At 36.0% G+C, this 72,089-nt stretch overlaps 4 protein-coding genes across 5 annotated transcripts; 3 read left to right on the forward strand and 1 right to left on the reverse strand.

The window, feature by feature from the left end:
• The first annotated feature begins 3,937 nt into the window (after positions 1–3,937).
• LOC133314908 (protein STRICTOSIDINE SYNTHASE-LIKE 3-like) lies at positions 3,938–8,621 on the forward strand. Of its 2 annotated transcripts, XM_061516454.1 has the most exons (5): positions 3,938–4,424; positions 6,196–6,299; positions 6,432–6,477; positions 7,377–7,544; positions 8,090–8,621. In XM_061516454.1, exons 1-5 carry the CDS (start codon positions 4,096–4,098, stop codon positions 8,490–8,492), a joined length of 1,050 nt encoding a protein of 349 aa, XP_061372438.1. In that variant the 5' UTR covers positions 3,938–4,095; the 3' UTR covers positions 8,493–8,621. The 2 variants fall into 2 exon arrangements, with proteins under 2 accessions (XP_061372438.1, XP_061372429.1); XM_061516445.1 differs by having other exon boundaries at positions 6,196–6,477.
• Positions 8,622–11,992: 3,371 nt separating this feature from the next.
• On the forward strand, positions 11,993–23,118 carry LOC133314890 (replication factor C subunit 1). The gene is made up of 22 exons (XM_061516418.1): positions 11,993–12,055; positions 12,213–12,326; positions 12,954–13,418; positions 13,499–13,566; positions 13,793–13,868; positions 13,942–14,003; positions 14,099–14,250; positions 14,740–14,870; positions 14,979–15,167; positions 15,252–15,373; positions 15,457–15,664; positions 17,368–17,421; positions 18,036–18,205; positions 18,830–18,920; positions 19,533–19,714; positions 19,819–19,858; positions 20,655–20,779; positions 21,159–21,231; positions 21,333–21,425; positions 21,509–21,743; positions 22,296–22,352; positions 22,458–23,118. The coding sequence occupies exons 1-22, from the start codon at positions 12,053–12,055 to the stop codon at positions 22,601–22,603; spliced, it is 2,856 nt and encodes a 951-aa protein (XP_061372402.1). The 5' UTR covers positions 11,993–12,052; the 3' UTR covers positions 22,604–23,118.
• A 2,808-nt stretch (positions 23,119–25,926) lies between these two features.
• LOC133314899 (fasciclin-like arabinogalactan protein 15) lies at positions 25,927–30,151 on the reverse strand. The gene is made up of 3 exons (XM_061516431.1): positions 28,714–30,151; positions 26,723–26,840; positions 25,927–26,123 (listed from the first exon to the last, which is right to left on the reverse strand). Exons 1-2 carry the CDS (start codon positions 30,047–30,049, stop codon positions 26,767–26,769), a joined length of 1,410 nt encoding a protein of 469 aa, XP_061372415.1. The 5' UTR covers positions 30,050–30,151; the 3' UTR covers positions 25,927–26,123; positions 26,723–26,766.
• Positions 30,152–34,469: 4,318 nt separating this feature from the next.
• On the forward strand, positions 34,470–35,974 carry LOC133314921 (carboxylesterase 15-like). Its single transcript, XM_061516470.1, has 2 exons — positions 34,470–35,281; positions 35,424–35,974. The coding sequence occupies exons 1-2, from the start codon at positions 34,611–34,613 to the stop codon at positions 35,728–35,730; spliced, it is 978 nt and encodes a 325-aa protein (XP_061372454.1). The 5' UTR covers positions 34,470–34,610; the 3' UTR covers positions 35,731–35,974.
• Positions 35,975–72,089: the final 36,115 nt, after the last annotated feature.

Consider the following 72,089-nt stretch of genomic DNA (forward strand, 5'->3'; position numbering starts at 1 on the left):
ATGCAATGTCTTTCACCAAAGAAGGTATTTATTATATCTCAACTTCTCAATGTCAATCACCACATACTTATTTCATTTATGTCACTTTTTGCAATTTATAATTCATTTTTGAAATTGGTATTGTAATATTTAATTTGACTCTTAATGCATAGCATGTTGGAAGCTCATCACGCACACATACCCACACCCACTCCCACACGCGCACATGCACACCCACACACGGTTAATGCTTCCTAGTCAAATAATTGAAAGTTGTCATGCTTACGGCTTCATGTGAGAGTTAATTATTGTGATTTTATTCTTATAAAACATGATAAACTATGAGTTTGTCAATCTCCCCTATTGGCGAGTGATTGAGATTTAATCTCTGAATGCATCCCTATTAGAGATATTTTGTGTGTGTGTGTCTAATCCATACTTTGGTAATAGTCACTAACAGGTTGAATTAACCACCCTTCAAATATTTTTCATCATATAAATCATGTAATATTACTTTTTTTTAACACAAACATCCTATCTAGATAATTTAGCAAAAAGTTCATGTTTTTTTAATTTCATAAAAAATAACACTTAAATACAAAATACAGTCCCTGAATTCATCCTAATTAGGGACATATTTTTTCTCTCTCTATTTGGGACAGATTTTTTCTGTCCTTATTAGAGACGAATTTAGGAACGAATTTTACTATTTCTGTTCCAAGTTGGGACGGACAATATTCCGTCCCTATTAGGGACAGATTATAGAAATTGAAAATATTTCGTCCCTAAATTTGTCCCAAATAGGGACGAAATATTTTTCCATCTCAAAATCCATCCCTACTAGAGACAGAATTTATTTCATCGCTAATTTCATCCCAAATAGGAAGAGATTATTTTTTTCTGTCTCTAAATTCTTCCCAATTAGAGACTGAAAATATTCTATCTCTAAAATTCGTTCATAATTCATGCTTTTTTAGTAGTGTGACTCTATCGAGTTCAAATTTATTGAAGACTATAAAATAAATTGTTTTAAATCTACTAAGTTCTCAATAGCTTATTTGGACTAGATAGTTAAGAGAGACGACTGTTAAACGAAACCACAAGTCCAATAGCAACGGGGAAAAAAAAAAATCAAGAACAAACATCCTCCCCACGTATAGGGTTTAACAAGCAAGACAAAGAAAGTAATATGTGCAAATGCTAAAAGAAAAAATTTAAAAGTAGCTAAATGTTATGCATTGATGTCAAGGTCGCGTTTTTGTTTTAATTGTGGTTAATAGTATTCGGCTTAACTTGCATGCATTTTGATCAATCTATTTTTTTATTAGGTTAAAGGCAAGCTATTTACATAGGGTTTATATAAGTAATTCATATAGATATTTCTCATTATTTATTTTCAAATAATTGATATAAATAGTATTTAAGCTTAAGATCATGTATCTTTTATTAAACTAAACCCTTCGGATTTTTCCCAAGTGATTATTAGTGACTAGTAAATGACGAAGACGATGGGAAGAGCTTAAAGGGTCAACAATTAATGGAGGATGAGGAAAATTTTATAAAATGTCTATAAAGGTCTGTGTTGGACTCTTTATTTGGCATTGAAGATTAGATGAAAGGGGACCTGATGTCCTGATTACAATTTGCGGCGGAAAGAGGCCATATGCATTGATGAGGAGTGGGTAAGTGCACCAAAAGAAAATACCCATTTCTTTTCTTTTTTAGTTAATACCCATTTCTTTTTAAGGATTAAGTAGTTGAGCAACAATAAATAAATAACAAAAAAAATCACAATATTATTTGAAAATTCCATTTTGTACAAATTTTGGAGAGACTTCAAAAAAAAATCATTACCAAATATATAGACAACAATTTTTTTTAAAAAGAATTATTTTCTTCTTCTTTTTTATGTCTTTTTTATAAAAGTATAAATGTCGAGTTACAACAGTGACTCGTTTGGTTCCAGAGCGTGAAGCCCATTTGGAAAACTCTTTTACAAGTCAAACCAATGAATAACACTCAAAAATTGAAACACACCCAATAAAAGCCCAAATAATGCTCTTGAACCTTTACATGCAAAGACCCAAAAGGCCCATAAATAAATGCCATAGCGGATGATTTTTTCCCCCTAATACAAAATCGAAAAATAATGGAAGTTTTTATAGAAAAAAAAAACCAAATATGAGAATACCAAAATATAATCATATGATATCAAATAGACAGAAATTATTATTTTTATTTAAAATGACTAGATTATTTGAAATGATTACCACCACCGATTAATCTTTACTCACTCTTTATATTAATGTGATATCGTCATCCTGAAAATATATTAATTAAAATTATTATTATTATTATTTTACGAACTTCATTATTAAAATCATGATGATTGATAGGTTGAAATTTTTCAATTAATTTATCTACTATGGTGTCACACGTAAAACCAGTCAATGAGAGGATATAATGAAAAGGACAAATATATAGACCAGGCACAACAATCTCTATTTTTTAAAAAACTTTAAATTGAGATGGAACTTAGGTTCCATTTCTCACTCCCTCCCATGGTTATTGGTTAGTAAGCAACTAAGCACAGCTCCAAATGTAAAGTCCAAAAGACCAAAACCCTCTCACCTCATTGAACTGAGTCATTTTAACGTATCCTTTTGTGCTCAATTGCATATATGAATTATATCTATTTTATCAAAAAAATAAATAAAAGTATGTCTATTGAGTTTTTTTTTTTTTTTATATAACAACCCTAATTATCTCTTTCAGGTAAATTGAGTCTCTGCGTGTTTTCATACATTTCAATTCTTTTTATCACATATAAAATTAGGGTTCACTTTTTCTATCGACAATGTAGATAACTTATCTACATTGAGCCTAAAATGACGTCGTTTTGGAGCAGAAATCAAGTTTTTTTATAATTATAATTTATTTTAGGATTATAATAATCAGGGGTGTTTGCGATCTGGATTGGATCGATTTTGGAAGCAAAAATCATCTGATCCAATACCTTCGGTTTGATCTTTTAATCATCCATTCAGTTTGGATTTTTTTTTCAAATCCGATCCAATCCAATTTTTTTCGGTTTGGATTGGATCAGTTTTCAGTTTTTTGAAAATCCTAAATTTGTTTCATGATTATTGTGAAAATACCATTTTTTGTATAAATTGGCTTTGTAAATTTTTTTTTTTGAAATACAAAAGCATCAATAAATAATAATATAGTTTTTTTTGGGCAATGAGATATAAAGTTCTACACAGATGGAATTTTGTTGATGAGATGTGATTAGGTTTTTTCTTGGATTTAGTTGATGGATTAATAGGTCTTGGGTTTAGAAATTCTCGGGCTATGATTGGAGAAATGTCCAAGTAAGTAGAGAAAAATTAATATATTGGATAAGTTTAGAGTGGATCGATTTTCATCATCCCATTCAAAAACCAATCCAATCCAATTAAAATTTGCAGGTTTTTTTTCAGTTTTCGGTTTATTCGGTTATCAATTTTTCGGTTCGATCATTGCGGTTTGAATCGATTTGGATCGGTTGATGAACACAACTACAAATAATTTTTTTTATTATAATTTTTTTATTTTTAACCTAAAACGACATCGTTTTGGGAATGAACGAAACTAATTCCGAATCAAGAATTTAATCACAATTAAACTCTTCACCTCTCTCAAAAAACAAAAATTTAATAGAAATAGAACCCAAAATTTTTCCATATGTGTTTTCACCAATTGGTTTGTATTCAGCCATTTTAGACGAGGACGTTTGGTAGAAGATAAATTTTTTTTTATTCAAAAATTTCAATTTTTAAAATTATAATTTTTACGTTCAGTTTATAATAATATTTAAAAATTTTAAAATTTAGAAAAATTGAAGAATCTAAATAATACCAAACCCAGGAACTACCCATTACCAAGCGAATGCCTCACCTACCCACCTTCACTAGTGTAAGTCCAAACCAAACCAAAAATATAGGACACTGTCTTCTACATTAAATTCATCTCCTACTCCTCCTGATTTTTTCAACGCAGAAGCTTATCTTTTATAAACATTCACGCCCCCTAGACCCTAGTCTTGAAGCTTTCATTTCACTCTCTCACTTTTCAATGACTCTGGCTCGGGGCTTCGCCGTTGTGATCCTCTTGTTTGCTCTTTATTGTGGGTTTGACCCTTTTGGGCACAGCCCCATAGCAAGCTTCCCTGATTTTGAGGCCAAAAAGGTTGACATGCCCGCTTGGTCTGAGGTTCCTACAGACCAAGACAAACATAACTTGTTGCAAAAATCCGAGGTTAAGTTTCTGAACCAAGTTCAAGGACCAGAAAGCATTGTCTTTGACCCTCTTGGTCGTGGCCCTTATACAGGTCTCGCTGATGGAAGAATTTTGTTCTGGAATGGTCACTCTTGGGTTGACTTTGCTTATACCTCCCCCAATAGGTCACAATTCAATTTCTTTTCTTTCTTTATTCTTTATTTTCTGCGTTCTTAGATTTTGCTGTGCTTTTAGGTTGTTTTAAGGGAAAACTTCAAAAACAGTTTTCTCACTTGTCAGTTGACTCCTCACAATTTTTTTGAATCTTTTATATCTTTATTTAATTTTTTTTTATCCTTTACCCTTCTTATTTAAAGTTTTTTTATCACTTGCCCCTCTTTTTTAGGAGGTAAATGATAAAAAATCTTTAAATCAAGCTAAATAATTCAAAATTTTGAGAGGGGTAAATGATTATGAGTATTAAAGAATAATATAAATTATTAAAAAGACTCTCACCTAATACAAGATTTTGGATTAAAGTGATTCTTTACATGGTATCAGAGTTTCAGTGACCACAAGGTCACTAGTTCGATCCTCATCACCCCCACTTGTGTAATTAAATAAGATAAGCATAAGGTAAACCAAAAATTGGGTTTATGCAATAATCCACGCTTCAAGGTCAAAGAGCTCTTGCGTGAGGGGATGCGTTAGAGAATAATATAAACTATTAAAAAATCTTCACCTAACATCTTAAGATTTTGGATTGAAGTGGTTCTTTACAATTAGGAAAGTTACAGGATTTTTTTGTTGTTGAAGTTTTCCCTTGTTTTAATGAGATGCACATATATCATAATAGAGGAAAGTGTGTGTAATTTTAAGTACATAAACTTAGGTTCTTCTAAAAGAGATAAACATAAAAAAGTGTGAGTCCCACTAAAATAAAAAAAAATAAAAATGTGGATTCCACCTCTTTGTATTTATCTCTCTCTTAAAAGGACTTAAGTTTGTGTCATTTAAAATGACATACCGTAATAAATACTACTCCCTTTGTATTGTATGTTACTATGTTTTAGTAAAAACTTGACTCTTATTGTATACTTTTTCATAGGTGTTGGCTTTGGCTATTATTTAGAGGGAAAAATAAAAGAGGTGGATGATGATAGCACACTTGGATTGAGAAATATTTGAATGTCAATAAAAGTTGAAATCAACAAATTTGTTTACTTGTTACAGATATGATGATATGTGTTGCTTCCAACTGTTCCAAGATTAAGATGTTACTATTTCTACCATCTATATAGTTTATAATTGTAGATCCTTACCACAATCAGGGAATAAAGTTGAGTTGGAAGTGCAATCTAGACACTTAGGTTAGAGGGAATTGATTCCAATGTACAGAAACTTCATTGGATCTTAGCCAAATTTAAATTTTGAGACATTCATTTAGTTTCAAATTGCAATTATCTGCTGATTTTGTAGAATGAACAATTCTTTGGTCAAATGGTAAAATCAGATTATTAAGGATGAAAAGTAAATAATTAAACGGCCTAATTCTAATATATCATAACTGCATTCATAAATTAATATGATGCCTGGATTGTGTTCTTTATTTGAACTTTGAAGATGCTAATAGAACTATAAATACCAGCAATTCTTCAAGCCTTTTTGTTTCTTACTCTGATTTTCCACTCTAGACTTCATATTCTATCATACTGTTAAGAGATCCTGTGTCCTTCTGACATAATTGACGGACTTTACATATTATAGTCTCATCTTTTTAAAAGTTTGAGCACAATTCGTTAAAGCTTGTTTTGTGACTACTGAATTTAAAATTTTGGATCAATGGAGTCCTGGCTAAATGTTACTTTTTTCCTCATATACTATGGCTATATATGTTTGCAATACCGTATGATGAAATGTTAATGATTTTTTTTTCTCTCTCTCCATTTTAAACAGGTCAGAACTATGTAATCCTATAGCATCTGCGACACCATTTAGTTATGTGAAGACTGAGCATATCTGTGGAAGACCTTTGGGACTCAGATTTGACAAGAAAACAGGTGATTTGTACATTGCAGATGCATATTTTGGTCTGATGACGGTGGGGCCCGAGGGTGGTTTAGCTACTTCTCTTGTAACTGAGGCTGAAGGTGTGCCACTAAGATTTACTAATGATGTTGACATTGATACAGAAGGGAATGTTTATTTTACTGAGAGCAGCGCTAAATATCCGAGGAGGTAGGATTTTGTTGTTAATTAGTAGATACTGAGATTGCAACTTCTAGTAATTGTCACCATTTTTGATATAAGAGAAGTATTCAAAGAAAGTTAAAGTCTCTGCTTTGTTTGTTATAATGTACCACTACTGAAAACTGGTGCCATAAGTAGGAATGTTGAACTCTTATTTTCCTATGCATCATACTACAGCAGTGAAGGGCATCACATTACTATTTGTTGTGGTGACAGCATGATTTGGTTGGGGAAAGCTATGCTCATGCTAGTCAATAATTGAAGTAAATCCAAATGACTACAATTAATTTATTTGGTTATTTTTCTTTCCAAAACATAGACTGTTAAGAGATGGCTTGTTGCTGTTTGACCTAGTGTATGTAGTGGGTATTATTGTGTTAATTTAATTTATTGCTGCTATCACAATTATCCATCTTCAGAAGATGCTTCAAAGCTCAAGACTGGATAGGCAAGTAATAATACTGATTGAGATTTGATGTCATTTTCTTATTGATTGTCTAAGCAGGAGTATGAAAAAAATAGAGAAGCACATTGGGGAATTTGTGGGAGGTGTATGTAGGGCATCATCATAACCTACCTAACCTGCATTTGTAGGTTCAGTGGAAGTGCATGATATGTTATTAAGTACCATGGTTTAGCTGGGATGAGTATATGAGTATTGACTTCTATATAAGGTCTCTATGCTTAAACATGCTTTTTGTTTGCATGGGATCCTTTGATTTAGGGGAAGTTAAGCCCATTGAGCATCCCAATCTGATGTAGTAACTCAGGTGTTAGGTCTATGAAAAGTCATTGCCTTAAAGATTTGGAGCTTAGAATTCTGAAATACTGATATTGTATTGCTTCATCTGTCTTGGTTTGTTGGTTCTGACATAATTTTTGTACAGGAATTTCATCCAGCTGGTGTTTTCTGCGGACGATACTGGCAGGGTTTTGAAATACAACACTGTCACTAAGGAAACCACTGTTCTTATGAGGAACATTCAATTCCCAAATGGAATTTCCTTAAGCAAGGATGGTTCCTTCTTTGTCTTCTGTGAAGGGATTATTGGCAGGTGAATCTAATAATCACGTAACAGCTTTCAACTTTTTCTATTTGCAGTACCCTTTGTGGAGAAATTCTTAATTGCTATCAGAGTAAGAAAAATATGTTGTTTTATAATATTGAAATGTGTACCACTTCAACTATGTGAGTCATCACTGTTTCCCACTTACTATATTTTTTATGCTATGGTTGAAATGGTGCACATTTAATGTTCAATAAGGGGTGCCTAAGAATTTCTCCCTTTTGCGCAGTGTCTTTCCTATGTACCTGTATATGAGCATGCGTTATGCTAGAGTCTGCATAAGGTTACCATTTCCCTAGTTCTTGTTTACTCATAGTCCGACACTAACTGATCTTTCTAAGTTGGAAACAATGCAAATTCAGTTTATTGGCTGTTGTTATTGTTGTCTGATAGCAATTAAACTACACTAGTCAGTAATAAATCTTTCTCTTTTTTTACTCACTTTTGTCTGAACTTAAACATGTTATAAGTCCTATGTTAGAACTCATGTTAATGCAGGACTTACTTTTTTTAATATCATTATTATTTTGTAGGTTACGTAAGTACTGGCTGAAAGGAGAGAAAGCTGGGACTTCAGAGATCATGGCCATACTACCTGGATATCCTGACAATGTGAGAGTCAATGAAAATGGTGATTTTTGGGTGGCTCTTCATTGTAGAAGGAATATGTACACATACATTAATGGTCTCTACCCAAACATTAGGATAGTCATACTCAAGCTTCCTATACCAACAAAGATTCAGTACCTGTTTCAAATTGGAGGTAGGTTGAATGCAGTAATTGTGAAGTATAGCCCTGAAGGTAAACTCCTTCAGATATTGGAGGACAGTGAAGGAAAAGTTGTTAAAGCAGTGAGTGAAGTGGAGGAGAAGGATGGTAAACTTTGGATGGGAAGTGTTCTCATGCCATTTATTGCAGTTTACAACTTGACATGAAGCAGATCAAATTCTCATCCCCCACCCACACACCAAGGTCTTTATTTTTTTTACCTTGAATTCTCAGTTTAACAAGTTGGTTTTTGCCTCAACTTTGTCAATAATGGACCTCAAATTCCCTATTGAAATCCCGAGTTGAGTTTTGCTTCCACATTGCCATTAATGCTTACTAGCTGCCCAGCAATGAAAAAATGAAGCGAAAATGTATAATGTGATCTCTTAAAGATATTACGTGTTTGGTAAAAGTACAAACACTGGGGAAATTTTTTTACCAGAAAAATACAATAACCGGGAAAATGGTGGGCAAGGTGAAAAAGTGATTTTTTTGGAAAAATTAAAAAAAAAATTGTTTGGTAGGCCGAAATATTATCGAGAAAATTTTGGTGTAAAATTGGTATAAATTTGAGTTTGATGGGGAAATCAAAATATCACCATCAAGGTGGTATTCTGAGGTGGGCATTTTCCTTCATTTTTATATTACAAAAATATTTTCATCAAATATTTTTTCCTAGGCAAATTTTTCCTACTCCATACCAAATATGGTCATTTGTGAATTTCATCTACCACTTTCTTAGTATTCTAAAAAAAAAATCCACTTATCAAACACCCTCTATAGTGTTTGATTTGGTTCAAAAAAAATTCATTGATAAAAATTGCTGTCTAAAGTGGTGAAATGGTTAACAAGTTAACTTATTTTATAGTTTAATAAAGTGTTCTAAGGAACACTATAGTTTAAATTTAAGATCTATAAATTTATTTTATTAGAGAGTACAAAATGGCATGCTATTTAAAGAGTGAGTCCTGTTGCATCTCATATGGATAAAAGGTTATATTTATCTTATGTTGCATAACATAAATAAGTTTTCTATACACACAAAGTGAAGGTGGGTCTCACATTCATTTTTTTCTTTCCTCTTACATGTGGATCCCATTTATAATTTTATTTCTATAATATGAGATAATTATTTTCCTATTACATAAAATAAATACAACCCACGGTTAAAATGCTTCAACATACGCTTAAATTTTTTCTAATTTTATCGGGCCACCCAATGTTAAACAATCGGGGACCTTTGGCCTCCATCTATTTTTTTTTTTTAAATTCACTTTTTAAGGAAAAAAAAAAATTAAAAGCTGCTAGTGCCTTCCTCAATTTGGCCAGAGACAAGGGTGTCAAAGACTCAAAATAGTTTTGGTTTTTAACTTTGAAAATAATATATTGCTGTTTTTGTCGTGAAAAAAAAAAGAATTTTGGAAAATATCTTTATAATTTAAAAGTAAAATTTATCAATATATTTAAATAAAATTCTTTTACAAAGCCAGAAAATCAGTATTAAAAATTAATTTAAATTAAAATATTTTACAAAATCTAATCTATGGACCCTGGTTTATGCGAGCAGCAATTTCTTTTTTTTTTCTAAAAGAAGAAGCTGACAACACTTAGGGGTGTAAATGGGTTAGGCTGACTTACAGGGACTTACGGCCTTGTCTATATTAGGCCAGGTTTGGCCTATTGCAAATAGTAAAATAGAATAGGCCTAGACTTTTAAAAAAATCTATTTAGAAAATAAGTCATATATTTTTTGTACATATCGGGCCTATAAGCCTAAAGACCGGCCTATATTATATTATTTATTTTAAATAATATAAATAAAATTATTATTTTAATAATTTTGAATAATAAAGTAATATTATTTTAATTATTCTTTTAATTGTTGAATGTTTAATAGACTTAAACAGGCTAACAGGTCTAGGTCAAGACTTTTATTTTTAAATATAGATTATGCCAAATTTATAATTTAGGGCCTACACAGGCTAATAGGTCAGGCCATACCCAATATTTTTTAAACAGATCTGACATATTTAAGTCAAAGCATAGCCTAGCTTATTTACATCCCTAGCAACACTTATGATAACCTGAGCCGATTAATTCATTTTTGACCTGGCTCTTTCAGATCAGGCTTGTCACTGAACCGGTTGGACCGGACGCCACGACCTCACTGGCTAGGGGTGTGCATGGGTCAAGTCGGGTCAGGTTTTTGTGCTGACTCGACCCAACTTGATTTTTATAGGTAAGGTATTGTGACCCGACCCGTTTTAATTTGATCCAAGTCAGGTTTGACTTGGTTTGAATTTTTTTGAACTAGTTCAGAACCGATTCGAATCTGACCTAACTTTGTTTCTGAAGTGGGTCTGACTTCGTTTCTGAAGTGGGTCACATCCGACCTGACTCGTTTTTGACTTTATTTCAAAACATGTTTTTAATTTAATTTTTTTATAGTTATTGATTTATTTTTTAAACTCATGTAATTTAATTATTTGTTTGTTTTAAAATATATAAATTTTATAATAAATTTGATATTTGTTGAATAAATAAAGGAATGTAATTTTAAGCCCCTGCACATGTGAAGCAAAATTAGTGAAAATTAATGAAAAGTAAAGGATGAGAGAACGCTCTTCCCATCTTAAGATAAAAAATCACTAATTTTAACAATGATATATTATAAAATTACATAATGTCTACTGATAGAAAATTCATAAATTCAAACTCAAATTTTCAAATTAAATTAAATTTAAAATTTCTAACAAAATTATTTATGTATTTTTCACAATACTAAAAAATATCATATTTTCGATGAAATTTCCACGTTGCAAATAACGAAAATTTTATCACAAAATTATTTTTTCGTCGGAATACTTTTTGTCGAAAAGCGACGGAATTTTTTCTTTAATGAAAATTTTTACAAAAATAAATTTTCTATCGAAATTTTGTTTCCTTCAAAAGTTTTGACAAAAATGATTTCCTCCATCAAATGTTTTAAACGAAAAAAGAATTCTGTAAAAAATTTGGACGGAATATTTTTCGTTCAAAATTTCGATCGGAGTGTTTTTGACGAAATTTTCGACGAAAATTGTTTTGAGGGAAATGTTTCATTCGAAACTTTCGACGAAATTTAGATTCTCTAAAGAATTTTGACAGAATATTTTTTCCGTTAAAATTTTTTATCGAACTATTTTTTGTCAAAAATTATACAAATTTTTTGACAGAAATGTGTTCCGTTGAAAATTTTGATAGAAATATTTTTTATCAAAAATTTTGACGAAAATATTTAGTTGAAAATTTTCGATGAATATGTGTTTCTGTAAAAATTTTGACGAAAATTTTTTTTTGTCAAAAAGTTTAACGAAAATGGTTCTGTCAAAAACTTTTGCCAATATTTGAATTCTGTAAAGAATTTTGATGAAATTTTTTCCGTCAAAATTTTTTGATTAAATGTGTTTCGTCAAATTTTTTGATGAATATGTGTTTTTGTGAAATATTTTGACAAAAAAAATTTTAAGTCAAATTTTTTTACAAAAATATTTGTAGTCACAAATTTTGATGAAAATATTGTGAACCAATTTTTTCACACCCTACTCGCAGCGTTGTTCCTTCCCGATCAGGCCCTTAAATTTTTTTTATTTTTTTTTTGAGTAATATCAAAGTTAGCACAGTCACATTCACAGTTACACACTCGCGTAGCTCAAACAACGTTTCTATTCTCCCGCCTCTGCGAAAAATGGTAAGTTAGGGTTCTTGCTTATTCTCTTTCTCTTTCTTTTTCTCCTCTTCGCTTTTCAATAACAACTAGTCCAGGTTTGGATTGATTGTCTTCTTTGACACTTTGAAATTCCTTATCTAATTTTTTTGTTTTTTTTAATTTAATGTTCGAATTACAGAGTGATATAAGGAAATGGTTCATGAAATCACATGACAAGGAAAAAAATGCCGGTGGCTCCAAGCCTTCTAATCAAGCGAAGTCTTCCCCTGATAAACCCCAACCGGCGAAAACGGTGAGTGTTGTTACGTTTTTTTAATTTTCTTTCTTTTGTAATTCACGTTGATGATTTTTTTATTTTTTTAATTTTTTTTTTTTTTGAATGCAATGTGTCTGTGAAGTTAGAGTCTAGGTTTAGTTTCTGAATTCAATGATTTAATGGAAAAAGGGGGCTTGGATGAAAAACAAGTAAATTTGAAGAATGCCAGAATACTGGTTCGTGCATTCTTGTCCTGGTGGCTTGTCTACATTGACTACTGATTCAGGATAATTATTGTTGAGGGTTTGTTTATGTGTACTAGTTGTAGTCATTGCCTGGCGAGTTGGTATTGGTTTTGTTTTTCAACTGTGTATTGTCAATTTTTTAATAATTTACCCGAGTCTATAAGCGAATGGGTTCTGGTTAAATGGTGTTGAGATATATAGTCCCATATTAATTGTGTGGGCAACTAATGTGGCCTTTATAAGGCCTTGGACACTCCCACCCTTTGAGCTAGCTTTTGGGGTGGTGTATCCCAAGGTTCTTTACAAATGGTTCCCTTGATGGGTTTCATTAAGAGTTTTGCAATTCAAGGAGCTTATTGTCTTCTTAGGGCTTAGAACTAGTTGGGTATTTGAGTATTAAAAAAATGTATTTTTGCAGGTGCCTGTAGGTCAAGAAAGTTCAGGGAGGAGGATAACTAGCAAATATTTTAATACTGATAAAAAAAAGCCAAAAGATGAGAAAGAAACGCAGGAGCTCCCTGCTAAAAGAAAGAATATGAAGGACGGTGAGGAATTACCGGAGCCCCGTCTTTTAAAAAAAATTCATGAAGATGATGGAGGTGACTCTGTCTTGCCCACACATAAAAAGAAGTTAGCTGATACCACTCCAACAAAAAAATTGAAGAGTGGATCAGGTAGGGGGATTCCCCAAAAAGCCGCAGATTTGGAAGAAAGTGATGAAGATGATGACAAAGATGTTGTGTCTCCCGTTAAATCTGGTGGAAGGGGTCGTGGTGGAAGGGGAGCATCAACACAATCAACTGGTGGGAGAGGTAGAGGGGGTGGTAGGGGTGGATTTGTGAATTTCGGAGAAAGAAAAGATCCTCCACACAAAGGAGAAAAGGTTCAAACTTGTCAAGCATTGGATCTATTGATTGGAAATATTGTCTTTCCCAATACATTGAAACTTCTTTTGTGTATCAGGAAGTCCCTGAAGGTGCTCCTGACTGTTTAACTGGCTTAACTTTTGTAATCAGTGGAACACTGGACAGGTATTTCAGTCGATATGTTCTATACAGTTCACAATTTTTTCTGAACTTGCATGAGACAAGACATGGTTTACATTTTATTGCTTCCTCATCTTTTATTCCCCCCTTTTCCTGTTATTTTTTGTTATTGTTTAGGTTCTCTTTCTATTCAGAGTGTATAGTTCATAATTATTACATCTCATATTTCACAATCTTGAGTATTTATATTTTTACTTTTGCATATTGACAGTTTGGAACGAGAAGAAGCAGAAGATTTGATTAAACGCCATGGTGGCCGTCTCACTGCATCAGTCAGCAAGAAAACGGTTATACAATTCTTTTATTCAATTGTAATAGAGTTTATGTAATCAACATGTGATTAACATCCTTTTTTTGCAGAATTATCTCTTATGTGATGAAGATATTGGGGGACGGAAGTCTGCAAAAGCCAAAGAGCTAGGGTTAGTATTCTTAGATTTATACTTTTACAAGGTATTTTAAATAGTTTCCACATTTTACTATCACTTATGATTCTTATTTCTCTTTCATTATATAGAACTTCCTTTCTCACAGAGGATGGGTTGTTCGATATGATTCGTAAGTCAAAACCTGCAAAAGCTCCTTCACAAGAAAAATACAAGAAATCTGTGAATAATGCTGTTGCATTAGCATCCCAGTCAAAAGGTCCTCCGAAAGCAGAAGCCAAGGGTAAGCCCTAATAAGCATGTGCTTCTATTTTATGGTTTTATATTGCTTGGGTTGTGTTTTTTATTTCCATTTTATGGGCCCGTTTGGATGGGCTTTTTTTAGTCAATAGCTGCTTTTTTTAAGGGAAAAAAAAGCACTTCTACTACAAAGTCCGTTTGGATATCTGCTTTAAAAAAACAGAAGTCACAAAAAAAGCCAAAAACCTGCTTTTCTTGGAAGGTAAAAATTTTAGCTTCTAAAAAAAACAGAAATCAAAAGACAAATATTTTTTCTTTCAAAAATCAAATATTTTTTAAAGATCTATATAGCTTCAGCTTTTGTAAAAAACACTTCTAAAATAAGCAAGCCATAAAAAGTCCTTTTTTTACAAGCCCATCCAAACAGGATGAATTAGCAGCAGCTCTTAGAGTTAAGTTGTTACATCTTGCAATCAAAGGGTGTTTGTTTATTTATATGTTCTGAGTTGCATTCGTTTATTAACAAATGCAGTCTCTATATCTTCACGCTCACCTTCTACCAAAGCCAAGCTGAAGAAAGCAACTACTGTTCAGTCTTCTTTGATGTGGACAGAGAAGCATCGACCTACAGATCCAAAGGATATCATAGGGAATCAGTCACTTGTATAAATACTAGTCTTATTACCAGCTTTTGGTGGTGAAATTTTATTCTTCTATATGGCTGAATTTGGATAATCTTTTTTCGTTTTCCTAAATGTAAATGGTATACAGGTTTCCCAGCTTCGAAATTGGTTGAAAACTTGGCATGAACAATTTTTGGACACTGTTAACAAAAAACAGGGAAAAAAGAAAAATGACTCTGGTTCAAAAAAAGCTGTCTTGTTAAGTGGAACCCCTGGTATAGGAAAAACAACTTCAGCAAAGTTGGTCTGTCAGGAGCTTGGTTTCCAAGCCATAGAGGTGGCAACATTTCTTTCTAAATTTACATATTTGGCAAAGGTATTTCATCATCTAGTTTCTCTTACCTGTGTCCATATATTTAAGGTAAATGCTAGTGATAGCCGTGGAAAAGCTGATAGCAAAATTGTAAAAGGAATCAGTGGAAGCAATGCAAATTCTATCAAGGAACTTGTAACCAATGAGGCCCTTGGTGTTGACATGGATCGGTTGGTCTTTTATTATTATAATATGTAAAATTTGTGAATCCATAAGATGCACCTTGTAAAGTTTCTATAATTGTAAATTTCAGGTCAAAGCTTTCCAAAACTGTGCTCATTATGGATGAGGTTGATGGGATGTCAGCTGGTGATAGGGGTGGTATTGCTGATCTTATTGCTAGCATCAAGATATCAAAAATTCCTATTATCTGCATTTGCAATGACCGTTACAGCCAGAAACTGAAGAGCCTTGTGAACTACTGTTTGCTCCTTAGTTTTCGAAAGCCTACAAAGCAACAGGTCTTTATGTGCTTATTGCTTACTAAAAAATCATTATTTAAATTAGGTCCTTTTGTTGCTTTCTTTTCATCCAAATCATATGGGTTTGTTTCAGTTCTGTTTATTTTGCTTGTGAAAACATTAGGGATACCCTCCACCAAATGATTTATGGTTATTTATATGCAAGATATTAGAGAGACTTTGTCAGTTCTCTAAGAAGTGAGTCTTTTAATTGCTTGATACTTTTGGGGGATTGAAATACCCTTTTCGTGAAGGCTATACCTTATTTCTAACATATCAATGATTCTTCTTCTTTTTTTCCTTGGCTGCATTATATTACTTGACCATGGAACAAGAACAAGATTTATTTTATATTCTTTTTATTGATTTTGAAATATATGCTTTCTATTAGTTGGACTTGCTGAGTTCTTGAATGTTGTCAGCTCAAATATGAACTTTCATGTCTTTTGTCTTCTTATGATATTGGTGTTCCATGTACTTCAACTTGTGTCTTTCTTAAATCTTGACTATTTTGGTATCACAAAGGATCTTAACCTTGGAATAGTTATCAATGATCTGGTCTATAAATTTATTTTAGTTTTTTGAGCTCAAAGCTAATGAATTCAATAATTTTCTACTAAAATTCATTGGTTTTGTTTGTTGCTTTGAACTGGGTTTTCTATTATGATCACTTAGTTTGGCTGTACTGTTATCCATGAGTGAATCTGGTTAAAACCATTAAATCAAATATAAAAGAAATTAAGAATATATATATATATGTATACTTTTATATGTACATATAAACGTATGTATGTACGTACAAACAAATGTATGTATGTATTCTCTCACCCTCATTTTTTAATCTAGCTCCTAGGTGAATTATCAAGTTTTGGCTTCATATTCTAACAAAGATTATGTGTTGCCCGTTGATTAAAGGCCAGGGAGAAGATGGTTAAAAGAAGTGAAGATAGAGTTAATGAGAAAATAGAGTGAAGGGAGGCTAGCCAAAATATGAAAAGTAATTACATTGACGACTTAATGATAATTGGATAGTAAATGAAATAACTCCAGCCATATGAAACTATTCAGTTTGATATCTTTTGCTTCAACTTTGGAATCATTTAAACAGTTTTGGGGAGGGATGCGGGAGTTGTTGGTGGTTACTTTTTTGACATGATGATATGTTACTGGTTATCCCGTTTTTAACAACCCACCTCTTCTGAAAGTTGGGGTGTATAATCAACATTAATATCAACAATACCTTTATCCTAAATTAGTTGGGGTCGGTGATCAATGAACCGAAATAAATAGCAATAAGAGATTGAGGAAAATAAGAAAAATAAAATAAAAGAATAAAATAAAATGAAAATTAAGAAAGAAAAGTAAATAAGAGAAAAAATAACTAAAACAAGAAGAAAAAAGTAAATCAGAGAGAAAGATAAATAATTAAATAAATAAATATAGGGAACAAGGACTAAAACGGGGTGTATAATCTGAATAAAAAAATAATTTGTTGGTTCCTCATGAAAGTGATTATTATTGCTGCTCAATGACACATGGTCCACCGTATATGAGGGTCTAAGTGGCTTAATTTTTTATTGAGTCTGCATACCCTAGAATGCAAGTATATGCTTTTAGTTTCTGAAGTCTGCTAATTGCTTAACATGTTAAAACAAGTATGCTGAGATGTTGGGGTTTTGAACTGGATATTTTATTTATGTCAGATGGCAAAGAAGTTTATGGATGTTGCAAAGGCTGAAGGGCTTCAAGTTAATGAGGTGATTTCCTGATAAATTACGTAGTTCTATCTTAAATCCTGAAGATTTTAACTGTAATTAATTGTGTGAACTTTAAGGGTAATGAGTTACTTTGAATCATTTATATCTGTCTCTTAAGAAACTGTAAAGTTTTTCATTCATATTGACTAACCTAATAGAGGGCGAACCAGAGCAGTGGTAAAACTGTTTCTTTGTGACTGAAAGGTCACAGGTTCGAATTCAGAAAATAGTTTCTTTGCAATTATTTGCAAAGGCGGTTGCGTACAAAGATTGCCCTCACCCCACACTCGCTAGTCGGGTGTAATTAGGGAGTGGTTTTTTTTTTTTGTAAAGCTCCTTTTGGGTCCCTCACAAAAAATATGGTCTCCATTTTCGTCTCTTACAAGAAAAAATACCTATATTAGTCCTTTTTAGGGACTAAATTGGGTCTTCATTGAATTTCTGAGGGACCTCATTTTCAAAGAATTGGAATTGTAGAGGGACCAAAAGTTGACTTTTTTTTTTAAGGGACAAAAGTGGGGATCATGTTTTTTGTTAGGGACCCAAAAGGGGCTTTACTCTTCTTTTTTGTGTACTAACCTATTTTCTTGAATCATTCGCTGAGTTTGTTTAAGATTGCTCTTGAGGAACTGGCAGAAAGGGTTCATGGAGATATGCGCATGGCACTAAACCAGTTACAATATATGAGCCTCTCCATGTCAGTTATCAACTATGATGATATTAGGCAGCGCATGCTTACCAATGCAAAGGATGAAGACATTTCACCATTCACAGCTGTTGACAAGTATGATATTTATATTATCGCTATACTACACTTAAAACCATGCTTTACTGTCATATTCTCTTAAACCATGCTTTACACTACAAGTATGATAAATTTGGTACATTGCATGCAAAGCAAATACAGGACTCAATTGGAGGCAGTATGGACTTTCAAGTTTCAAGTAGTAATTTGATAGGATAAGGACTCAATTGATAGGGTCTCCGGGAAGCAAAATGCACTTTTATTCCATAAAAAGCATTCTTTATAAATAAAACATGGTTCTCTAACTATCTTTTTGTTCCAGACTACTTCCAGTCAACAATTGTCATTCTGGACAACAACACCTTGTAATGATTGTATTTTCAATTAGCCAGTGTTTGAGGATCCCAACTTCCATTTCAACTGTTGATTGGTAGTTGCTAGTTGTTGAGTTGTTTCACTAGTTTGCTTTGTGATATAAATGCGGATATGACGACATTTATAAGGTTTATGATAAGTTGTAGATCTGTGAATTCATCGTCATTTCATCAGTGGTTCAGTGGGCTCTGCATGACAATAATTTCATCTTTTGAAATCGAAAGCATCAATAGTCCAGAAAGTTGTGTGTCTGAATTAAATTTCTTGCTAACTTCTCTTATTGTGTAGGCTTTTTGGTTTTAATGCTGGGAAGTTGAGAATGGACGAGAGGATTAATCTCAGCATGAGTGATCCTGATCTTGTTCCTCTTCTTATCCAGGTTCTTTAATTCATTCCATTTTTTTATAACCTAGTTTGTTTGTAATTGTTATCTGTGAAGGCCAATAGTATGACGAAATTGGTATTTAGAGTTTTTGATACTACTAGTTGCATTAACCTCATTCAACTTTGATATACCGAATCTCGCTTCACATCTTTTAATTAACTTAGCCATATATATGTTTTGTTTTAACCACTTAACTGATTAACAAAAGTCACGCATTGGCTGATTAAAATTAAATTTAGTTGAAATTAAAATTATAATAATACCACTTAATGTACCAATTGTATACTAGATTAGCCATTTTTATAATATATCTAAACCTTCCATATGATAAATTGATCTTTGCATAATCTTCTTATTCATGAATTGCTTCAAAGGAAATTTTTAATAAATTTTATTTGTGCCTGCATGTTTGCTAATGTGATTATATTTTGATGTTGGTAATGGTGATAAATTTTCATTTATTTGGAATTATCTGGATGTTCAAAACAGCCTTTGTTGATTTCATTTTAGGTAGGAGTTTACTTTTACTGCTTGATAGCGATCCATATTTGATTGTCTTTAATGCTGCTAATTATATTTTCATTTTCCTGGCATTATATATGGCAGGAAAATTATATTAATTATAGACCAAGCTTGGCTGGTAAGGATGACAGTGGTATAAAACGCATGAACTTGATTGCCCGTGCTGCTGAGTCTATTGCTGATGGGGATATAGTGAACGTACAGATTCGCAGATATAGACAGTGGCAGCTCTCTCAAACAAGTTCTGTTGCATCATGTATAATTCCGTATGTAGCCTTGTCACTGCTCTGCAAAATAATGAGATTTCCTTGGTGGATTTTGCTCCATCTAGTTGTTCATCCTTTCTCCCCCTTATCTGTCTTCGTTTCAGAGCTTCATTGTTGCATGGGCAAAGGGAAATACTTGAACAGGTAAAAATAATTTGTCTAGTACAAGCTATTGCAATATGTCCTTCCCTCTTCTTCTTTTTTATTTTTCTTATTTATTTTGGGCTCTGGGTTTTAGAAAATGTCTTATATACACAGTTCTTGAATTTGAATCATAGTAGTTAATTGTGCCGCAAGCCGCGCCATATGGGCATTGCGGCGCCTCTCCGCAATAAACCGTGCCGAGCTGCATCGGAATGCAATAGCGGCCATTGCGATCGCATTTGCTGTCATAAGGCAAAATGTCAATTTTGTCCTAAATTTAAACGTGTACCAGAAAAAACTTAAGGGTTTTTTAGTCTATTTGCGTTTCTCTCTGTCACTTCTGCTATCTCTGCCTTTAAAAAATATTTCTTTTTGTCATTATTTCTGTCATATATCTATTCCACTATTTCTGCAACCGCAACCTGCTATAACGCTATAGCGCTTTTCAGGTTGGCCGCGACATGCCGCAATCCGCATTTGATAACTATGATTTGAATGTATTATATGTCCTTATATTAATCTCATACCCAGTGTTTTCATATGAGTAGGCAAGACTTCTGACATATTCTGATTGCATTACCTGATCTAGATGCTTGGTTAGAGATATAAAATCATACATGAATCTGCACTTAATAACTTAAGCTTTTAGTCGAAGAGTCATGTAAGGTTTTATATCTTGAGTAGTAGTTATGTATGGTGTTCTCTTTCGGGTGATAATTGTTTCTGCTGGTCCTTTTCATTGAACTTGTCTGGTTTTGCTTTTAGCTTTGTATGACAACTGGCATTATATCTGCAGGGAGAACGAAATTTTAACCGGTTTGGTGGGTGGCTGGGGAAGAACTCGACAATGGGCAAAAACATAAGGCTTTTGGATGATCTGCATCTTCACATTCTTGCTTCTCGTGAATCTAGTTCGGGAAGGTAAATATAATTTCAATATTTTACCTTTAGTTTATCACCATTTCTCATGTATCTAGGTCAGGAAGTTTAATTTCATCTGGTGACTTCCTGAATGCTTCTGTCAATACTTGCAAATTATTTGCAAGTCCTCTATGATTTTGGTATGACTGGTAAGATTTTGGATGGAAACCAAGTGCAGCTCAAAGCCTGTGAATTTGCTCAGCTGTCAATATGTTCTTGATCTTTAATTGTGTTGAACATTAAAGTCAATCTCTGGTCTGTATGTGCTTATCTATTAGGGTTGGAAGTTTTAAGTCAAGTAGACTTTTAGAAAGCAAAGATCTTCATTGCAACAATGTCTAGTGGACTCATTATGATCATGTTTCATTGAATGGTGTAGGGATACTATCCGCTTGGAATACCTTACTCTTCTTCTTAAACGATTGATAGAACCACTGCGAGTCCTGCCTAAGGTCAGAAGTATATCTATTACATTTAGTTTTAAGTATGTGGAATGTTTTAAGCTGAAATGCTATATTTTTGTTGAATCACATTCGTTTTTGGAAATGATCAGGCTGAAGCTGTTCAGGAAGTTGTGGAATTTATGAACACATACTCGATCAGTCAGGAAGATTTTGATACTATAGTAGAGTTATCAAAATTCAAGGTTTCTTAATTATATTTGATGTTGTGTCTCTACTACAAACTGCTCTCAATCTCAGGTTAATTTTTTTATATTATATGCGTCAGGGTCATCCTAATCCCCTAGATGGCATACAGCCTGCCATTAAGTCAGCCTTGACAAAAGCATACAAAGAGCAAAGCAAATCTCGGATGGTTCGGGCTGCCGATCTAGTTACTCTTCCTGGAATAAAGAAGGTTCCCAAGAAGCGAATTGCTGCTATTCTAGAACCAGCTGATGGAGGGGAACAAGGTGAAGGTGACACCTTGGACGAGAGTGAAGAAGAGAACACCTCTGACCAAGGTTGTTAAATTGCAATATGTATCATGTACCGTGAATCTTATCGAATTTTAAGATACAGAAATATAATAAAAAAATAATTTAGAAATATATATTAAATTATTTCTTTAATTATTTTCTTTATTAATATAGATTTTTCATATTGATTTTTGAGTTTAAATCACAAATCAAATCTTTATTTTATTTTCCTTAATAATAATGATTTTTTAGATTTTTTTAATTTAAATTATAAATCAAATCTTTATTGCTTTCTTTTTTTATATTAAAAATTACAAATTTTAATTTAATTTTCGTATCATATCATACACGATTTGTATCGTATTGTACAATACAGTATCGTATCGCCCGATACAAACCTTTTTCTGATACATTCCACGATACGCATCGCTGCACACGTGAATTGTATTGTATCGTACGAATCGTATCGTGTATCGTATGATTCTGATAACTATGTCTCTGATGCAGAGGAGTTGGACAAGTTATATGTGCATTTTTTATTATTCTGCTTATATTAATTGATTGCTTTTTTATATATATATTTTTATGATGAGTTAGAAGGCACCACCACAGGCGATAAGCTGCAGTCAGAACTTCAAAGTTTGAATTCAAATGGTAGGTCATCATATGCCATTAGCTTGTTGGCTGATTGGAATTTCAGGTGATTTATCCTTAAATAGACAAGCATAGTTGATTTCTGATCTGTATTTGTGTATGTAGCCATGAAAGTACAATTGGAGTTGAAGGGAACGGGAAATTCAAGTTCCCAGAAGACATCTGCTGGCAGAGGTAGAGGTAAAGGTGCATCTGCATCTGCACAGAAGGTTCCTCAAACTTCAAGGGGTACTTCAAAAAGAAAAAGGTGAAGAAATATTAAACAATATTTCTTTTATGGGGACCACTACTTAGTAGAGTTGTAGAGAACCCTGCCCTTCATGAAATTGATGTTAGGCCTTCATAATTTGAGTTGACTTATTGTAAATTTTCCAAGGAGGATTCCATGAAACATGGATTACTTGTGGTGGCCCTGTTTTTTGAATGCAGATGATGTCTTCATTAGAACCTTGCATGCTACATTATAAGAATTTCTGGATTTGGCTTTAACTCTTTCTTCCCTGATATTCTGTGCATGATGTTGCCCGGGTGACCGATTTTCCATACATATTAACATTATCACTGTGCTTAACTAAATGGAAGGCCTCTAACACTTTCTGCTCAGGATTTGGATCCTTCGAATGAGGGGATCATTTTAAAGAGTTAATGTATATTACTGTAAGCTGTTGATGAGAAAATCGAATTGATTATCATATATTCATGATTTGTTTTGTGTTTGTACTTATATAAAGTCCTTGTGATGATCACAAATCAACCGTTACAATTCTGCAATTTACATGCTAAATAACATTCTTCAAATCTACATGGTCAACAATTATAAATGACAGATGTGCCTAGTTCTTGGTGCGTGGTTGGAGTGAGCTTAAGACTAGGAATGTCACTCATCGACTCGAATTACCAACACCAATTTCCCTCCTCACGATTGAGTGATCCAGAGATCAAAGTTATTGTTATTATGGTTGCAATCCACTGTAAAGAGGCAATGAACTAATCATTTTTCAACTTGTATTTTTGTTTCGTTTTGGTATATGAATTTAGATCGAAGGACTGAATTATGCTTTATGCTTACCGTGGAATTTCCTATGATGTAAGAACAAACCTCGTCTTTTATGGCATTTCCTACTTTTATGCTGCTCACTTTCCCATTGTTTGTAGTCGGGATGGGGTAGAGATATATAGGATGACATATTGACAGAAAGAGTGAGCTCTTTACTAAAATAAATTTTAGCTAGAATTTGAAATCGGAATCATCCTCAATGATTTTGAAAGAGTGAGCTCTTTACTAAAATAAATTTTAGCTAGAATTTGAAATCGGAATCATCCTCAATGATTTTTTATGCATAAGGGTTTGAGTAATCTCATGGCAGTTATTTGATTCTTAACCATGTCTTAATCTTTATAGGTTGATCTGTTTCAAGGTCCTATCTCAAATTCTTCCTCGATTTTACCTAAGCTACTTATAAGCAATGTGTAACTTATTTTTTCTCCTCGTGTTTTGTGCTGTTATTGAGCTTGTTAGAGAGATCAATATGATAGCTTGCCACACTTACCACTTATTTTCTGCTTCTTCATTCAAGTAGACGTAGTGGAAGATTATAAAGTCCATGTGCACAGGTTTGAATCATGTTCATTATTGTTTTTCTAGTGGTTATTTATGATGTTTATCTAGTGGCTATTTATAACACACTCCAAATCAGATTAAAAAAATATAGAGAAAATAATAATTCTACCAACAGAATAACCCTAATTTACACTTAACAGAAACATTCAATTTAGTTCTAGTATGATGTTTTTGTTAGAACTATAAATATCGTGTACAATTGTAGTTTGTTTAGATAGCATCTTCTGTTCCATGAATTTTCGATACGTACCTAGCACCCAAGAGCTCCAATTGGCCTGTTTACAATATTTTAATCTTGTCTGAAATCGAAAAACTAAACCCAAACATGTCCTAGAGTACCAAATCCACCAATACCTCTGCAACCACTTCCCTAACTCAGAATATTGGCGTTGTTGAACTGCAGAATGTTCAGCAAACTTGTGCCTAATGGAAAAAATTATCTCAAGTGGTCCTAATATGTCCAAAACTATATAAAAGGGAAGGACTAATTGAACCACTTCTAATTGAACCACTTCGTGAAAAAGGCCCAAATTCCAAGGATCCAAAATTCGCTGCTTGGGATGAAAAAGATGCACTGATGCAGTAGTAATGACATGGCTGTGGAATTCAATGGTGCTGGAGTTAACTGACTCGTGTATTAGTCTGAAAACTGTTAAGGAAATTTGGGATTATTGTAGGCAGGATTTTTCTAAGGTGGAAGATTCTGCCCAAATTTATGTAACTAAGATGAAGATTTTTGCTACAAAATAAAGGAAGGAGCAATACATGGAGACAATCCTTTTAAAGACCCTATGGAGTTCAACAAGGACGAAATTTAAAAACCGAGACAGTTTCTAAGGACACTGCAAAATCCACACTGAAACAGGTAGTTCATCCTTGACACTCTCAGGTAATGGGACTCCAAATCCCATGCACCAAGTGTTTAAACCTCCCTTGAACATGAAACATTGAGCATGGATTGTAGATTTTGGAGTTACCCACCTCAGGACACAATCATCTAGTTGATTTGTGTCCTATTAACCCTGTCCTTGCACAAATAGATTTACTACTGCTGATGGATCTCATGTTACTATTGCTTGAAAAGCAGATATTTTAATTAAGGGAAATACTACTCTCATTTTACATGAGGTAGTTATCTCATTTTCTCTCACTTCGAAAATCGTGCCCCTTCTTTTTTCTTTTTCTTTTTTGCTTTTAAAAAGTGGGCCCTACTTGGATTCTCTCTGTAACATGAGAGAACTACTCTCATGTTACATGAGAGTAATATTACCCTTTAATTAATCAGCATTTAGTCCTAAAGAATGTGCAACATGTGCCGAAGGTATATGAATGTGATCAGTCGCTAAACTTACAAAAGAATTGGAACTGCAATACGACCTTTTCTTCTACACTTCATGAATTTCAAAATCAGTAAATGGGGAAGAGGATTGGACTTGCTAGGGCAAAAGGGTATTTCTCATGAAACAAAAATTTCAAGTCAGCTTTATTGTAATTTTTTTTTTCCAAATGATCAAACAGCAAAATGAAACTTCTTCGCCATTCTTTTAAGTAAAGGGAGTTATCTGTTAAGTCTTCTTGTGTTATTAACCCACCACAAAATGAGGTGGCTAATAGAAAAATTAGACACATTTTAGCTGTCACCTGAGCCACTCTCTCTCAAAAAATGTTCTTAAACACCTATTTCATCAATATAATACCATCATTACAGTAAATAGACATAGGGAGGGTGAAGGGATGCCATAAAAATGTCATATTACAGTAAAGAATCATTTTATTACTGTATTTCCATTTCCATTTCCATTTCTCGCAGAAAAATTACTTACTGAATCAGGCACAGATTCCCTGCCTTTATTACACAGAAACCTTTTCATCCCACCAAGACACCATCCTAACGAATTGTAGCAGCAGTACTACTAATTGAATCTAAATTACATATTTGATATATGCCCTATATATTGTATTAAGAGGACAGTCACGAAGCTTTTGTTCTGTCGTCTTAGGACCCAAATCCACAAAAAGAAAATCAAGAGGGAGAAAAAAAAAAAAGAGCACAACAGAAACGTGGGAAAACCAAACCCATATAGTAGCTGCTATTAACCATTGCCTTCATATTCCGTTGACTTTTTACATCTTTGGAATTTCCTGTGCATCTGCATCGAGGCATGCACAATCAGTATGTAAATAAACAATGTCAAAGGAAATCAAGAAAGCTAAGAAGTCAACTTAATGGCAATTACGAAAATAATATGGTCATAAAATGTATTAACCCCAACAACCCCCAACCAAAATGAGAATATTAGGATAGTAATAACAAGAAGCTTCATACACCAATTTTTTATTTTATTAAAGGTTACCTTAGATTTTTTAAATAATTTTTTGGTATTTGAGATTGGAACTCACATGGAGGAGGGAGAACACCAACTTGATACCAAGTGGCTGACCACCACCAGGTCAAAGGCCTGATGGCTGAATTGTGTGTTTGAACCAATCACCAAACCCACAGAAATGTGAACAGGTTTTGTACTTGAGATGAATTTGTGCTTTGAGCATCTAATTTCACCAACTAGGGTGCATTATCAGTAAGATTAAACATAAATGTGACTATGTGAGAAGATCAAGAGAAACAGATGAAAGTGGTCATGCATGAGCAAGGAAAATATTCTTTATATTTCATCATTTACCCAAGTTAACAAGATCCCATTAATTAGCTAGCTATCAGGAAGCATTAGATAGTAAGGTATAATCTCACTTTTTTTTTATTATGAGTGTTGCTAGCATCCAAATGAGGGATCTTTATTGACAAGAGGTGACTCTAGAATGCTGTCCAAAGGTTCCAAGCATCCAGCATGCTGCTTCAAGCAATTTTCCTGCCAATCCATTCAAACTTGAGCTTAAACAGAAACTATGTAAAATGATTTATTTAATCAGTTATAAGTATCACTCAAATAAAAAAATAAAAAATCAAACCTTAGATAAACTACTTCTTTACATAGATTAGCATGTGGAAAGAGATATCAAAGAAACAAAACGTGAAAAATTCATTTAACAAGACAATCATATTCTTTGATATTCCAAGGTTGGAGTTGGACATAACCAAGGTTGAGCTCACAAACATCGAAACTAACATAAGATTCATTCTATTATATCATTCATCACTTTCCTCTTATCTCTCTCTTTCTTTTATTAGGAAAAAAAAAAAAAAACAGATGTCATCACATTGCATTATTTGCCATATTCTTTGTGCAAGTCTGCACAAAGTACGAATTACTAAAGTACTCACCATTTTCTATGGTGAACCTTTTACCAAGCAAAAAGTCACAACTAGTAGAAGATAGATCATGCAAATATGATTGCTATACTAAATGCAAGATAATTGTTACCAGTGATGAGAAAAAAATGCAAACATAGGACAATAAAATCTCATTATCAGGTATCAGCACCAGCTAAAATTTGTAGCCGTTCTACACAAAGCTCTCATCAAATAAGATTTAGAAAATTCCCTACTTCTTTTCAAAAAGTTTCTTTCCACCTTTCAGAAGCTACCTAACAAATAACTTATTAAAGGATCTAAGTTGATACATAGAAACTCTGAAGGCGAAAAATGTTATGCCACTGCTACCTACTCAAAAAACTACGAAAAAACTATTACTCTGTGAAAGAAAAACCATAAATACTACAGTGATGTCGCACTTTCTTGTTTAATAATTCTTAATAGACAGAGCTAGGCAGATAAAATTTGACAAACTATAAACCATGTTAAATTAATTTGAATTCTTGAATTTTGACATTTAGTTCAACATGCCTAAAGTTTAAAATAGTTTACCTTAGAACAATGATCACCTGAAATTTTCTTGACGACACATTTGATTTAAAAGGATTCCGGAAGGAGGAAAAGTATTCCTTATATTTTGTTAAAAAAAAATGTCTTAATAAGACCTTCACTTTTTAAAGTTTTGACAAGTACCTTAAAACTCAAGAATTCTATTTTCCACATCAACAACTCTTAAGTATTTCCTAATGGTCATTTTTCTTTTTCTTTTCTTTTGTATACGATGTATTTTGTAATGATCTAACCTAACAAGTAACAACCGCAAATCAAAACAAGCAAAATGGCAAATCCTTCACTCAACAACTTAAGTCCTCTTTTTTTTCTTTTTTTTTGGTAATTCAACTTAAGTCCTCTTTTACTACTGTATAAATTCTCACATATTCCAAACGCCCGATTGAAGAAATTACCTTAATATAGCTCTTACTCACTATTAACACTTCTTTTTGTTAGTTTTTCCCCTAAGAAGCAGTCACATTAAATACTTTTCACTCTTCTCATAACAATTTCAACCTCCAACTACAACGCTACAAGAACCAAAATAAACTTGCTTGTCAAAATCCATAGCACGAAATTTTCTTTTTTTGACAAACTTGACCATAACCAGAAGAAGTCCATCCATCCACAGAATAAAACCCCACTTAAAAAAACGCAAAGAAAAAACTCACATGGTCCAAATCATTAGCATGAAAACAAACATGTAAGCCCCAAAATTCACAAACTTAACCAATACCATAAGAAATCCAACCATAGAATAAAACGCCACTTAAAGTAAACGCAAAGACCAAAGAGAAAAAAGAAAAAAAGAACAATCTTTTTCTATCATAACTTAAAAACCACCCAAACAAGTAACAAAAAAGAAAAGAAAAGAAAAGTAAAAGTGAAATATTAAAAGTAAAGAGAAAGCAACGCACCTCTTCTATGCATGACAACAGGTTTAGCGGGTTGACCCGTGCGGGTACGGGTCACCGCAGGCTTAACCTCCTCCTCTTCTTCTTCAAGGGGAAACAACACCCCATCAATCCCTTGCACGGAGATTCGACCATCGGTGTAAATATCCGGGTCGAACAAATAAGCCGACCCGTCACCGTTCCCGAACTTAACCGACCCATCAGCCTCCTGAGCAACTACCTTATGAGGTAACCGAAGCGTATCGTACCGAACCTTACCGAATCTCCGAACCGCATTGTACATGCTCTCTTCGGTTTGGTACTCTGGTATGAGATGGTAGTACATGATCTGCTCCGGCGCACCCGGTTCACTTAACTGGTCCGTCGTTAACTTAGCCATGGCTTCGTCGTTCGGAGCCAGCACCGTCAAAACGTAACCCTCCGACACTAAACGACCCATCTCCGTCGCGAGCGACGTCAGGTTCACCAGAATATCCGCCATCTCGTTGTAACCGCCGTAGTGGAGTAATGTTTGGATGAAGTCCTTCACCTGCGCCTCGCCGTTGAAGTGGTGGTGCGGCCCTCCCGGTCCCGGCGCCGGCGCCGGAGCTAGCGAGGGACCAGGAGCCATTGCGTCGTAGATTGGAAGCGCCGGCGGTGAACCCGGTTTCTGCGGCGGGGATAGCTTCTTCAGCCGGTGGGTTCTCGGGTCCACCTCCGGTGCACCCTCGGGTTTCACGGCGGAGATTGAGCGGAGGCTCCGGCGGCGGTTGAACTCGTCCTGGACGGAACGCGGCACGAGGAGGCGCTCGATTCCGTGGATGACTCCGTCGGGTCGGGTTATGACATCCGGGTGGATTATCCGGGCGCCGTCGATGGTGAAGTGGCGAGTGGTGACGTTGTGTTGGAGGAGGAGGTGGTGCTGAGGGGAGAGGGTTTGGTGTCGGGTCGACCCGGTAAGATTTATCGGGTTAATGGATCCGGTTATTCGGGTCGGGATGATGTGGGACATGAGAAGTGTTTGAAGGGACTTGAGGTTTCGTGGTTCGAGAAGGAAGCGTTTGAAATCAGGGTCGAGATCTCTTTCAAGAGCTTCGTTTTTTGGTGCGAAGATTGTGATGTTGTGTTTTCCCACCGTGTCTTCTAGTTTCTGCAAAAGCATGGCTTTTTCAACTAACTCTGCTAGTTCTGTGTAATGTGAGTCAAGAAGAGCCACGAGGATTGAGTTTGAGTTTATTTGACCCTGACCCATTGTTGTTGATGATGAAGATGAGAGGGAGAATGTGATGGTTGGAAAGAGGAGAACGAGGATAGTGCAGAATATGCGGAGCTTGGTGACGCCATAGATGCCCCAATCCATGGCGATTTGAGGGTTCAGACAACACCAGATTCAGACACACAGAGAGTGAAAAAAACGCTACCTATGTTGTGTTTGGTGTTATGTTTCTGTGTACACCGGGAACATGTATTTGCTTTTGTTTATGTGAGTTTGGATGTTGTTCTGTTTTGGTTTGGTAAGGTAAAATACTAAATACCAAGATTTGTTGTTACGTTATCAGTGTTGTTGTTAATTGATAAATAGTTAGGAAGTAGAGTTTTTAGTGGCGAATACTACTTCTGCTTTTATTTTTCTGGTTGTTGTGGTGGGTAAATCAACGAGTGTCGGTTGCTTTGAAAAAAAACTGTTGGCCTTGCCACGTGGCAGGATATGAATGGACAGGAAGATGAAATGGTGTGAGATCGGATACAGGAGGATAATATAAACATACTTTCATTAATTAGCTACTAATTGTAATGGGGTCTTTCTATTCTTTTGTCTTTCTCCTCTCTATTTTTTTTTATTCTGTTCGCGTGCATTTTCTTTCCACCTTCTCTATTTGGGTTATGAGCATTCTTGTTTAAGTGGCTAGTTTTGGTATGATTTTGAATCATTTGACACTTAAGTATTTACTTTTCTAGTGTGAGTTTCATTTTCTAATTGACATGTTAAAAAAAACGAGCATCGGATGTGCTCCTTCATAATTCGCACGCTGAGAATAAGTTGTATAATAAGTATTTTGTGAATGTTGAATGATTGTGTGCATTTAATATGAATCAGTGATCAGGTCCAGACCATGGAATAGTTTAATGCACCGAAGCAAATAAACGAGATACTATTAGAGTTATGAATAAAGAGTGGTGGTGCCCACTTAGCCTTGGGTTCCCTCGTTTGCTTATTGTATTGGGGCATTAGCTGAGCTGTTTCTGTCCTCCAGAAACTCTGTATGTAACATAACAAGGAACCAAAAAGCAACACTCCAAAAAAAAAACATGTAGAATTAAGAATACAAACGTTCTAGAAAGAGCTTATAGTATGGTAAGAACGGCAAAATTTGTATATATATAAGTTCATCTCTTAGTTTGGTAGAGGTGAATTGGACGGGAGAAAAAATAACAAAAAGCCACAAATAATAATGAAAGCTTTGGATAAATGTATTTAGAAGGAAAGTTAGAGATTTACTGGAGAAGTTTGGAAGTAAAATAAGGGATACTTAATTACATACCTTCTTTTCTTTTTTCCTATAGTGATATAGCAAACACAAGTGTCCTACGTATGGAGAGCGACCTATCCCCCACCGGGAGGGCTGTTAGCCTGTCTCTTGAGCTTTCTTTGCTTCGTCTTTACCTTCATCGTTTCATAATAAATGTGAAAGTTGAAAAGAGGTAATAATCTTTGATTGATGGGGAAAGAAATCCTTGGTTTATTGATTACTATGAATGTTAACCCCATTGCATATATAATTTGCATGGTTTTAGTTGTCAAGTTTAATTTCTCTACTAACTGAAAGTTACAACATGATATCCTTTCAAACAATGCCAATTCTCAATGGGTTACGTTTCTTTTCATTTTTCCCAACTAATAATTATATATTATTTCAAGTTAAACATTAATTATAATAATGTGTTTTTTTTTTTTCGTGGCATTGTTTAACTAAGGTTTATAAACTTAAATGTCAGTAGCATTTAAATCAACCATGATTCCGAAGTACGAGTAAAACATAACAAAGATAATTGTACGCATATGCAATGAAGAAAAAAGAGTGTGAAAAATGGCCATGGCACAAAATAGCTTGCGCTAAATAAAGTCATATAAAAATGAAATGAATGTAGAAATGGCACATAAAAGGACAAGGGGAAGTGATTAGGAACGTAATTCTATAATCAGTATTCGGTAGGGGTGTGGTAGTAGAATCCATTATTACATAATTAACAATGACTTTGGTCACAATATTAAATGAGTTTGGTTTTATGTATCCCTCAACAGTTAGGTAGGAAAGAGGCACTTCTGGGGCAATGACTTTAATCCCCTGTTTTGCTTCCTTTGATCCTTTCCCTTGCTCTGTGTGCATTTCATTGTTCCTCTTAGAAAATTGTCGGTGGCACTAATCATTTAGTCACAATTATTTTAATTTTTGGTATTTATAATTTGTGACTTTGGCATATCTTTAAGTTGTTGGCAAGGAATATAGCAACGAGAAGTTTGAATTCACCAAAACACCCTTCTAGAGTATTAAAAGCTTTACGAATCCTAATAAGATAATAATAATAAAGGGTATTGTTGACTATAACGACTTCACCTTGCTATCAAACAAAATATCTCGTCAAAACGAGCGTGCTTACTTTGTTCCTTCGTACGTCTTTCCATAATTACATTAAATTCAACCTGTTATTTTCTTTAATATGTATTTTATAATTTTGCGAAAATGGACGTCTCACTTGTTTTATATATGGGTTTGTTTCGGTGTTTTTTGTCGTTTGGGATATAACTTTTTTTTCTCATACTTTTGTAACCCATAGTTAATAATCAAATTCAAGTTTGTTTATATATATATATATATATAGATTGATAAAACAATTTTTCAATCAATTAAGGTAAATTATTTTTTATAAGTTCAAAATGACGTTATTTTGTGACAAAAATTAAAGTATTTTTGTAATTCTAATTTATTGTGTAACCCAAAACGATATCATTTTGGGCTAACTGAAGATAACTTTATATCCAGTAACTAGTAATTGGAGAAATACTTTTCCATATATGAAAAAATGTTTTTTCTTTTAAATGACATGTCATTTCACACTCACAAAGAGGTGAGATCTACATCTTTATTTTTTTTTGTCCACTCTCTCTTTTCCATGATTTATCTCTTTCTCTAACTTAAAATAACACAACTTTACATCCTTAAAATGACACACACTTTCCTCTCTCTCTCTCTCTCTCTCTCTCTATATATATATATATATATATATATATATATATATATATATATATATATATATGGGACAAGATATTCTTACACCAATATAAGAGTTAGAAGTCTTATACTCAATCTTGAGCATTGATTCACTTGTATCCAATGGCTCACATTACTAAAAAATTAGAGCCCTTAGATATAAGTGAGATCAATGGTCAAGATTGAGAGTGTAACTTACACTGGTGTAAAATGATCTGACTATATATATATATATATATATATATATATATATATATATATATATATATATAAATATATGGGTTTTATAAGAGTTATGTTGTAGGAAAAGTGATTGTGTAATGTTATAGAAATTCATTTTGCGTGTTGTAGTTTTTCTTTTGTTTCAAAAAGTGTGGGCCCCACAAAATGTTGTGTGTGTAGGAAACTTTTTTGTGTCATGTTAAATGATAAATGCAAATTCCTATATATATATATATATATATATATATATATATATATATATATATATATATATATATAGGGATAAATAAGAGTTATGTTGTAGGAAAAATAATTTGATTATGTTAAAATAAGACAAAACAAAATCATTGAACAAAATGTCTTATCCTATTTTTTTATTATTATTTTTTTTGTCTTTTAGTGTTGCATGATAGGAATTTCCATCGTGTAACATGACAAAATAAAGACTCATATATATATATATATATATATATATATATAGGGCTTTATGTTTCTCATGATATAGGAATCAAAAAATTTTCTTGTGCACACTCATCCAAAGTGAGACTCATTATGAGAGAGAAAAAAACAAACTAAAAAAGTAGAAATACGTGGATTGATGGGTGAGTAGGAATTTGCGCTCCTCTTATGCAGCATAGGAAACTTCATTACCATATATATATATATATATATATATATATATATATTATCACAAGTTATTGATACAAAAATTGATATAAAAGTACATTGTTTTATTTTAGAAACAAAGATGTCTAGTCAGAAACTAGTGAATTAATCTTGAATTTTTGGACTCTCTAAGATATCTATGAAAGAGATACTTTCCAGCTAACAAATCACTATACACAAAATAATAGCTTAGTCAAAGAAGATGATGTGTGCACACATATACGAAAGAGTATAAGTGTCATACTTATCGTCTTATTTATAAAATTTAGCCGTAGATAATAAAATTCTGGAACTTTTATGAGGACCCAACGTTAGATCCATTCAAAAATTATTTCCTAGTTACCTCTTTCGGTTGCCCTTTCTTGAGCTTTCTACAATATGGGCTCTCCCGTAACATACATTAATCAGTTTATTCAACAAAAGAAGAAGAAAACCATCATGGATGATTGTGTCCAACTAGAAAACGTCACAATTAAGAGCCACACAAAACAGCTTATAGTGATTTCATGAATCATGATGACGCTCACAGCACGCTTACCTTTGCCATGTTTGTCTTACATAGAAAACACGTAGTAAAGCAAGCAAGCACAAACAGAAAATGCCATTCTCATAACAATTCGTTAACGATAATAATGCATTACTCATCATCCATCAATAACTCATTTTTTTTCTCCTTTTATTTACCCTTTATATTTCCAACTTTCCCTCACAAATAACACTCTGATTTCGATATACTGAAAGAGGAAACCAAAAAAAAAAAAAATGTCCACAACTTTGGATTCTAATCCCACTGTAGTTGATGAGTGTCGTGGTGTCCTTCATGTGTATAGTGATGGCTCCATTGTACGCTCTTCAAAGCCAGGCTTCAACGTCCCGGTTGAAGACGACGGCACCGTTTTGTGGAAAGATGTCGTTTTTGACTCTGCCCATGATCTTCAGCTTCGGCTCTATAAGCCAGCCGATTCATCTGGCTCCAAGCTTCCCGTTTTCTTCTATATCCATGGCGGCGGCTTCTGCATCGGCTCCCGCACATGGCCTAACTGTCAAAACTACTGCTTCCGGCTGGCTTCTGAGCTTCGAGCCGTGGTTGTCGCCCCAGATTATCGGCTGGCTCCAGAGAACCGCCTCCCGGCTGCAATTGACGATGGTTTTATGGCTCTCAGGTGGCTTCAAGCCCAAGCTGTGAGCCATGAGCCCGATCCCTGGTTGAGCCATGTGGCTGATTTCAGCCGGGTGTTTGTTTCGGGTGACTCGGCTGGTGGAAACATAGCTCATAATTTGGCGGCTGGGCTCGGATATGGGTCACCTGAGTTGGCACCAGTTCGGGTCAGGGGTTATGTTCTATTGGCACCTTTCTTTGGTGGAACTATCCAAACAAAGTCAGAAGTTGAAGGACCAAAAGATGCTTTTCTCAATTTAGAACTTATTGATAGGTATATGACTTAATTGTTAATTAATATGATATGTGAATTAAAAGGTTTTGGAGGCACATAATATATGTTTGTTGCTAACTATTTCTATTTTGTTATTTGTTATTTGTTAATTGCTGACTATGTGTTCTATCTCACTGAGCAGGTATTGGAGGCTTTCTATACCTGTTGGGGACACTACTGATCACCCACTTGTGAATCCATTTGGACCAGTTAGCAAGAGCCTTGAAGCAATTGATCTTGACCCAATTCTAGTGGTGGTTGGAGGAATTGATTTGCTTAAAGACAGGGCAGAGGATTATGCAAGGAGGCTTAAGAATTGGGGCAAAGATATAGAGTATGTTGAATTTGAAGGACAACCACATGGTTTCTTTACTATTGATCCCAACTCAGAACCATCGAACAAGTTGATGTTGATCATCAAACAATTCATAGAGAAACATTTGGGCTAAGTTTGAGGGCTCCAAATACAGCTGTAACATGCATCTTTATTGTAGTGGCTTTTAGAGTGGTCCTTGGTTTTAACTCCTACTGGGTTTCAAATACGTGGAGTTACAAGCTAAAGGGGTCAAAAATAACTATCGATGCATCAAGTTTATTTTATCCAAAACCTGTGTTGAATTGCTATTTATAAAAGTTTCCTCTTGTAAGCTAATAAATGCTTCAATTTCTGAGTCTGCGGTAGATTTGGCATGGATCATTAAGACTGAGATCATCTTCTGTACATCTGTAGTATATATATATATCTGCCATTTAACAAGTGACACTTAGATAAAAAAAATATTTTTTTCTCCTTTCCATACAAACATGACAATTTTTTATTGGATAGATATACTGAGTGAATGAAACAACAGTAATATCATAGATATTTCGAGGCAATAGCTATGAGGGACAAATCAAGAAAGACGAGAGTGAAATCTTTTTAGTTTTTTCATCTTGATTTCCAAATTATTTCGATTCAATCATACAAGAAAAGCTCAACCCAAAATACTAATTTATTAGGTGAAGAGTGTCTAATGATTTAAGTTTCGCACTTAATTTCTTTATTTACTCAATGTGTCACATAATATTAATCATCGTGTTCACAATTAGTACGTATATATAGAGAGAGAGAGAGATAACTTGTGCACAAGAATTATTCCATTTCTTATAAAACAGAATCACATGCTTATGAATCCTGACTGCAAGGAAAGGGGAGGGAATCCTTTATATCAGAAAGTGAAATAAAAAAATAAAAAAAGGTAATGTAATAAATTGCTCGTTATACATACCAATGTTATTAAAACCGGTCCGGTCATTGACCCGGTCGAGGTACTGGGTCAGTGGGTCACTGGTTGAACCGCATGACTCGGTAATTATATGTATTTTTATGATTTATATTAAAAAATTATAAGCATACTCAAATATTTAAAAAAATTGATAAAATTTTCAAATATTTTAATATAAAAAATAATAAATCACATATTATTATCCAATAAAGGATCAAACAAAAATATAACGATCATGATACGTGATTTTAGGTTCAGAAAACGACATCTCTAACTATAAATCAAATCAAAATTTTCTGAATAGTGCATAATTGAGATAATATTAGTGTTGTAAGTACATAACTTATGTAAGTCAATAAGAAAGAAATATTCAAATATGTCTATTATGATTTATTTATTTTTGAAAAAATAAATAATTTGATTTTTTTTTGGAACCGGGCTGAGTCACAGGTTAACCGACCGGGTCACCGATTTTCATGAAAACCGGCCGAATCAGACCAGGTCACATCGGTTCTGATGCATGGCCAGTTCGTTACATCAACCGAACCGATTATATGACCGGTTCATCGATTTCCAGGTCGACCCGGCCGATCGGTCAAGTTTAATAACACTAATACATACGACTCAAAAGTCAATTTCGTACAGATTAACAAAAAAACTGAACTTTTTTTTTCAGCTCATGCCATAACTCATTTTGAATTCTCAACTTCCTCAAGTTTATTATTAAGTGAATATCAATCCTTGTTAATTGAACCTCTAAAATTCAATTAATTAATCTTGAATTTATAACTTAATAAATTTATTTTTGCACAATTAGTCAATTACTCGAACAAAAAATAAAATCAAATGCTAATAAATATCAAATAAAAAATAGTAATACTTAGAATCTGTATATTATTGATAGTGTTTACATTAACAGTTAACAGAGTTCTCAGCAGATGACGTTATGTCCCACTTAATGCAAAGAAGAAAAACAGTGAATATATCTCAAGGAGTAGAAGGAACATGGTATTTTACTAATTTGTGTAAGATTCTATGCGAAATATGTTAGAAATTTTATACGTGGGCAATATTAGTTGAGAAAGGATATACTTACCACCAAAAGAGTTTACAACATTTACAACCAATCGAACTACCATTGGTTTCCGTTAATCTAATAGTTATAATTTATTGAAAATTATTGGGTCGTATTTATTAATTAATTATTAATTCTCAATAAGTTATAATTGTTAGATTGACGAAAATCAACGATAATTAAGTTAGTTGTAAATGTGGTAAACTTTTTTGATAGTAAATATATCTTGTCCCAATTAGTTAATGTTTTTGTATTTTCTAAAATAATCGAGTTAATGAAAAAAAATTCATTTAAGTTTGAAAAAATTTCCCTTTTGGATTGTATGTAAGTACATCAATAGTACCAAAAGAGTTCTCTGGATGGAGATTTCTTCAACGCACCAAGGAGTATCCAAGTCGGTATTCCTTTTTTTAAATAGAGAAAGTTTTCTTCTATTTGAATCCAGGTTTTTATTTGTATTTTTATTTCAGTCCTAAAAGTTTTTCCTTTTTGGATTGGATATAGGTACATTAGTAGTAGGGGTGCTAAACGAACCAAGGGTCTTTGGCTCGGCTCGTGAAGGTTTGAGCTTATATGTCTAAAACTGGTTGTTGGCACCAGGCTTAAACTTGTATAAAAGTTCGTTTAATAAAAAGGTCTCAGGCTCTAATTCAAAAGCTCGGGCTTAGAGCCTCTCAGGTTGACCTAGTATTTTTTTTTTTTATATTTTTTCTACTACTTATAATAGCGTTATCATTCTCCTCAATCTATTTCATCCCATTTTATTGGTTAAATATACTTTTTTAATGATTTTGTTCTATATTATGCTATTTGGATATACATTGAATCTATGAATATTTATGAAATTACTAGTGTTGTTGATTGTATATTCTGTTTGGAGAAATTTTTGTTTACTTATTTTTTTAAACAGGCTAAACCAGGCTTTTATTTTTTGTAAATAAGTCAGGGCACAGGCCGATAATTATATTTATAATAAGTAACAGACTTGATCAGACACATTTAAACACAAACTTAGCCTTTTAAGACCAAAGCTCGGCTCACCTCAGCCCGTTAACACCCCTAATTAGTAGTACCAAAAAAGTTCTCTTGATGAAAATTTCTTCAGTGCATCTGGAGTACCCAAGTCAGTACTCTTTTTTCTAAATGGAAAAAGTTTTCTTCCATTTGAATCTGTAAAGAACCTTGAGATACACCACCCCAAAAGCTAGTTCAAAGGGTGGGAGTGCCCAAGGCCTTATAAACTCCACATTAGTTGCACATACAACAATGTATATCTCAACACGCCCCCTCACACAAGAGCCCATTGGGCTTGAAGAGTGGACAATGCAACAGGCCCCAGCTTACCTGTGCTAAGAAACGCCACAAGAGAAAGTGGGAGGCGGCGAGGCTCTGATACCATGTAAAGAACCTTGGGATACACCACCCTAAAAGCTAGCTCAAAGGGTGGGAGTGCCTAAGGCTTTATAAACTCTACATTAGTTGCACATACAACTAATGTGAGACTATATATCTCAACACGCCCCCTCACACAAGAGCCCATTGGACTTAAAGAGTGGACAATGCAACAGGCCCAACCTGGCTCTGATACCATGTAAAGAACCTTGAGATACACCACCCCAAAAGCTAGCTCAACGGGTGGGAGTGCCCAAGGCCTTATAAACTCCACATTAGTTGCACATACAACCAATGTGAGACTATATATCTCAACAAAATCCAAGTTTTTATTTGTATTTTTATTTAAGTGCCAAAAATTTTCCCTCTATGGATTGAATATAGGTATATCCGTAATACCAAAAAAGCTCTCGTCCTTTGATTTTGTCATTGAAAATTTGAAAGATTAATTAAACAATGCTTCCTTCTTTGCAGAAATTTTACTCATTCAATAAAATTATTTATGGGGGAAATATTTATATTCTTAATGGTATAATTTTTGTCTTTTAAATGAAATTACAGTATTTTATTAAAATATTTAATTAGCTATTTTTTATTTGTCTGAATATTTTTATTTTTTAAATATTACAATAAAATATTGTATTTTATTTAGAATGACATAAAATTATATTCTTTACATGGATAAATATTTTTTCCATTATTTATTTATCCTGTTATTTCTTTTTGCGGTGTTTATTTCTTAATTATTTTAAAACTAATCACAATCGTTTTCTTACTTATTAATTTAAGAAAATATATAGATGATAAAATAGTAAACATTTTTATTTCTTATTAAATGTCCAAGTATAAACATAAAAATTAAAATTGTAACTAATTTTTACTTTCTGATTTTTGTTATATTTAGACATTTTTTTTAACTCTTTATATATAACAGTAATTTACTTTAAATGTTTTTAAATTAAATTTTTATCAGAAAAATTAAAATGAAAAATTATGCCAATGAATGCGCTAATTGTATCATGTATTTATTTTATGTATGTGGTATATTTCAATGAATATGAATTTGAACCACACATGTTAAAGTTGAATTAGTCCGAGACCAAAAATATATAGCGACACCTAAGCTGTAAAATAGTTCAGTTCGCAACTGAGATTCTAAGAGTTTGCTTGGGTCAGGGATTCAAACTCTGCCTCAAGTAAATTCTTGAAATCTCCTTGAATGAGAGATTAGTTTCATTCTTTCTCTAGCAGCGAAGCTCAATGCACTCCCCTTGTTCTACTGAAGGGTAGCCTTCAGAGCCGTACTCCGAGAGTAAGATGATCGAAGAATGTTGATACCTTCAGGTTATACAAAAAAAAAGATAATATAGTGACACCTGAGAGGGAAAGAAAGCTAAAATATTATTTAAAATAATTATAAATAATGTTAATAAATTTGGACTGGTTGTTGACTTGGTCAGGATACTGAGTTAATGAGTCACTAATTCAACTAGTAATGCACTGGTTCAATCGGTTAAATTGGATTTAAATAAGGGTTTGGTGTTTGTCATTTTAAATGACATAAGTTATGTCATTTTAAAAAAGAGATAGACACAAGGAATGAAAATCATAGGAGAAAAAATGGGTGGTTTTTTTTAATTTAAATTTTTTTTAAAAATAATTTTTTGAGTCTCTCTCTTAAAATGACATAACTTTATGTCATTTAAAATGACAAACACTTTTCTCTTTAAATAATGTATAAACATAATAATATATGTATTTTAATATCAAAGTTTTTGTAACATAATGGTAAGTGTTGCTGGCAAGTTCCAATTGGTTACTGGTTCTGCCGGTTAAATTGGATTTATATAAAAACTTATTAAATATAATATATAGATGTATTTTAATATCAAAGCTCTTGTAGCATCGTGATAAGTGTTGTCGGCAAGCCCCGATATATAGATGGGTTATGTTTATCTCATTTTACATGAGATAAACATCTCTCCTACACACACAAAAAGGAGTTGGGTCCCACCACTTGTTTTTTCTCTCTCCTCTTACACGTGGGTCCCACTTATACCTTTATTTCTACAACATGAGGTAATTCTTTTCCTACAACATAAGAAAAATATATCCCTATATAGATCATTGTTTTCATTCCTATAGAGTGCAAAACTTTCAATATTTTATTAAAAATTTCAAAAACTGATTCAATACCAGTTGGACCGTGTGTTATAGTCGGTTCACCGATCATCATGGTTTTCATTCCTATAAAGTGCAAAACTTTAAATATTTTATTAAAATTTTAAAAAATCAGTTTATTTGAAAAAGCGATACAGATTCAATATTAGTTGGAATGGGTTATATCCGAATCAGAGATCAGGTTAATTGCACAACCGGTTTGCTGACTGAACCGGATCAATCGATGGTTCAGTTTCGGGAGAAACATGTCCGATATAGGCAAATATAATGCTTTTTAATAAAAAAAAAATATGCATTTATTGTACTTTTTAAAAAAATTACATATATATTGCATAATGTCACGCCCAAAGTGGGTGTCCCATGTGACGCCCACTTTAGGCGTGACACATGCGACCTTGATGCCCCCTTTGAGCGTGAATAGGTCAAAATATTCTATATAATCCCCTACCACTCCATGCATTCTTCACATCTCTTCTCTACCATCAATTCTTACATCTTACAAACACAATTGTTATCTTAAAATTAGTACTTTTATTTTATTAAAAAATAAGTTCACATTCTAATTCTGTTCGTGTTGTGTTATATTACAATGGTAGGAAGGTAGAAGGTCGACGAGGTGTCATGTTTGAAGGTGAAAAAAGGTCGACACGTATCCAACGCAACGCAACCATTGGCGAACTGCATCAGAGAATTCGGCAAAAGTTAAGTCTTCAAGGTAACCAATGTATCACTCAGATCACGACAAGGTTATGGCAATCTGAACAATACATTAATTTGCAAGTGGTTGACGATAAAGACGTGGAGATGATAATGGAAGAATTTTTCAACCAGACAAGAAAAGATTTTCTGGAGTTGTATGTCAACATCGCCGCATCGGAGGATGTTCTAGTATCGGTGAGGTCAGTTGCTTTAAATTCTCCTCGTCTTCCATCAACGTCTGCCGCTCATGCTTCTCCAGTTGGTAACATTTATGAGGCAGATGAAAATGATCCGACTTGGAAAATGCATGACGAAGACGACGACGATGATGATGAAAATATCGCAATGGAAGAACGTCTTCTGGCGGAGGATGCTAGTGCTTCAGAAGGAGATGAATTATGTGATATGGGCGCGTCGCAAATCCGAGTATACCATCAACTAGTGGTCGCGCAAATCCCGCAACTGTATGACGTTGCATGTAACACCCCGTATATATATCCGGTAATGTTATCATAATATCGTATTAAGCTGCGCTTAATTAAAATTGCAGAATTACTTTTTCTTTTCAATTATGATGCCATTAACATTACCAACTTGCTTAATAATCAATTAATAAAACATCGCTTGTATGTAATTGCAATAAAACAGCTAACTGAAATACCTCATAACATAGATAATATAAGTGTGGCTCTAGTCACGGAACTACAACAATGTAGACCGGACTATCTAACAGTTTATACAGCTCCAATCTAAAAAGTACTAACTGAGAGTGTCATGGACAATCCCCATGCTCACTCAAAGAAGGCAACATGCCCAACATCAGTCTCAACAACAACATAATGATAAAAGGCATAATACATAATCAGCATCAATATCCAGTCATGCTAACAAATAAGCAGAAACAACATAATCAGCTAAGCTCCGGCCTCCTGCCGCCTGAGGCATCAGTACCCATACTACCTGATCTTGAAATAAGCATTCCCCAAAGGTGGGGTAAGATCTCTAATCTAGAAATCTCGATCTTCCACCCCAAGCTCACTTACATATGCAATATAAGTTCAAAAGCAATTTATCATTTATCATTTCTAAAACAATGCAATGCAGCAGATAATCATGCCATGTGTGTCAATACTAATCTACTGGCCAGAGACAGTGCAGGTATATGTCTATCACCTACACACCGTGCAAGTACCACTTGCATTCACCCCGGTACACCGTCTTGTATGGCGCTCAGGCTTCCCGTCAAGATGAAACAACACATGCATATTAAAATGCCATTACATGTAAAGTTCAATCAACATATCAAATATCCAAAAGCATGTACACAACATGCATAAACCATACCCCCATGGGACATAGTGGAACCACAACATGGCTAAACTGAGGACACGAAAGCTTACATTGCAAGCTAACTCCAAAAGCCAAGAGTCCACAGCTCAAAGTCCAAACACAGCAGATTCACAATCTGTTATAGACCAACAATACATCAACAACATGTACCACATGCATACAAATTAAAGACAACGCCTTTTCATTACGCTTTATGTCTTAAGGCTTCTCACCAAGCCATAAGCCCTTAATCACTTGATTCTGACTTAGTTTAATTAAAACAGAAGTTCAACTTCACCAATCTAGGGTTCACAAACCCCCAATAGCTTACTGTCCTCACCGCACAGCTACTGTTCTTCGAAATCCCAGAATATCCGGATATTCCTCGGGACCATATCCGGATATGCAATATCCGGATATCCAGAATCCCATATCCGGATACTCAAAACCCATATCCGGATATCACATATCCGGATATTCATCGGGCACATATCCGGATATTTCACGACAGAATGCAGAAAATTCATTTCGTGAAGATATCCATCCAAAGTTGAGTTTTTACCGATTTTAAACACCTAAACATACATTTCTAGGTGTGTTTGACATTACCCAACGTTAAGTTATCATCCTTTAACCTTTACATGCATCAAGGTTCCATTTTTACACACTTAAACTCAAGTTCAAGGTTGAAGATCATACCACAAGCTTAAACTCAGCAAGAATGACCCAAAGAGCTCACCAACAACCCTTCCAAGTACTGTTTCTACAGGTACACGAAAATGGACCAACAAGACGAGTCATTTCCTCACCAAGGAAGCTATTTGGAGCTCTAAACCACTAAGAACAAGATGAATATCCTCCAAACTCTCCAACTCAGAACCAGAACCCCACAATAAACTCAGAAAGATGACTTTTTCTGCTCACAAGACTCACACTCAAGTATTTCTCATTCACCCAAGGTGTTTTGGTGAAGAAACTAGAGGAAAATGTGACAACTTGGTTGAGTTTCCAAGGAAACAAGACAAGGCATGAAGGAGGCTAGTCAGCAGCTCCTAGGCACCAACTTTCACGTTCAAATGGCTGAGTATCAGCCTAGGTTAGTGTGCAAAAGTTGTATTTATAGTCCACTTAAAGGAAAACACACAGTATTAACTTTAATTGCTACACTTAGCATTTTAATCCAAACTTTGGATTCTTAACCTACTCAATTTTACAAGAATTATCATATTTTTCTTATAATTTTCTGAGCACCTTTCCGGTACGCACTTTTCCAAGCCAGTACCGGTTTTTATCACCATTTCTCATTATCTGGACTTGAAACTCGTTTTACAAGTCCTACATATTATTCTAGTAATTATCATGCACTTACCTTAATTTTTCGGGATACTTTTTCGGTACGCATTTATACCGATTAGCAGAATCGGTATCTGCACTTTTCTCCCGAAAAGCGACTTTCAGCATTATTACTCACTTACTATAATTATTAAAGCCTCATAACAATTATTAGGGTCAATTATGGAATCATTTCCTATTTTCTCGTAATTTATTAATTAAATTCCTTAATTAACGGTGCGGGTTCTTACATTCACCCCACCTTTTTAGGATTTTGACCTCAAAATTAGAAACATACCTGGTCGAAACTCGGGGTACTGACGGAGAAGCTCGTCCTCACGCTCCCAAGTACACTCCTCAGGAGTCCTTCCGGTCCACTGCACTTTGACCATCGGGAATAATCTTGCTCCTCAGCTGCTTCTCGCCACGATCGAGAATCTTTAGTGGTCCTACGGGAGTCTTTAAGTTCTCCCGAACTTCCACATCATCCGGTTGCACCACGTGCGAAGGATCTGCTATGCACCTCCGAAGCTGAGACACGTGAAATACGTCGTGGATGTTGGCCAGGTTCGGAGGCAAGGCAAGCCGGTAGGCAACAGGTCCTACTCTACCAAGAATCTGGTATGGCCCAATAACGCGCGGGCTCAGCTTCCTCACTCCGAGTGCCCGTTGATAACACATATTTTGTTACACTTATTTGTTACTCTTGATTATTATTTTTAGGATTTATTTGAATAAAATAATGATTGTTAGAGTTAATTTAGGTTTTTAGTTTTTGATTGGGTTTAATTTATTTTCGTCAGAATTTTTCAGCTTTACGTTACTTCTGTATTTTGGCCATATCTCGGTCCATAGTTGTCAGATTGACTCTGTTCTTTTGGGTTTTTCAGATAACACAAAGAGCTATAATTCTTATGAAGAGCTCGAAGCCCAATTCGGACTGGAAGCTGGTCTATTTCGGACGACAAGTTGGACGCGTTTTGCTGAAGTTTTGTTTGACTATTGGGCTTGTAATTTAAATTAAAACCCAATTACTTAAAGTGGCCCAAAGCCAACTTTTATTGTTTCATTTTATTTTATTCAGTTTTTATTTTATGTTTGGGCTGAAGCGATGAAACCCTAGCCGTCCTGCGTGACGGCTATTTAAAGGGGACTCTAGGAAACCCTTGGGAGTCAATTTTTACAACAGAGAAGTTCTCTTTGAGTTTTTATTCAATTGCGTTCTTCTTCTTCTTCTTCTTATTTTTTGAATTATGTTTACCTTAGCCATGCGAGGCTAAGAACCTTTTAATCAACCTAAGGGTAATGGATTCCATGGATTAGTCTTGAGGATCTACGTTTATTTCAAACCAGTTTTGTTTCCCCTCCCAACTCAGATTGATATCGTGCGATCGTGGATATTCAATCTGAGGTTTGCGATTGCGATTATGGAAATGGATTAATCATCAGATTTGATGATTAGGTTGATTGACCCTATGACCTTAAATCAAGCGGGCTGATACTATGCGATTGTATGAGTAGAAGCATCGTCTTTGATCAAATGCTAAGCGATCTCTTAGAGAGGGTTGTCAATTGGAAATAAGGATTCTGATTCGATTGACAAATCAATCACGATTCTGATATCCTCTTATCCGAGGAAAGACGTCCATGGAACCCAAACCTTAGGTTGGTTATTTTTAATTACGAATTTTACATACAATTTTACATTCTGCCTTTTTAAATTATCAAACTGAAATCAAAACAAACCCCCTTTTATTTTCTGTCATCATAAGCGATTTTTACCCAAACAATTTCCTTGAGAGACGCCTTAGGGTTTGCACTTTACTACAAAAATTTTCTGAACCCTAAAGAATTACTTTTTAATTTGCGCGAGTTCGACAGCTCGTGTTAAATTTGGCGCCGTTGCCGGGGAAATTGCATCGGTCTAAATCGTTTTCTGATTCTTGATCATCTTTTTTATCTTCTTCTTCTTTTTCTTTAATTTTCGTTTCTGAAAAAAAAAAATTGGGGAAATTGGTAAAACTTCAGTTTGAGCGATTGGTTCCAGGAGTTCTATCCCCAAAGGAATTCGACCTTCTGAGCAAAATTCTGTCGTTTACTAACCGTTTTTGCTGTTTCTTTGTCGTTTCAGGACGTATCGGGTATTTCTGAACTTGTTCAACTTTCTTGGATCGCTCTGAAAATTGGTGAGCTGAAGGAGACGATCATCCCTGTCAAAAGTTGTTGGGCTTTGCCCAACAAATCAGGCCCTATTTTTGCCTAATTCGTTCCTTTACTATTTTATTTTATTTTTTGAAAATATGTTATTTGATTTTTGAGTCCGTAGGGTCAATTAGAGTTTAGGAGAGTTGGTCCCATAGCATTCTTAGGTCATTTAGTATTTTTAGTAGATTTATTTTGCTTCTGTTTGCTATTTTCAAAAAAAAAATAAAAAAAAATAAATTGTGTCCTATCGTACGTTTTGTGATTTTACTGTTGTATGCTTTGCCTATGATGCATGACTAGGAGTAATACCAGTGTTGATGATTTATATGCATATGACCCTGAGATAGAGAGATCATTGCATGCTGCTAGTAGAGCTCGTAGGTTGACTTACAGTAGAGCTATTCCTGAGCATACCTTAGAGTCTGAGTCTGTTGAGTCTGTTTGTTCGAGTCCTTTACATAGTGTTTATTCGTTTGGTATTTTATTTGATTCTGAAATCATGGGTGATAGAACACTTAAGCAATTGGCTGCTCCTAATGTTGATAATGAGCAGCCCTTGTGTATTCGTTATACTAATCCTGTTGTACCTTTTGAGCTTAAGTCTGGACTAATACACTTGCTGCCCAAGTTTCATGGTCTTGCAGGTGAGGATCCCCACAAACATCTGAAGGAATTTCATATAGTCTGCAGCACTATGAAGCCAACAGGGGTGGATGAGGGACAAATCAAGTTGGGTGCTTTCCCTTTCTCTTTGGACAGTGGAGCTAAGGACTGGCTGTACTACCCGCCACCTTCCTCCATTGTAAGCTGGAATGACATGGCCAGATTGTTTCTGGAGAAATTCTTCCCTTCATCCAGGGCCACCTCAATCAGAAAGGAGATCAGTGGCATAAGGCAAGCTAATGGAGAGAACATGCATGAGTATTGGGAGCGGTTTAAAAGGCTTTGTTCAAGCTGCCCACACCATCAAATTCCAGACAATCTCCTGCTTGTTTACTTCTATGAAGGGCTGCTGCCTATGGATATGAACCTTCTGGATGCAGCTAGTGGAGGAGTCCTGAGCAATAAAACACCTAATGAGGCCAAGGAGCTGATTGCTGAGATAGCTGCTAATGCTCAACAATTTGGCACTAGAGCAAACAGCAGTGCAATGTTCCAAGTGCAAACTTCTCCAATGCAAAATCCAATAGTGGCAGCAGTAGGAGCATCAAGCACAGATAACCAGAGAATAGAGAACAGGCTTGATGAGTTGACATCAATGGTGAGGCAGTTGGTAGTGACACAGACAATGCAACCTTCTGCTCAACAGACAAGCAACCCGTGTGGCATCTGCTGTGATCCTTCTCATCCCACAGATGCTTGTCCTTCCTTACATGACAGCGGTTCCCAAGTTGATCAGTCTGTTGCTGCAGTTTTTCCTGGAAATCCACAGCACCAGCACCAGCAGCAAAACAATCCCTTCTCCAATACATATAATCCTGGCTGGAAAAATCATCCAAATTTAAGGTGGGGCCAGAATCAACAAAGTGCACCATTCCAGCAGAGGCAGCAGTTTGTGCCTCCACAACAGAGGCAAAATTTTCAACAATTTTCCCCTCAGCAGCCAATGCCGCAGCAGCCACCATAGTGCAGCAGCAAGCTAGTAGCAATGGCCCTTCTTTGGAGGATTTAGTGAAGCAGATGGAAACTAACAATCTGGATTTCCAGCAGAAGACTGAGTCTTCCATCCAGAATCTGCAAACACAGATTGGCCAACTTGCAACATCAATGAGTCAGAATCAACAAGCAAGTGGCAGTTCTCTTCCACCCCAAACAATTCCAAATCCAAAGGGAACCAGCAATGTTAGTGCCATTTCTTCCATTTCTCTGTGGTATGGCAACCAATTGGAGGAGCCAAACCAATCTACTGTTGAGTCATCTCAAGGAGGTGACACTGGTTCAAGGAAGCAGAATATTGATACTTCTGATGTCCACATCCCATTACCTTTTCCTCAAAGAGCCACTCAGTCTAAAAAGCAAGCAGCAAAAGCTCAAGATAAAGAGATTCTTGACACCTTCAGAAAAGTAGAGGTCAATATCCCACTCTTGGATGCGATTCAGCAAATTCCAAGATATGCTAAGTTTCTGAAGGAGTTGTGCACCAACAAGAGGAGGCTGAAAGGAGATGAACGAGTCAGCGTCAGCCAGAATGTGTCAGCACTCATCCAGCCCATGCCCAAGAAGTGCCAAGATCCAGGGACATTTACTATCCCTTGCATTATTGGAAATTCTATTTTTCATGATTGTATGTTAGACTTAGGAGCATCCATTAATGTTATGCCTGAATCTGTGTATAAGTCTCTTGGTCTTGGTCCCTTGCGTGCTACTGGTATTGTTGTTCAGTTAGCCAACAGGAGTAGTGTTCATCCTTCTGGTGTAGTTGAAGATATATTAGTTAGGGTGAACAATCTGATTTTTCCTGCTGATTTCTATGTCTTAGGGATGGAGGGTGAGAATCCTAGTAGTACAATTATACTTGGTAGACCTTTCATGAAAACTGCTAGGACTTAGATAGATGTGCATGCTGGTACTCTTTCCTTAGAATTTGGTGATAACATGGTTAATTTTAATATTTTTGATGCCATGAAATTTCCTAGGGAAGAGCATTCTATTTTCTGTATGGATGTAATTGATGAAATGATGGATGATATCTCTACTGACTTAACTGCTGAATATCCAGAATTATCATCATTATTTGATTCTGCTCTGTCATGTGATTGTACCGATAGTAGTAACTGTACTACTTGTGCTGAGATAGCTATGTGTTGTTCTGATTTTAATCATGTATTGAATGATGATTTGCACAGTGGTTCTGCATTGGTGTTGAATTCTGAGTTGCCTGTTGAAATTATTGATGATTCTATTTCTGAGAATTTGATTGCAGGCATAGATCTTAATGTGTTTTCTGCAGAACCTGCACCCACTAGACTTCTCCCATCCACTGAGCAGCCACTTAAGTTGGAAGTGAAGGATCTACCTGACCATCTGAAGTATGCATATCTGGAGGAAAATGAGCAGTTACCTGTGATAGTGGCCAAGACCCTTCTACCTGAGCGGGAGGAAAAACTTCTAACATTGCCGATACAGGCCGACATCATTTATCCCATTTCAGATAGCTGGTGGGTCAGCCCGTCTCAAGTGGTTCCCAAGAAGTCTGGAGTGACTGTAGTGGCAAATCCGAAAAATGAACTGGTTCCAGCAAGAGCTCAGAACAGTTTGAGAGTCTGCTTGATGTTGCTTATTCTCCTTAGGGAGTTCAGGGAGTTCTCTTCCTTCTTTTTCTTTTCTTTCTGTTATTTGCATTTTTCTTTTTCTTTTCCTTTCTTTCTTTTAGTTTATGATTTTTCATAGGTAGATTTTCCTTTTCTTTCTGGTAATTATTGAGTGGTACATGGAGTAGACTTAGATCACAGTGTTTGATAGCATAAATCTGTTAGGCTTTGATCTCGATTCTTGGATTACAACTACCTGTTGATTGATTCTGTGCTGTTGATTGCATGACTTGGTTTACCTTTGCGAGGTTTTGAGCCCGCATACATGGCATATCTTCTGGCCATGCTTTCTTTCTTGTGTGTTTCTGCTCTTATTGTTGTCCTCTAGAACTTGCTCTTGTTCTTTCTGAAACTGCATTTTTCACTTGCATGCATGAACATGATTGAGGCATTCTTTCTTTTCTGTACCCACTTTAGCCAGATAGCCATCCCTTATATTATTATCCCTTGGTGAGCCCCTTTGAGCCTTTTTATCTTTTATTTCTTAAGCCGCATTACAAGCCTAAGTGAAAAACCAATTAATTCCACACCCTGGAGTTTTACTGAGCATTGGTTTCATTGTGATGTTGTGTTTAAGTGTGGGGATTTGCCCGAGACGGACAAAAGTTTAAGTGTGGGGGGTGACCATCTGATTCATTTCTGCTATGTGGTTTTACTTCTTCAAAAAAAAAAAAATGTGTTTATCTTTTCAGTATTGTTGTTTTATGTTCTTAGTTTAGTTCTTAACTTTTGCTCTGTGTAAATTTCTGGGGTGTTTAGCTTTCTCTTCCATATTCATCCATACCTTTACCTCAGCCCCATTACAACCTTGCATAAAGCCCTCTTGATTTGTGTATGCATGTGTTATGAGCAGTGGAGAAGTAGAACTTGAGCAAGCCTATTGTAGGATGATTTTCTTGAGTTGATTTGAGTGATATACTGAATTAACTGATACACTTTAGAGAAAAATTGAGAGCGTCTTGTGAGGAACCATTTTTGTGCAGTTAGCAGTTGCAGTTGAAGTTAGCAGGTCTTGTGATTCAAGATTAGAGAATTTCTGTCCTGATTGATTTACCTGTGGAAGACTTGTGATCTTTGTATATTTTCTGTATGCTTCATAGTTGTTAGAAAGGATTGGTTGATCTTAGTCTTTGCTTTAAATTTTAGTTTGTTTTTGCCCAGGAGTGCAAAAAGATAAGTGTGGGGAATTTGATAACTCATATTTTGTTACACTTATTTATTACTCTTGGTTGGTATTTTCATGATTTATTTGAATTAAATAAAGGTCTTTTGGGTCAATTCACAATTCTAGATTTTAATTGGGTTTAATTGATTTTCGTCATAATTTTCCAGATTTACACTACTTCCGTATTTTGACCATATCTCACTCTACAGATGTCCGATTGACTCCGTTCTTATTGCTTTTTGCAGCTAACAGATAGGGCTACAATCTCCATGTTAGCTACTGAAGCCCAATTCGGACGGGAAGATGGTAGAAACTTGATCTAAAGATGACGTATTTTGCTGGAATTTTATTTTGACGTTTTTCACAATAGGACCCAATGTGTTTAGGGCCCAAGGCCATGCTTTATTGTTTTATTTTATTTTATTCAGCTTTTTTTTTTATGTTTGGGATGAAGCGGTGAAACCCTAGCCGTCCTGCGTGACGGATATTTAAGGGAGACTCTAGGAAACCCTTTGGAGTCAGTTTTTACAACATAAAAGTTCTCTCTGAGTTTTTATTCAATTCTGTTCTTCATCTTTTTCTTCTTCTTCTTTTATGTTTACCTTAGCCATGCGAGGCTAAGAACCTTTTAATCAACCCAAGGGTAATGGATTCCATGGATTAGTCTTGAGGGTCTGCGTTTATTTCAAATCAATTTCGTTTCCCTTCCAAAGTCAGATTGATATCGTGCGATCGTGGATATTCAATCTGAGGTCCGCGATTGCGATTATGGAAAGGGATTAATCATCATATTTGATGATTAGGTTGATTGACCCTATGACCTTAAATCAAGCGGGCTCATACTCTGCGATTGTATGAGTAGAAGCATCGTCTTTGATCAAATGCTAAGAGATCGCTTAGAGAGGGTTGTCAATTGGAAATAAGGATTCTGATTCGAATGACAAATCAATCACGATTCTGATATCTTCTTATCCGAGGAAAGACGTCCATGGAACCCAAACCTTAGGCTGGTTATTTTAAATTACGAATTTTAAATCCAATTTCATATTCTGCCTTTTTAAATTATTCAACCAAAATTCAAAAAAAAAACCCCCTTTTAATTTCTGTTTTGATAAACGATTTTTTACCCAAGCAATTTCCTTGAGAGACGACTTAGGGTTTCCACTCTACTACAAAATTTCTGAACCCTAATAAAAAAAATAATTTTTAATTTGCGCGAGTTCGACAGCTCGTGTCACACATGTAAGTGAGCTTGGGGTGGAAGATCCTTGAGGACCCCCTGTCTTACTGTGATTTCTGGTTTAGAGATCTCACCCCACGTTTGGGGAATGCTTATTTCAGGTTCAGGTAATGCGGGGGTTGAGACCTCTAGTGGCAGGATGCCAGAGCTTAGGTGATAGATGTTGCATGTTTATGATGCTATGTGTCATGTTGGATCCTGTTTACTGTCTTATGCTTTTGGCTTTAGTTTATGGATTATTATGTCGAGACTTGGTTGATTATGTCGTTGATTTGGTGAGTGTGGGGATTGTCCATGCCACATAGACTTGTTTATGTCTTGTTTTAGTTGGAGTTGTAATAATGTATCAGGATTATTGTCCGGACTACGGGTAGTAGATCCGTGACTTAGATACTCACATTTATATCTATATATGGAGGTATTTCAGTTAGATGTTTATTGCAATTTACATACAGGCGTTATTTTATGAAATTGATTAAGTAATCAACTTGGCTAAGTATAATGACGTCATAATTGAAAAGAAAAAGATTTTCCGCATTTTTAATTAAGCGCAGCTTAATACGATAGTATGATAACATTACCAGGTATACACGGGGTGTTACCTTTTATGATATCAGAGCGACGGTTCAAGGGAAAAGCCTGTATGTATTGCAATGATTAGGATGTTTGGTTGTGTCTGTCTTGTGTGTTTGCTCCGTTGGTTTTTATTATGATGCTGCATATGTAATCATACTGCGTGGGCCTGATCAACTCATAATTTGTGTAACTTGTGCAGAGTCATGGTAGGATCCAGGAGAGCACGAGAGACTGATGAGGGTCAACCCGACCCGGTCCTGGCTGCATTGGCTGATATGCAGGCGGCCCGACAAGCCGACCAAGAGGCCATGAGAATGGCAAACCAGGCCATGCTGAACGCCGTCAGAAAGGCGAACAGGAAGGCCACTGAGGATATGTTGGAGGCCAACCGTTTGGCGAACATGACGATGATGAGAGTCATGTTAGAAGAGTTGAGGGCTGGTCCTGCTATCGGCCAGTTTCCTCCGCCACCACCTTCACCGCCTCTGCCTCCACCCAGTCTGCAGGACGACAGTCAGATTCAGATGGGTGATGGCATTCACCTTACGGGGGCCATGCAGACCGTCCCTTTTTTTGTTGAGGATCGAGATGAGATCGATCGCCGACTGAATGCTTTTCGTAAGCATAAGCCACCTACCTTTGATGGATCTTATGATCCTGTTGCTGCGGCGCGTTGGCTACAGGCGTTGAACAAGATCTTTCGGGTCATGCAGTGTATTGATCCGCAGAAGTTGGTGTTCGCTACCTACATGCTAGAGGGCGATGCCCATGAGTGGTGGACGAACATTTCTCATGTCTACGAGATGCAGGGTCATGTGATGACGTGACCATTCTTCGAGGATTGCTTTCTGAGTCAGTATTTCCCTTACGATGTTTAGGAGAGGAAGCAGGGAGAGTTCGACAAGTTGGTTCAGGGCTCGTTGTCTGTGGACGAGTACCTGGCTAAGTTCAACCAGTTGGTGAAGCTTGCACACTTCAGGATGGTGAAGCCTACTCCGACATTCTTGGCTGCTAAGTTCCGCAGATGACTTAGTGAGGATATTGCTGGTTACCTTGCTGGTTGTAAGAACCCGCACCGTTAATTAAGGTATTTAATTAATTAATTATGCGAAATTAGGAAATGATTCCATAATTGACTCTAATAATTATTATGAGGCTTTAATAATTATAGTAAGTGAGTAATAATGCTGAAAGTCGTTTTTCGGAAGAAAAGTGCAGATACCGGTTCTGCTAGTCGGTATAAATGCGTGCCGAAAAAGTATCCCAGAAAATTAATGTAAGTGCATGATAATTACTAGGATAATATGTAGGACTTGTAAAACGAGTTTCAAGTCCAAATAATGAGAACTGGTGCTAGAAACCGGTACTGACTTGGAAAAGCGCGTACCGGAAAAGTACTCAGAAAATTATAAGAAAAATATGATAAATCTTAGAAAATTATGTAGTTTCATAATCCAAAGTTTGGGATTAAGATGCTAAGCGTAGCAATTAAAGTTAATACTGTGTGTTAATTGGGTAAGTGGCTATAAATACCCTTGTTAAGGGCACAAAGCCCTAGGTTTTCTGTTGCTACGTGAATGCTGGAGTGGCTGGTCAGTTGCTACTGTTCCATTGAGCTTTCTCCACCATTTTGGAGATCAAGTGTCAATTTTGCTTGGTTTCTTCACCTCCAAACACTTGAGCCTTGTGTGAGTGGTCATTGTGAGTGTGAAAGGAGCACCTTTTCTGAGTTGTGGTGGCTGTGGGAGCTGAGGTGTTTTTTGGTTTGGTGGCATTCTTGTTGAGGAGTGTTGTGCTTGGATTGTGAGGCTTCAAGGAGCTTCATTTGTGAAGAAAGATCCTTGCTTGGGTGGTATTTTCGTACACTCTTGAAGTCAGCACCTTGGGAGCTGATTGTGAGCTCCAAGAGCACCTCCAACCTCTGTTTTGAGCTTTGGTAAGCCTTGTCACCTTTGCTCTTGAGTCTTTGAACTTAAAAATGAAAGCTTGATGCATGTTAAAACTTAAAGATGATAACTTGTTGTGGGGTAATGTTGAACACACCTAGAAATGCATGTTTAGGTGCTTTAAATCGTTAAAAACCCAACCTTGGAAGGATATCTTCACGAAATGCATTTTCTGCATTCTGTCGTGAAATATCCGGATATGTGCCCGATGAATATCCGGATACTAGGTATCCGGATATGGGATTCTGGATATCCGGATACGTCCAGTGAGATATCCGGATATTGCATATCCGGATATGGTCCCAAGGAATATCCGGATATTCTGGGATTTCGTAGAACAGTAGCTGTGCTGTGTGTACAGTAGGCTATTGGGGGTTTGTGGACCCTAGATTGATGAAGTTGAACTTCTGTAATTAATGAACTAAGTCAGAATTAAGTGATTAAGGACTTATGGCTTGGTATGGAGCCTTAAGACGTAAAACGTAAGGAAAGGCGTTGTCTTTAAGTTATATGCTTGTGTTGCATTATTATTGATTTATATTTGGTCCATATCAGATTGTGATCTGCTGTGATTGGACTCTGAGCTTGTGGCATTGGATAACTAGCTTGGAGGTAAGCTTTCGTGTCCTCGGTTTAGCCATATTGTGGTTCCACCATGTCCCATGGGGGTATGGTTTATGCATGCTGTGTACATGCTTTTGGATATTTGATATGTTGATTGAACTTTACATGTAATGGCTTTTAATATGCATGTGTTGTTTCATCTTGACGGGAAGCCTGAGTATGTGGCGCCATACAAGACGGTGTACCGGGGTGAATGCAAGTGGTACTTGCACGGTGTGTAGGTGATAGACGTATACCTGCACTGTCTCTGGCCAGTAGATTAGTATTGACACACATGGCATGATTATCTGCTGCATTGCATTGTTTTAGAAATGATAAATGATAAACTGCTTTTGAACTTATATTGCACATGTAAGTGAGCTTGGGGTGGAAGATCCTTGAGGACTCACTGACTTACTGAGATTTCTAGATTAGAGATCTTACCCCACGTTTGGGGAATGCTTATTTCAGGATCAGGTAGTATGGGTACTGATGCCTCAGGCGGCGGGAGGCCGGAGCTTAGCTGATTATGTTGTTTCTGCTTATTTGTTAGCATGACTGGATTTGGGATGCTGTTTATGTTTTCCGCTATTTATGATATGTTGTTGTTGAGACTGATGTTGGGCATGTTGCCTTATTTGAGTGAGCATGGGAATTATCCATGACACTTTCTGTTAGTACTTGTAGTTTGGAGTTGTATAAACTGTTAGATGGTCCGGTCTACGTTGTTGTAGTTCCGTGACTAGAGCCACACTATATTATCTATGTTATGAGGTATTTCAGTTAGCTGTTTTATTGCAATTACATACAGGCGATGTTTTATTAATTGATTATTAAGCAAGTTGGTAATGTTAATGGCATCATAATTGAAAAGAAAAAGTAATTCCGCATTTTAATTAAGCGCAGCTTAATACGATATTTTGATAACATTACCGGATATATATACGGGGTGTTACACTGGTTCTGCTTCGAGAGACTTTAGGACACTGGTTCAGCAGTGTCGTGATATCGAGGACTTCTACGACTCGAGTAAGTCCAAGAAGGCCAAGGTTGCAGAGGCGACGAAGGTAGTAGCTGGTAGTTCCGCTTCTTGGAGGGACATGAAGTTTGGGAACAAGGGCAAGGGAAAGCGGATGGCAGCTCGGCAGGCGCCGAATCAGTTTAAGAGGACTTTTGCCCAGGGGAGTGCAGCGAGACCTCTTGCTCCCAAGTGTTCGGGATGCGGGAAGACTCATTTTGGGCCGTGTTCTACCGGCCAGTTGATTTGCTTTCAGTGTGGCAAGGAGGGCCACTTCTCTAGAGATTGTCCGTCGTCGACATCGAGAGCTACTGCAGTGCAGACAGTGCCACTTCAGATGGTTCCCCTTCCACCTACTTCGGCACCGGCAGTGCCACCGTCTTTTGGACGTGTTTATACTCTGGATTGTCAGCAGTCAGACCGAGCTCCGAACCTTGTCAGAGGTACTGTTACTATTGGTGCATCATCTGTTAATGCTTGTTTGACTGGGCTACGCATTCTTTTGTTGCAACCCCGATTGTTGTGGGGTTTGAGTTGCCCATGTTTGTGCTTTCTCCACCGTTGCGGGTGACCACCGCCACCGGAGAAAAGTGTGATTCTACCACTATACATCGAGATGTCATGTTTCAGTGGGAGGGCCGTGAGTTCTCGGTAGATCTGATAGGATTGCCGATGGCCAACTTGGAGGTTATTTTGGGCATGGATTGGTTGTCCAGAAACTGTGCATTGATTGATCGTTGTGCCAAGCGTGTGGTGATGTCTCCGTGTGATTCCACAGCTAGTTCCTCGTCGTACATTTCTTTGCTGCAGGCTACGAGAGCCTTGAGAGCTGGGGCATTTGGATATGTCATGTTGGGAGGTTTGGTGAGTGGGACACAAGAGGATATCACTGGCATTCCTGTGGTGAGGGAATTCCTCGAGGTGTTTCCTGAGGAGATTCCTGAGTTTCCGCCATAGAGGGAGATAGCGTTCTCCATTGATCTGTTGCCTGGTGTGGGGCCTATTTCATTAGCTCTATACCGGATGTCGCCACCGGAGCTGGCAGAGCTGAAGAAGCATATTGAGGATCTTTCAGCAAGAGATTTCATTCGACCGAGTGTGTCTCCTTGGGGAGCACCGGTCATCTTTGTGAAGAAGAAGCACAGGACAATGCAATTGTGCACCGACTACAGGCAGCTGAACAAGGTGACGATCAATAACAAGTATCCCCTTCCTCGGATTGATGATCTGTTGGATCAGCTCAGGGGTGCTTGCGTGTATTCCAAGATTGATCTCCGGTCCAGATACCATCAGATTCGGGTGAAGCCGGAGGATGTCCCTAAGACCGCATTTCGTTCGAGATACGATCATTTCGAGTATTTGGTGATTCCGTTTGGACTCACCAATGCACCTGCTGTGTTCATGGATTACATGAACAGGATTTTCCAGCCGTACCTGGATCAGTTTGTGATCGTCTTCATTGACGATATTTTGATTTACTCCAAGACGGAGGATGAGCATGTGGAGCATTTGAGAATTGTTCTGTAAGTACTGAAAGAAAAGAAGCTATATGCGAAGCCTTCAAAATGTGAGTTTTGGCTCAAGTCTGTGAAGTTCCTTGGGCATGTGATTTCTGCTGAAGGAGTTGCAGTGGATCCGAACAAGAACGAGGCCGTACTGGATTGGGAGAGGCCCAAGACAGTTACGAAAGTGAGAAGCTTTCTGGGTTTGGCAGGTTACTATCGGAGGTTCATCAAGGGTTTCTCCACGATGGTTCTCCCTTTGACTCGTCTTACCAGGAAGGAGACTCCATTTGTGTGGACTCACGAGTGTGAGGTTTGTTTTCAGGAGTTGAAGGAGAGACTGACTACTGCATCTGTGTTGGTCCTTCCTGATCCTGCGCTTGAGATCGAGCTTTACACCGACGCCTCCGGGAAGGGGCTAGGTTGTGTGTTGAGGCAGTTGGGCAAAGTGATTGTCTATGCTTCGAGGCAGCTGAAGTCTCTTGAGGAGAACTACCCTACTCATGACTTGGAGTTGGCTGCTATTGTGTTTGCTTTCAAGATTTGGAGGCATTATCTTTTTGGTTTGAAGTTTGTGGTGATCAGTGACCACAAGAGTTTGAAGTATCTTTTCGACCAGAAAGAGTTGAACATGAGGCAGAGAAGATGGATGGAGTTCATAAAGGATAACGACTTTGAGTTGAAGTACCATCCTGGCAAGGCCAATGTGGTAGCTGATGCTTTGAGCCGGAAACCCGGGAGCTCATCCAGTTTGTTACTTGGTAACTTTGATGTTGTTGAGAAGTTCCGAAACCTGGCAGCGACCACTCCGTGTGGGAGTGCACTTCTCGAGATGGAAGCAACAGACGTCGTAAATGAGCTGTTAGAAAAGATCAAAGAGGCACAAGTTTAGAGAGAGTGTCTGGATTATGTGAAGAACCAAGACAGTGTGTCTGGAATGATGATGGACTTCTTTTGTTTCAACAGAGGATCGAGGTTCCTCGAGGTCCATTGACCGATGAGGTTATGGCAGAAGCCCATAAGGGCCAATTTTGTATCCACCCTGGTGCTACTAAGATGTACCAAGACCTGAAGAAGAACTTCTGGTGGCCGGGCATGAAGAAAGATGTTGCTGTCTTTGTGTCCAAGTGTTTGGTTTGCCAGAAGGTGAAGATTGAACATCAGAGACCGTCTGGTGAACTTCAACCTCTTGAAGTACCACAGTGGAAGTGGGAAGGTATTTCCATGGACTTCGTGGTGGGATTGCCTAAGACTCAGGCGGGTTGTGACTCTATTTGGGTCATTGTGGACAGACTGACGAAGTCTGCCCATTTTCTTCCAGTGAAGGTGAGCTTCACTACAGAGCAGTTGGCCAAGCTTTATGTTCACGAGATTGTGAGGCTTCACGGGGTGCCCGAGAGTATCATCAGTGATAGGGACCAGAAGTTCACATCTCGGTTCTGTGCAGGAGGCTTTTGGTACGCAGTTGAGATTGAGTACCGCCTATCACCCTCAGACTGATGGACAGACTGAGAGGACCATCCAGACCTTGGAGGACATGTTGCGGGCTTGCACGTTGGAGCAGGGCTCGGCATGAGATAGGTACCTTCCATTGGTTGAATTTTCGTACAACAACAGCTTTCATGCTAGCCTAGGCATGGCGCCCTATGAAGCACTGTATGGTAAGAGGTTTCGGACTCCTACATGCTAGTTTGAGGTTGGAGACAAGGAGCTTTTTGGCTTGGACTTTGTCCAAGATACCACCCAGCAGATCCTGTTGACCCGTGAGAAGTTGAAGCAGGAGCAGAATCGCCAGAAGAGCTACTATGATGTCAAGCATCGTCCACTGGAGTTCAGTGAGGGTGAGCACGTGTTTGTGAGACTTTCACCTGTCACGGGTGTTGGTCGGGCACTCGGAGTGAGGAAGCTGAGCCCGCGATATATTGGGCCATACCAGATTCTTGGTAGAGTAGGACCTGTTGCCTACCGGCTTGCCTTGCCTCCGAACTTGGCCAACATCCACGACGTGTTTCACGTGTCTCAGCTTCGGAAGTACATAGCAGATCCTTCGCACGTGGTGCAACCTGATGATGTGGAGGTTCGGGAGAACCTAAAGACTCCCGTCGGACCACTCAAGATTCTCGATCGTGGCGAGAAGCAGCTGAGGAGCAAGATCATTCCGATGGTCAAAGTGCAATGGACCGGAAGAACTCCTGAGGAGTGTACTTGGGAGCATGAGGACGAGCTTCTCCGGCAGTACCCCGAGTTTCGAGACAGGTATGTTTTCTGATTTTGAGGATAAAATCCTAAAAAGGTGGGGTGAATGTAAGAACTCGCACTGTTAATTAAGGAAATTAATTAATTAACTATGTTAAATTAGGAAATGATTCCATAATTAACCCTAATAATTATTAAGAGGCTTTAATAATTATGATAAGTGATTGAGAATGCTGAAAGTTGCTTTTCAGAAGAAAAGTGCAGATACCGGTTCTGCTAGTCGGTATAGATGCGTACCAAAAAAGTATCCCGGAAAATTATAATAAGTGCATGATAATTCCTAGAATAATATATAGGACTTGTAAAACGAGTTTCAAGTTAAAATAATGAGAACTGGTGCCAGAAACTGATACTGGCTATGAAAAGCGCGTACCGGAAAGGTGCTCCGAAAAATATAATAAAAATATTACAATTCTTGTAAAATTGAGTAGGTTAAGAATCCAAAGTTTGGGATTAAAATGTTAAGCGTAGCTATTTATGCTAATATTGCGCGTTTAAGTCTTGAGTGGCTATATATACACTCATTATTGGGCACAAAACCCTATAACCACTACTCCTACGTGACTTATGCGGCTGAGTGCACCGTTGCACTGTTTCATTGCTGCCTTCTTCCTCCTTGATAGCCTAAGGGCCATTTCTCCCTTATTTTCTTGGTTACCTCTTCCTAAACACTTGGTCTTGAGGGTGTGAGCCTTGTGAGCATAAAAGAGTCACCTTTCTGAGTTAAAGAACCTGTGTGAAGAGGGTTTGAGCTTCTAAGTTTTGTGTTTGAAGGGTGGGAGACTTTATTTGGTGTTTTGAAGCTTCAAGGAGCTTCCTTGTTGAGTAAAAGAGCTACCTTGTGCACCATTTTCGTTTACTTTGGAAGTCAGAACTGTGGGAGCTTCAAGTGAGCTCCAAGAGCATCTCCCTTTGCTGTTTTGAGCTTGTGGTATGATCATCACACTTGAACTTGAGTTTTTATGCTTAAAAATGGAACCTTGATGCATGTAATGGGCTTAAGATGATGACCTAATGTTGGGTAATGTCAAACACACCTAGAAATGCATGTTTAAGTGTCTTTATTCGGTAAAAACCCAACCTTGGAAGGATATCTTCATGAAATGCAGAAACTTCATTCTGTCGTGAAATATCCGGATATCTGATAGTGAAATATCCGGATATTGGATATCCGGATATGGGGATCTGGATATCCGGATATGTACAGTGAGATATCCAGATTTTGGATATCCGGATATGCCCCCGAGGAATATCCGAATATTCTGGGATTTCGAAGAACGGTAGCTGCACTGTTCATACAATAGGCTATTGGGGGTTTGTTGACCCTAGATTGATGAAGTTGAACTTCTGTATTAATGGAACTAAGTCAGAATCAAGTGATTAAGGGCTTGTGGCTTTGTGTGAAGCCTTAAGACGTAAATCGTAAAAGGAAAGTCGTTGTCTTTAAGTGTATGCTTGTAGAGTTTGATTAATGATGTATTATTGGTCCATAACCGATTGTGATACTGCTATGTTTGGGCTTTGAGATTTTGTGGACTCTTGGCTTGGATAGCTAGCTTGCAAGGTAAGCTTTTGTGTCCTCGCTTTAGCCATGTTGTGGTTCCACCATGTCCCATGGGGGTATGGTTATATGCATGCTGTGTTACATGCTTTTGATATTTTGGAAATGCTATTGAGCTGTTATATGCTAGTGCCTATATGATATGCATATGGTGTTCCACCTATACGGTAAGCCTGAGTATGTAGTACATACAATATGGTGAGACTGTGGGTGAGGTGCAAGCGGTGTTCCTTGTACTACATGTAGGTATAGACGTATTCTTGCATTTCTCTGGCCAGTAGAATAGTTTAAACACACATGGCATGAATATCTGTTGCACTGCATAGTTCTGGAACTGATATTGATATTACTCCTTTTAGAACTTATATTGCACATGTAAGTGAGCTTGGGGTGGAATATCCTTGAGGACCCTTTGTCTTACTGAGATTTCTGGTTTAGAGATCTCACCCCACGTTTGGGGAATGCTTATTTCAGGTTCAGGTAATGCGGGGGTTGAGACCTCTAGTGGCTGGAGGCCAGAGCTTAGCTGATAGATGTTGCATGTTTATGCTGCTATGTGTGATGCTGGATCCTGTTTACTGTCTTATGCTCTTAGCTTCAGGTTATGGATTATTATGTTGATACTTGGTTGATTATGTCATTGATTTGGTGAGCATGGGGATTGCCCATGCCACATAGACTTGTTTATGTCTTGTTTTAGTTGGAGTTGTAATAATGTATCAGGATTATTGTCTGGACTACGGTAGTAGATCCGTGACTTAGATACTCACATTTATATCTATATATAAAGGTATTTCAGTTAGATGTTTATTGCAATTTACATACAGGCGGTATTTTATGAAATTGATTAAGTAATCAACTTGGCTAAGTATAATGACGTCATAATTGAAAAGAAAAAGATTTTCCGTTTTTTTAATTAAGCGCAGCTTAATACGATAGTATGATAACATTACCTGGTATACACGGGGTGTTACACTTACAAAACATCCCTTTTTCGAAGGATTACTTGTAGAAACTATCACAGATATTTAGTATTCATTATTTTTCACTTTACGAGATACAACCGACTCACTGTCAAATTTATCATAACATCAAAGTATCTGAACCTCGCACATAAACTTTACTGAACATACAAATTCATCAGAATTTTAGACTCAAAGTACATCTTCAAACTTATCGGACATACTAGTCATTTCACAAATCATCAGACGCATCAATCATATCATATATTAACAGAAACATCAGTCATTTCACTTATTAACAGATACATCATTTTTAAACTCATATTTAAATATACATAAGCATACCTCACACACCACATTTTATTTTCCATATGCGTACCACTATTCCAATGTCCAACCACGTTATTATCATAGACAATAACCATCATCCCACCGGATTATGGTAGAACAATAAGCCAGAAGAAAACTCCTTAAATAGAGAGCTTACCTACCAAGCTTTACTCACAGGCAACTTGATTCCCCACTACTTTTCTCCTGAACACACTCTAGTATCAAAAAATGAAACACTATCAATTAATGAATAAGTGTCACTTGCAATTCAATAATTAACACTTACATGTTAATTCACCAATTTACATAGGTGGTTTATTCAATTCTTTAAACCACTTTACTTTAATTCTTCGTATAAAATTATGATAGTTAACCATCTTAATCTAGATGTCTTAAGCTTTACAACGGTATATTATAAGCTCTGTTTCAATAAGCATAATTCAAGATACGTCTGCTGTAACCAAACTGCTCAAACCCGTCGTCAGAAAATAGGACAACAGACCCTTTAGTATTTTTCGGTAATCTTTATCCAACCTATTTTATTCTCACATTTTTATGACAAATACTAGACATCTGGGGATTTAATTTGACATAAGATTCGTCCTGTTTCATTAAGAAACGAAGGAGTTATGAATTTACTAAACTCCATGTAACATGTTGCCAACACAGGATAATTTCGAATACTGTCCACATTTTCCAAATCTGGGCATGATCCAGCCATCATAAAAATCCACTCTTTTTTTGATAAGAAACTAGATACCTTAACCTTTAATTTGATGCCTCAAACACTTTATTTCATTAAGAAAGAGTGAGATATGACCTTTTTAATTTAGGCTAAAGGTAAAGAATATTCCATTACAGTCTGAACAACATTCACTCTTTTAATCACTAAATCTCCAATTCTGCTTGAATTAAACTGAAATTTTGATGTTATACTATACTTACATATCATTAATTTGGCGTAAACAAAACTCTATTTGGAGTTCTACAACTCCAATTATAACTGTTCAAAATGGAGGCCATATTTTCCTCCATTAGGGTTTGTCTATTTTAAATCCACTCAAACACATTCGAGTGACTTTAATCAATTTTTCCTTCAAAACCAATCATCATAAATTCACTTTAAACCCATTCTCTTTATTAGAATAAGGATGAAATATAATTCCATCCAATTTTACTAATGATGGCCGAAACCCTAACTGGATATTTTAGCCATCATCTTGATTTTCTTTAGACTAGTTTGTTTAGTTTTCTTTTAATTCAACATCCAAACTTTAATCTCATAAAAATCTTATCAGACACACCTCAATAGGAAAAACAAAGATGAATTCTCAATATTAAACCACTTGAAATCAAGTAGGTTACCTTGTATAGCTTCTAAGAGAACACTAATCTCCATACTTTAAACCCTTGAAACAATCATCTTTTCACTCCAAGTCAGACACACCTCCATGACTTTGGAGAGGATAAAATCCACTAATCACAGCCCCTAATGGAAAACTAATTGTATGGGTGGGTTCACAAGCTCCTAAACTACAAGTTTCATGTAGAAACTTTGACCTAAAAGTGTTTAGTTTGAGAGATATGACTTAGCCCCCTTTCAAAGACCAAGTTCAGCCATGAAAAACACAAGGAAGAGGAGTAGAAGAGAGAAAGCTTCGTGGAACTCCCAATGTTGCGAACTCGGCAAGTATACCGATCGTTCCAAGTAATAAAGTGATAAGAAAAGTATCGTTCCCACCAGGATTGAGGCACCAAGTACTAGTCTAACTATTCCCTTTAATTTGAAACAGAAAAGTTGATTGTGTTGTGAAATAGTTTGGAAAATCCCAAAACAGAATTTTAAAATAATTAAAGTTAAAAACAGAATTTAAATAACAATGGAAATTGAACGCATGCAAGAAAATATCAAGAACGCGAAAGAAGATTGATGAAAAATTTATGAGAAAACTGTAGCCAGGATACACTTCACCTCCGATCCTGTTATATATTCCTATATTGAATTTTATAAATAATTAATTTGTTTGTTCGGAAAATTCATTATTTCTCTATAAATTAGTTGAACCCTAATGTCTTAGTGATTTCAACCCTTTAACCCAATTAGAACCCTAATGTCTTACTGATCATTCTTGAATTAAGCATTAAGCAAACGAATTATGAGTCCGCTATTTATGTAAGCCTATGTCTAGATCATACACAAATTGTTATTCTACCCTTGTCTGAATTAAAACCCCAATATGTCTATTGTAAATTCTAACCCCCAAAGCCTTATAATTTAGAATGGCCTATTCTAAACAAGATATGGAAGAATTAAACCAGGTAGAATAAAACAAACTAACTAAACAAACTAACTTGTTAGCTTTTTCATTTGGTCAACAAAAGCTTAAATGTTATTGGTCCACATACTTCTCTTCCTACACTAGAAGATTCAGCTGAACCAATTTAGAGAGGAGGAGAAATGCTTTTGGTTGTTAAAATGTCACAAAATTGCTTAGTTAGTAAGTTTCTAACATAGCCTATAACTTTTGACTTTCAACACCCTTCACCTGTTATCCTATTGGTTACTTTTATATACACATGTCCAGCCCACATGGTTGAAATCACCACAAAGAATTCGTTGGACTTATATGAAAGAAGAAAGGAAGAAACTTACATGTAGGAATTTCAAGAATTCAGCAAAACTATTTAACCAATAGTTTTTTAGTCTTTCTTTCAACTTTGACCTAGTCATCCTTTTAAATTAATATGATTGGTCCATATTTAAAAATATAATTTAACATGTATCATGACTTAAAAGAAAGCATTCAATCAACCATTTAGTAGAAAATTAGACTAGGTTATCAAACTAGTCATCTTTGATTTTTCATGTAATTTAGCATACCTTTGACTTTTAATATATCAAGCTTTGACTCATTTTTATAAATTAATCTAGACATGATTAGATTAATCCAAGACCACTTCTAGTCATTAAAATTCCATGGAGAATTTAATTACACAATCAAACTTAAGTTTAGACCATTATTTTGCTTATTTGCAAATTAGTTCCTATACTTTCACATATTTATATTTTAACCCCTAGACTTTATTAATATTCCTATTTAGGTCTAATTTACCTTACTTGACATGGATTGTATCATTACAAATTTTAGCATGTTAATTCATTCATTTACTCAACCAATTTCACATCAAAGGCATACTTAGTGTAACTTAGTAATCAAACTTGTACTTCTTTTATAATTTCAAGATTTCTTAATGTGGCTTGTTATGGCGGCGACTCTAAAATTAGCTGACTTCTGGATCAATTTGCTTAGTCTGATTAAGACTAAGGTTCTTATCCAGCCACCCTTGAAGCTATTGAGACAAGAAAGAGTCATTATGCTGGTTCTGACACACAATCTCCCAAACACTTTTAGACCACACACAATCTCTAATTAAATGAAGGAAATTTTTTGTATGAAGTTGACACCTAGGACATAAGCTTGAAATTGCTAAATGCCTTTCTATTCTTCTAGCATGGATAGGATGATCTCATTTCTTAGTTGCCACAGAGAAAATCTAATACGTTGGGGACCATTCCATTTCCAAATAACATCCCATTTCGAGGTTCAGTTCGACTGGGCTTCCTCAATTATATTAGCATAAGTTGAGCTAGTGGAGAATAAACCATCATTAGAAGGGGTCCAGATAATTCGATTTGCTCCTTTATTAGGAAGGGGAGGAAGATTATTAGCAATTCTTCCACAAGCCTCCGGAGTTAATAGGTATTGAAATAGGTTCCAGTCCCAATTCCCATCTGCAATAACAAATTTGCTGACTGACCAAGATTGCATAGGCAAAAGGATAATAGAAGCTGTGTGATAAGCCAGAATATCGCTAGAATATCACCAGAATTTGTCCATTTATCATACCAGAAACTGGTGCTAGCTCCATCCCTAATCTGAATACGCGATCCATTCTTAATGGCATGCCAAAGCTTGGTAATTCCCTTGCATAGAAAAGAAGCATTTTTGCTTGCTGAGAGTTGTGAGATCAAATCACCACACACACGATACTTGTTCTTCCAGACCCTAATCCAAAGCGCCTCTGGCTAAGTCATTAAGGTATGAACCAATTTCATAAGAGAGCTTGATTACACATCTTGATATGTCTAATTCCCAAGTTGCAATCCTTTTGCCTCCTATACACATTATCCCAAGAGGTTCCATGCACTTTCTTTTTCTATTGTGATGATCCCCAAAATAAATTACTCTTCTCTCAATCTCTAAATAGGTTTGGGCTAGAAGAGGCAAGTCTGCATCGTATAAGTTGGAATGCTTGTTAAGACAGATTGGGTCAAGGTAGTGCATTCTTCCATGGATAGAGTGGATCTTTTCCAGTTTCCAAGCCTATCATCAATCCTTTGAAGGATGTGATTAACGGTTGAAGGTCTGATTATGCCATGGATAGGGGGAATACCTAAGTATTTGCCTAGGTTTGCTATTCTAGAGACTCTCATGGCATTAGTAATTTCTTCAACTCATTGATATGCCTCCAGCATAGATATGATTTTAAGCCAAAAAGATAAAGAATCTTGGTCAATCTTGAATAATATAGGCTAGAATTGTTATTAATTTGATAAATCTCAATCAGATACCTTGTTACTGATTTTCTGTTGATTTTGTAGGGAAATAGGACAAAAAGAAGCCCATTTGGAAGTCCCACGCTATTAGCGTGAAACTCACGCTAGTAGCGCCAGAATTAAATTTCATCCCGGGACATCCACGCTCACAGCGTGAAACTCACGCTAGTTGCGCCAGACTTTCTTGCAACCCATGCTCACAGCGTGGGAACCACGCTAATTACGTGAACTTCCAGTAACGTGAATAAAATTCTCACGCTCTCAGCGTGGGAACCACACTAGTAGCGTGAGAGGTGCAGAACAAAATCAGTAACAAATCTAGGCTGAATCAGGATAGATTGGACCCAGATACAAGCTGTGATTTAAATCAAGATTTCTACACAAGGTCATAAACTCTATAAATAGAGACTCAGACCTCAGAGACAAGAAATCTTTGGCTGGAGAGAGTTCTTGGAGGCTCATACTGGAGATCAGGATTCCGACAGAGTTGAAGACTGAAGACCATTGATGCTTCATCTTCTTCTTCTTTTCTTTTCCTTTCATGAATTCTTTTTATTTCTTTAATTTGTTAGAGTCAGCTATGTCTGGCTAGTTTCTTTTTGTAGTTGGGATCACGGACCCAATGTGAATCCTTTATAATTTCTGTATTGATATTTTATAAGTTAATTAGTTAGTTTGTTTTATTCTACCTGGTTTAATTTTTCATATCCTGTTTAGAACTTATCACTCTAAATTATAGGGCTTTGAGGGTCAGGACTCACAATAGACATATTGGGGTTTTAGTCTGGACAAGGATAGATTAACAATTTGTGTATGATCTAGACATAGGCTTACATAAATTGCAGACTCATAATTCATTTGCTTAATGCTTAATTCAAGAGAGATTACTATGACATTAGGATTCTAATTGGATTAAAGGGTTGAAATCACTAAGAAATTAGGGTTCAACTATTTTATAGGGAAATAATGAATTGTCTGAGCAAACCAATTAATTAGTTATAAAATAAAATATAGGAATATAAGGGAGGATCGGAGGTGAAGTGCATCATGGCTACAACCTTTTTACAAATTTTTCATCAATATTCTCTTAAGTTCTTGATCTTTTCTTGCATGTGTTCAAATTTAATTGTTATTAATTTTCTGTTTTAAATTGTTTTTGAATTCTGTTTTGAAATTCCAAAATCAATCATTTTTTCAACTCAACCAAATTTTCTCTTCCAACTTAAGGAGAATAGTTAAATTAATACTTGGTGCATTAATCATCGAGGGAACGATACTCTACTTATCACTTTATTACTTGGAACATATGGTATACTTGCCGAATTCGCAACAAGTTTTTGGCGCCGTTGCTGGGGATTAATTACGCCAATATTATTTTTAACTTTCGATATTTAAGATTGAACTTTTATTTATTATTTATTTCAGATTTTTTTATTTTTTTATTCTTTCTTTAAAAAAATTTATTAAAATTTTTTATTTTATTTTATTTTTATTTTAATTTTTATTGTTACTGATTGATTTCTCTCTTTTATGCGAGGTAAAGCTAACAGCGAACTTTTACAGTTTGATCCAGAATTCGAGAAGACTGCAAAGAAGAACCGGAAGCTAACCAAGCTAAGGAAGCAAGAGGAATCCTCGAGTTCAGAGCCAAAAGCAGAACCCGAGATGGCAACACCTAATCCACCACCGGAGGAGGAATTAATGAAGTCAATTGTAACACCCCGTATATATCCGGTAGTGTTATCATTACATCGTATTAAGCTACGCTTAATTAAAAATGTGGAATATTCTTTTTCTTTTCAATTATGACGTCATTATCAATTACCAACTTGATTACTTAATCAATTTCATAAAATACCGCCTGAATGTAAATTGCAATAAGACATCTACTGAAATACCTCAATATATAAATAAAGTGAGTATCTAAGTCACGGCATTACATCACATAATCCGGACAATATCCTGATACATTAATACAACTCTAATAAAAGCAAGACATAACAAGTCTACGTGGCATGGACAATCCCCATGCTCACCAAATCAACAGCATCTCGACAAGATAATCATATTCAAAGAATGAAGCTCAAGCATAAAAACAGCATGCATATCCAGCAACCAACAAGTTAGCAATATCATGTCATCACTAGCTAACTCATCTCCGGCAACATTACCTGACCCTGAAATAAGCATTCCCCAAACGTGGGGTGAGATCTCTAAACCAGAAATCTCAGTAAGACAAGGGGTCCTCAAGGATCTTCCACCCTAAGCTCACTTACATGTGCAATATAAGTTCTAAAAGCATTTATATCAATATAAGTTCCAAAACTATGCAGTGCAACAGATATTCATGCCATGGGTGTCTAAATTATTCCACTGGCCAGATAAATGCAGGAATACATCTATACCTACATGTAGTACAAGGAACACCGCTTGCACCTTACCCACAGCCTCACCATATTGTATGTACTACATACTCAGGCTTACCGTATAGGTGGCACACCACACGCATATCAACAAGGCACTAGCATATAACAGCTCAACAACATTTCCAAAATATCAAAAGCATGTAACACAACATGCATATACCATACCCCCATGGGACATGGTGGAACCACAACATGGCTAAACCGAGGACATGAAAGCTTACCTTGCAAGCTAGCTGTCCAAGCCAAGAATCCACACTATCTTAAGGGCCACAAACAGCACAATCACAATCTGCCCATACCATAATTAGTCATCAATAATTATAGCACAGATTACTCTAAGTGATTAAGTCTTTCTTACTCATTTTAACTCATTACATGTTGTTTTTGTAGGAGGTATTCGAATACTCCACGAGTAGTATTCGAATACTCCAGCTCTCCAGAAAGTATCCGAATACTTTCACTCCAGTATTCGAATACCACAAGGTATCCGAATACCAAACCCCAAGTATTCGAATACTACTAAGTATTCGACTACTTCTGCAAGGGTAACCGAATACTTTCTTTCCAGAAAGTATCCCAATACTCCAGCAATGAGTATTCGACTACCTGATGAACAAGTATTCGAATACTGCACGAAAAGTATTCAAATACTTCTTCAACAGAATGCAGAAATTCGAGCCAACTTCTGCATAATCCCAAATTTAAAGGTCCAAAAGCGATTGGGAGTCTAATGACTCCCTCAACAGATAATCACCAACAAGTTATGAACCCAAAAACACGTTCTTTTACTCAAATGGTTAAAGTTCCTCTTTTTAATTGATTAAACAAGCTTTAAACTCCAAAATGACAAAGAGGTGATCATGGTATACCTCAAAGGCTCATAACTCCGAAAATGAGACACAAATAGAGCACTCTTCACAGCACCAAGGTTCAGACTAAGGCAAGACACGAAAATGGCACACTAAGCATGGTCTTTTAAGCCAAAAGATCACTTCTTGGCACCACAAAATGCCATGACAAGGTCTCTCCCTCACAACTCAGCAACACAGCCTCAAAACACTCCCAACCAACAGCAACAAAGACTCAGAAATGCTTCTCAACTCACCACCAAGGCTACCTCACACAATACACAAGTGTTTAAGTGGCATGAACAAGGAGAAAGGTGACACCTTTGGCTCACAAGAGGGAAGGAAGGTGAAGGTGGAAATGGGAGGCACAAGGCTGAAGAGAAATCAGAAAACACTCACGTAGGCACATCACACATGGCCTAGGGTTTTGTGCAAAGATCCTATTTATAGTCCACTTAACTACCAACACACAGTATTAACACTAATAGCTACGCTTAGCATTTGAAATCCCAAACTCAGGATTCTTAAACTACACAATTTTACAAGAATTATCATATTTTTCTTATATTTTTCCGAGCACCTTTCTGGTACGCGCTTTTCCATAGCCAGTATTAGTTCTGGCACCAGTTCTCATTATTTTGACTTGAAACTTATTTTACAAGCCCTACATAATATTCTAGTAATTATCATATACTTTTTATAATTTTCTGGGATACTTTTTCGATACGCATTTATACCGACTAGCAGAACCGGTATCTGCACTTTTCTTCCGAAAAGCGATTTTCAGTATAATTAACCACTTACTATATTTATATAAGCCTTATAATAACTATTAGGGTCAATTATGAAATCATTTCCTATTTTTGCATAATTAATTAATTAAATTCCTTAATTAACGGTGCGGGTTCTTACATTAATCCTGGCTCCACTTTTCACAAGGCCAAATTCTAGCATAGTCAGACCACCAA

This window comes from Gastrolobium bilobum, unplaced genomic scaffold, assembly GCF_033153095.1.
Source record: "Gastrolobium bilobum isolate Gb01-03AN ecotype WA unplaced genomic scaffold, APGP_CSIRO_Gbil_v1 utg30358, whole genome shotgun sequence".
Lineage (NCBI taxonomy): Eukaryota > Viridiplantae > Streptophyta > Magnoliopsida > Fabales > Fabaceae > Gastrolobium > Gastrolobium bilobum.

What these genes read in the sequence shown, in the direction of transcription:
- LOC133314908 (XM_061516445.1), top strand. Translation starts at nt 4,096, where the DNA reads ATGACTCTGGCTCGGGGCTTCGCCGTTGTGATCCTCTTGTTTGCTCTT. An exon ending in AGCGCTAAATATCCGAGGAG is followed by an intron (nt 6,478 to 7,376) that starts GTAGGATTTTGT and finishes ATTTTTGTACAG; the next exon opens with GAATTTCATCCAGCTGGTGT. An exon ending in TGTGAAGGGATTATTGGCAG is followed by an intron (nt 7,545 to 8,089) that starts GTGAATCTAATA and finishes ATTATTTTGTAG; the next exon opens with GTTACGTAAGTACTGGCTGA.
- LOC133314890 (XM_061516418.1), top strand. An exon ending in TCATAGGGAATCAGTCACTT is followed by an intron (nt 14,871 to 14,978) that starts GTATAAATACTA and finishes AATGGTATACAG; the next exon opens with GTTTCCCAGCTTCGAAATTG. An exon ending in GAAAGCCTACAAAGCAACAG is followed by an intron (nt 15,665 to 17,367) that starts GTCTTTATGTGC and finishes TATTTATGTCAG; the next exon opens with ATGGCAAAGAAGTTTATGGA.
- LOC133314899 (XM_061516431.1), bottom strand. Translation starts at nt 30,049, where the DNA reads ATGGATTGGGGCATCTATGGCGTCACCAAGCTCCGCATATTCTGCACT. An exon ending in TGTTGTCATGCATAGAAGAG is followed by an intron (nt 26,841 to 28,713) that starts GTGCGTTGCTTT and finishes ATGGATTGGCAG; the next exon opens with GAAAATTGCTTGAAGCAGCA.
- LOC133314921 (XM_061516470.1), top strand. Translation starts at nt 34,611, where the DNA reads ATGTCCACAACTTTGGATTCTAATCCCACTGTAGTTGATGAGTGTCGT. An exon ending in AATTTAGAACTTATTGATAG is followed by an intron (nt 35,282 to 35,423) that starts GTATATGACTTA and finishes CTCACTGAGCAG; the next exon opens with GTATTGGAGGCTTTCTATAC.